Below are 65000 nucleotides of genomic sequence, written 5' to 3' on the forward strand. Positions count from 1 at the left end.
TATCTATCTATCTATCTATCTATCTATCTATCTATCTATCTATCTATCTATCTATCTGTCTGTCTGTCTGTTTTTCTGATATGATAAAAAGAATCCTTGCCTAGGAGTCTGAAGACCCATTTTCTAGTTCTGGCTTTGTATTAGTTAGGTGACATTGAGTATATCACTAGATATTAGTTTTATTTGTTAATTGAAAGCTGTGGATCACATAGGTGTCTAAGTTTCCTTTCAATTCCTAAAATATTTTTAAAAATTTGTATGTACATTTGTGTGTGTGCACACAAAAAGGAATATTAATTTAACATAGAACTATTGTATGTGTGTTCTCTGCAAAGCAGTAATGAATTCTGAACATTGAGGAGATTAGAACCTAGTGATTGCTAGTGATTAAATGCAATCCATAAGGCTTGTGGCAAGGTAAAAGAAGTATGTGGCTCAAGTCTTATCTGAGAGAAGCAGTGAGGCACAGTAGAGAGTGTCTGGGGACCAGACTCATCACTAGGTTGACTGCAGGGTGGTGAATATTAAGGGGCTGCAGTGACTAGAAAAGACTATTAAAGTAGAGAGGGAAGGCAATCTGCCTTTAATAGATGAAGTACCAATACCAATGGGACCACAGATCCTCAAAAGTGAGTCTTTGACACCTGCTATGGACAAAATAATTAATCACAGTTTCAAACTATGGTGATAAGCCTCTGAACTTGGGTTGGTCCTTCGACAACAATACTAATAATAGCATTTATACAATGCTTTAATTTTTGCAAAGCATTTTCCTTATACAAGATGTCCCAACAGTCTTAATGAAGTTTTAAGCTTTAACAGTTTAAATAGTTTAAAACTATACTAAGATTGTTGTGACATCCCGTATTATCTCATTTGATCCTTACCACACTGTGAAGTAGGTGCCATTATAATTCCCACTTTACAAATAAGGAAATTGGGGCTGAAGGAGTTTAAGTGACTTGTATCTATAGACAAGATTATAACTCAGGTTTTCTTCAACCCAAATCCAGCACTCTATTCATTATGGTATCTAGCTCACTCTATTCATTTAGCTGCAACAGGTATACATTTAGGGAATCTACCCTTCATAAAAGATAGCTTTTACCCCTTCAAGAATTTGTAATTGCACGAGCAAATAGGCTAAGCAGAGTGGAGGGAACACTAGAGTGAGAGTCAGGAGCCCTGAGTCCTAATTAACTGTACAAATACACGTACAGTACAACTCCTTGAGGCCTGAGTTTCACAGAGTTCTGGATCTATGAATGTTAGAAATCATCTAGTTCAACTCATTTATTCTATAATTGAGGAAATGGAGGGACAGGGTGGTTGAGTATATCCTCATGTGTTTCATCTCTCTACAAAGTCTTGAGGAACGGGACCTTCATATATTTATCCTACAAACATTTATTGAGCACATGTTATGTACAAGACACTGTACTAAGGGAAATACAGAGATATGGTCCTGACCTCAAAAGGTTTATAATAAAAGTGAAGGAGGTCACACACACAAACACACCTGTAAAGAATTTAACGTGCTATGTACAGAAGAGAAGGTCAAACAATGGGCCTGCCATGTACATAGACAAGGAAGGTTTCCTGCAAGGAGTAGCAAGGTATGAGTAAAACCACTGAGGCAGAAAAGGAAAAGATGTGTTGGGGGACCACTGAATCATTTATTTGGGGTGTAGGCTATCTGAAACGTGAGATAAGCCCCGAATGTGAGGCTGAGCTGGACTTTATTGATTGACCAATGAAAACTCAAAGGCAGAGAAGGCTTTTGAGCAGGAGTGCAGTGATCTGAGCAATACATTAGGAAGATTAATTGTGGGTAGAGAGCGGGGGATGTATCAAGTGGGGGTAGGAAGGGAAGTTTATCTTCTTTTGTCCAGTCAATTCCCTGGATTTTTCACTATCAGTTGCCTCTTCTTCCTTCTCAATCCTGAACATCCATTAATAAAATCAATGTTCAAGTGCCTGAAGATAAGCTGGGAAGGAAGGGAACTGACAGCTTTGACTATCTCCATATGCAAAAGAAACACAGACCACTAAAAACAGTCGGTTCCCTCAATCCCTTAGAACAAGCAGTTTGTTTCATAGATTGCTTTTTCTTGGTTGTTTTTTTCCTCTCAAAGGCACAACATATAAAGATGATTATCTGCCCATCACAGCCCTGGCATAGTGTATCTGCTTTAAGCAAACAAAACAGCTTCATTATTATAGAAGTATTTTGCATTTCTATGGTCCTTCATATGTACCTGAACATTCCAGAGTGCATCTGCTAATGTAAACTCAGATACAAATAATGGCCAAGACTGGGGGAGAAGAGCAGAGAGAAGGGCACAAGAAACACAGAAAGCTTCAGTCTCTGGCTTCAACACCAAACTCTCTCCTTCTGGGAGCTCAATGTTAATAGTACTGAAAACAAACAGAACCGCCCAAAACAAAGCAAAGGCAGGTAACTGGACACTCAACAGTCTTACCCATAGGACCTTAATACTGAACATGTTATAGCAAGGCCCTTGATACTGAACATAATGAGATCATTAGGGATTGGGACAAGCACCTTCCTAGGACTGGGGGCTGCCAGGTACAGATCAAAATGATAAACCATCCAATGAGGTGGTGGTTCATGTGCCATCTAAACACCATCCTCACTAGCTGGGTTAGAAGGGGAGGCAGTAATGAGAGCTTATGGGGGGAAGGCAAATGACAAGGTTATGAGTTTTCTGCAGGGGTATCCATTATAAGGATTTTTTAAAAAAAGAAAATAAACTTCCCAAGTGATCAAAATCTTGATTATCCCCCCCCTACCCCAAGTCTTTATTCCTCTAAGCAAGTCACCCTGTCTCTATTCCTGCAGCAATCTCTCCTCCACAATCAGCAGCAAAGACCTTCTTCAAAGGCATTTGCTGTCTGATGGTAGAAATAGCAAACTAGAAACTGTCTAGAAATTGATCCTCTGTATCATCAAACAAAAAGAAGGAAAATACACATCCCTAACCAAAGTCTAGGAGTGATGCAGGGTAGTCCTTCGGGGCAGCATGACTTACAGCCACATCTTATTTACATTTTGCTTTCTCCTTTGCTTCCTATTCCCACACCCTGTTTTTTTTGCCGCCCCCCCCTCATCTGGTCTGTGAATTCAGGCTATTTATACCTTGAGTTCACAGGTACATCAGACCTTGTGATACACTTGCACACGTTAGAGCTGCTCTCCACCCCATTCCTAATGCCTGAGTTAGAAAACATATCTAGGGGAGGATTTCCCAAAGAGCAAGCCTTTTGTTAGCGTGCCATATGTAGAGTGACCTTCTCTTGGCCACTATTAGCTCTGGCTCAGATCTCTTGGGGTTTGTTTTGGGAAAGACGGTGGCCCCAGCGAAACAAGAATTAGACAATATGGGCAAGATGAGGAGTGCTTCCTTGAAGGCAGATTCAAAGAGAAGACTAAATAAAACGGGCAAGAGAATCTAGCTAGCGGATGAGTGGCATGTTTAGCAGGTCAAGGCAGACCTTGTCTCTATACAAATAAAGGCTGTATTTCAGGATCACTTATTTGTCTCCCCCACCACCCCACCCCACTACACCATCTTAACTGTCTACAAGTTCAGCCTTCCTTTCCTCGAGCTTCTGGCTCCATCTTCTCAGTTCTGGCAAACATTTCCCTTATTTCTAACCTCTAAGAATCCCTGGTTGAAAGTTTCCTTCAAGGATCTGGCCAATTTCCATCTTCTACAGGAAGCTTTTCCTAATCTAACTAGGAATTTTTCCTATTTCCTCCAATCATCAGGTATTTATTTTGTATACCTATAGACACGAAGATGTGGCCTCCCTTAATTAGACTGCACACTCCTCAAGGGTAGAGGATTTTTGTTTTTGTATTTGCAGGGTATAGCACCATACCTTGCTCAGGAGGTACTTAGTAATAAGACAGATGTGGCTATTTCCCCAATTTAAGGGGCCAGGATTGCTGGCAGAAACTCATTAAAAGGGCCCCTTAACTTACTTAGACCAACTGTCTGTTACAGATGGGGAAACTGAGGACCAGATGGAGAAGTGACTTGTCTGAGGTCACAAAGCTAGCAGGAGACAGAGCTGGGACTAGAATTTGTGTCTTCTGTGGATAGCTCGTTCCACAACTATTGTCCTGTCATCTTTTTTCAGAAGCGCTGTATCTAATCATGAGCCATGAAAACAGAGAAGGGCATATCTCCAGGCTGTCATTTTTTTTGGGAAAGATGAAGGCTGTGGCCTTGTAAAGCCTTACAGTACAAGGGCAGAGTCCCCAGTTCTGTCACATGTTGTTTTTCCCCCTCGATACCAAGCTCATCCCCAAAGAGGTTTTGAAGTCTCCATGGCCACAGTACTTTGGTAATGATAAAAAGGTAGGCCTCCTACCTACTTCAGAGCCATTTGTGAGACTTCTAAAAAACACATTTAAATGAAAAGAAAGTTACACTATTGAAATGCGAACACTTTTACCCAAGGGAATTCGGTAAAGAACATTTAAATAATATTTCTTAGAAGGGCCTCTTCTACTACTCTCTCACCTCAGCTCTTCCCCAAGAATTTAAATGTATTGAAAAGGATGAAATGCTGTAAGTAATTTGGGTAGAGATCATGTTTTTCCAAAGTTTATCTCAGATTGATGAGGTTCCTTGAAACCCATTGACAACACATAAATATCGGTGCAAGCATTTGGTAATAATATTTTTTATTTCAGACATAGGACCATAGCTCTAGGGCTGGGAGGAACTTTAGAGGTCGTCACATTCTCGTTTTACAGAGGGGGAAACTCAAGCCCAAGGAGTTTTAGGGATTTGACCAAGATAACAGAGGCAGGATTTGAACCCAATGCACGTGACTTCAGTGCCAGGGCACTTTCCACTGTATTGTGATACTCGAGGAAAAAAAGGAAGGGTTTTGGATAGAAAGATAATACAAAAGATGCATCAAGATAAAAAAGATGCTAGATATCCTTGGACCTTTTAAGTAATCAAGTAAAATCTCTCTTAATTTTGAGAAATTAAACAGGTAATAGCATTTCTGAGAAACACAAGGTCTGCCAGTGTGGGATGGACTTGAGACCAATATTATTTGAATCAAGGTTTAATAAGCAAAGGAGCCGAGTTTATTATCCCTTAGACCTTCCTTGATTCCCTTTGGCCCCGGTCTCCAATCTTGCAGGTAGCCTAGCTAGTTCACATTTCAGCTGTGCTTAGAAATCAATCCCTCAGAAGGCCTCAAACATGGAAATGCGTTACATAGAGATCTCACCTCCTCTATCTCTTATGACTGAAGCTTAACATACAGTGAAGTTTTCAGGAAGTAGAATAATTACATCCTCCCAAGATTGCACTTATCTAAATGACACCTTCCCAAATCCTAAAAGAGATTCCCTGTCTTAAGGACACAGCATAGTTGTCAATTTCCCACGTTCCAGCATGGGACATAAAAATTTTCCTCTCATACACAGAATGCTTCCAACAAAAGTATAATGGCCTCTTTCTCCTCTCTTCCACAATGACACTTAAAATTGTGGAGTGCTATACAAGTATTTGTATTTTCTTTTCTTTTGTGAGATCAGGGCTACCAGCTGCTCAAATCTGAGATCAAGTGCTGTCTATCACAAGAGATAGTTAGCCAGGGAATGGAACTCAAAAGATCTGAGCCATCATTCTGACCCTGTTCCTCACTTACTGTAAAATTATAACCACTGTGTCCAAGTTTCTAAAAACGTGGGCAATAAAATACAGACATTTACATGGAGTTTTAAGGTTCAGAAAATACCTTCCTTTCCTCACCACAATACAATAAGATAGGCAGTGCAAGGATCATCCCGTTTTTGTAGGTGAGGAAACTGAGGGCTTAGAAAGGTTGTGACTTGCTGATTTCAGAGCCGATATATACTTATAGGACCTGGGAGTCCAGATCTTATAGCTCCAAGACCTCTGTTTTTACCAGCTAGGATGAACACTTCAATTCCACAGCTACCACATCATGTAAACAAAAAGAACTATACATTTAATTAACACCCAACTATTATGAATACCGTATACTCCTCTCATTCGCTGCAAACCACACACACACACACACACACATACAGTAATATGTTTAGGGACATAGTTCATGTATTTTAAGGCTATGCCTCAAAAGCACATAAATATGAACTGTTAAAAATTCATGAATGCGATGTTCTATATACACAGAAAATATATATTCTCATGAGATACAAAGCAAAAAATGTTCTTTTTTACATGACATGTCATCCAAAATAGTGTTCATTTGGTAGTTCAACATGTCATTTTCTTATCTAGATTTCTATTAACTGACATTGATAGTGTCCTTGTAGTTAAAGAACCTGCCCTGCAGTTCCTTAAGTTAAAAGGACTTAATTCTATTTGGAATAGTATGCCCGCGTCTGCATCTTACAGGAAGCTTTTACTATGTCAGCTGATAGTACACACGATGTTGGAAAAAAGGAAGTTTTCTACCACCTAGTGGTTGAAGAGATAGTGACTACTGATCTTAAGATTTTCCAATTCTTTTTCAACATAGCAGTTCTCAAGATGTGTGGATATCTGCAGCCTCCTGAAGTATTCACATTTACAATGTAGAAACAATTGCACACCTGAGATGAATAATTTACTGTTAATAAATAATAAGTAAATAATAATCAGGCACTATCCAATTTGTAACTCATTGGAAATACTGCTAGTCTGTCCTCATTAATTCTGTTTGTGGTGGTGGTGTTTTTTTAAAAAAGCGTGGCCAAATAAGAACCATCTGAATTAGTCTGCTATCCACCAATCACTTGATAGCTGATCAGGGCCTTGTCCATAGTCCGGAAAAGCTCTGAGGTAAAAATTACACAGTAAAATTTGTTTATATTTTACGTTTATATTTCTTTGATTTCCATTTTAGGGATGATGTGTATAGTCTTCTGAAATATATACCAAAATTACATAACTACAGCAATTTTTAAAAAATACAAAAGAATAGAATGGGGAGTAATCAAGTAGAATCTTGGTACAGGACAAGAAATAAAAACTTCCTCTTCACCTACTTCCCCTAACTCAAAGGAAAATGAAATGGACTATTTTTGACACTTGAGGCAGTAAGCTAAAAGAAAACAATATTAAAAAGTTGCACAATCTAGGAAAACCAGCTTGTGAAAAGATGCCAAGAGATTATACAAATACTCTTTTAAGCCTGTCCCACTACCCCGCCCAAGCAATGCAGCAAGGTATCTTTTTTTGCATGACATGTCATCCAAAATAGTGTTCATTTGGTAGTTCAACATGTCATTTTCTTATCTAGATTTCTGTTAACTGACATTGATAGTGTCCTTGTAGTTCAAAGTCATAATCTCGTTTTCCTATGAGATGCCCAATCACCTTTTTATACACCTTCAAATATCAACCTATCTCCATAACATGCCTTTAAAAAGAAGACATAGGCCTGTAAACTCAACTACTTTATTGTCCCATTCATAATCTGTCACAGGGGACAACCCTGAAATGTGTACAGAAAATATAGCTTGGAATACTCATTAATTTTCATCTGCATAAAGCCATGCACATTGGCAGGGACATAGTACTACCCTCCTTACCTGCCCCAAGAAACAGATAAATTTTACAAAGACATTAGAGAATAAGCAACTTGGAACTTTTAATGAAAACGAAAAATATGACCTGTTAGTACTGGACTTATTTCAGGCCACTGATGTTCTCCCTACTAACATCATTATTCATCAGTGTTACAAGTACCAGAAGAGTTAAGTGTGAACAAGGGCAGATTTTTGAAAAATTCTCTTTAAGGCTTTAGGTTTTACTTTGAGTCGGGCTTCCCAAGGATGTCCTTTAAAAAGGGTGGTTACTGTGGAGTTCAAAATAGCCTGTTTAACATGCACATCACCCGCTTATACCAGTTTCCTTAATCCCCTGCAAGAACAGCTCAGTTACAGATGTATCGCAGTATGTGCAGTTGGACTAATTTCCAACCTCAGCAGCTGTGCTGCCCTTAATGGATTTCAGCTTGAACTCTCTTCAAGGCCTGGGGCTTAGGAAAAGACAAGGAACTGAAGATATTACAAAAGGTCAATAGTACAGGTATTAAAGGAAACCAGAATGACCTCATAGGTAAGAAATACTGCCTTTTAAGTTTTTCTCACAAGTTACTTGGTCTATATATATAATATCCCTTTAAAACAATGGCTTGGAGGACAATTTTTAGAAAATTTTTAAGTAAAAATTAACATTAAATCATTGTAGTTTACAAACATACAACGCAGAAAAGGCAGTTTTTTTTAAAAGCTACCAAGACTGAATGTACCCCATGCTTATGGATTTGCATGTTAAATATAGCTAATGCATATAAATATGCTTATGGAATTGTTTTATTTTTTTTTCTAGACAAAACATTAGATTAAGAGAAAGCAACTAATAGAAATGAAGTTAAAAGTCTACAAAAACTTTACCAAATGGAGAAGCTATTTAAAATGCAGGTAATTACAACCAAGCAAGACTAGAGCCACTTTCCCAGACGCTCACCTTCTAAGGAAATCCACTGCACACTTCGTTTGCCAGGACAAAACTTTAAATAAATGTCTTTCAATAAAGCATTTCTATAGCAAAAAGACAAGCTCTCCTCTAACCTAACTGGGAAACTTCTAACAAAAGAAGCAAACATACCTTTGTGCACAATGAACACTTTTAAATGTCTCTAGGCCTAACTGTATAAGTCAATTCTATGCACTAGAAGACAGGCAATACATAATGAACAGAGCCTGATTCTAAGCCAAGAAAACCTGTGTTCAAGTCCAGTCTCTAAATATATATTCAGTTTTGAGATAGCAAGGAAATGTCACTTAGCATTTCAGTGTCCCAGGCAACTAAATTGCAAAATTGCTGATCTGCATTTAGTTTTCTTCCTGGGAATTCCCTTCACCCATGAAATCTCAGGTTTGGACTTGAAAAAAAAATGCAAGTACAATGTGATGTAATTTTCTTCATTACACTCACTTCCCCAATGACATCAATTCAGATAAGATAACTGGTTATTAATTTTGATTATTTCCCATACCTGCTAAAAAATACTTATTCCCTTTTGTCCCCCCAAAGTCAAGTAAATGACTTCAGGGATGTAAACATGAATTACTTACTAACTTTTTACTCCCATATTAGGCCATAGGAAAAGAATTCTGGTAGAGTGAATTATATAATCTACTTTCTTAAAAAATAAGACAGACACAATACAATAATTCATATGAACAAAATTCTTAGTGTGATTTCAATCTAGCTTCAGAGTTCTGATGTGGCTGCTGCTGAAACGTACTGAGTATAATTAAGATGAATGCCTGCTACAAATAGATGTACTACTTTCCTGTGAACATGCAATGAATTAAAGAAAGACAACATGTATAACAACACAGGTTTAATGTCTTATGCAGTTATAGAATTCTAAACAGCAAAGGGCTTTTGATCAGATCTGGACAGTTCATGGAATGGAATGGAATTTGTAAGCATACTTTTACAGTGTTTATACACACATACAAGACAAATATTAGCAACACATGCTACAGCTTTATCCGAAAAGGAAATGGGAAAAGAAATTTAAATTAAAATTCAGTAAAAAGAAAAAAAAAATGCACCAGACAATATGGAGGTGAGACAATAAAAGGCTCTATCAAATTGTAAGCTTTAATAAGGTCTGACTTATCAAAGTCAAATTCTTCCCTAGTCCATCATTGATAATGGATGAAAAAAGAAGGGGGGAAAAGGAAGTCCTGTCTATTCAAAGCAATTTCAGGAACCCCATCTGAAACTTGCAGAATCTTAAGACAATGTGAACAAAGTACTGAGAAGGGAAAAGAGATCCAATATGGACCAAAGTATGTTAAGACCCTGGTCAGGTAAGAACTAAAATATACACATGAAAAATCTGGCTGCTTGATAAATGCCTCCAAATGTGTAATTTCAACCTGAAATAAGTTACGCACATACAGAGAACCAGAGTTCTAGATAATGCATTCTACCAGAATTGCACCAATAGCTCAAGTGTGCTATCTTCTTATGTCAAGATGAAAGAGCTATCAGCTCTCAACTCTGGTGTCGTAGAACAAAAGACAAAAGCTCTCACCTAAATGCATCCTTTTTGGTTTCGATAATTATTAAGTACACTTGGAAAATATATTTGGATTTTTAGTTGCTCAAGCACAAAACTATCAAATATTCTTTTCAATTAAGTGACTCAGTCATTCAGCATGCAAAAGAGATACTTATCTATATCTATTATAAAGTCATGCTATAATTTGTGCCAACTCCGTTATGAAAGTCAAGAAAATATAAAATATAAAAGGAATACAAAAAAAAAATTTTTCCAACTCCTTTTGATTGTTGTGGTCACTATCATCTGTAGGGTCTCAACTTTCCTTATGCAATTATCTACAAATAGCCCCTTTGTAGAACAGTCAACATTACACCATTTAAAAATATCATTTTGTGACACCTTGACAGCTCTCATTTGTTGTGTGTGACACACTGTATGTGGTTGGAGGGAAGGAGAGATGATCTGTGAAGAAAAGGAAAAGAGGCTGTTTAGAGGCTGCAGGGGAAACAAAGAAGGTAAATAGTAGAAAGGAAACATCCAAAAGTTTCTCAGTTGTTCCCACATCACTTTTGGAATCACTCAAAACCACAATCTGGTGAGGCAGCTGCTGACCCTTTTTCTTACCCTAGGGATATCCTGGAAAGAGGTGAAATGGAACCAGACTTGGTGGGTGTGGGGGAAGGGACAGTCTGAATGGTAGCAAAGTTATCTCCCTACCCCAGGAAAGGAGAGGATCAATGATTTGGCTAATATATAGGTTCTTGTGGTCCTAGGGAAGAGCAGAAACAGAATACATACATGCCAAGATATCCTGGTTCACTAAACATGACTCACTAGAGCTCTCTAACCAAGACACAACAGAAACAATATGGTCAAAATTGGTGTTGATCGTCTGTCTTTGCTTAATACAGCAATATTATGGCAAATGAACTTTTTAGTGGGATCATAAACTAACACTAGAGTCCAAAAGACTCACACTCTGGCAAAAAAAAGGTAACTCAAATACCAGTAGAGTCTGTTTGACTTAAGAATAAATGCCTGAAGAATCAGTGCCAAGACAGGTTATGAACTAGCCTTCAACTTTACCACAAACAAGGGCTGGACTATACACACAGTTAGCTCATTACTTCTGGTACTGAGAAATAAAAATAGCATGTATATGAAATCCATAGGTAATTCAAGACACTAATCATTGCTAATAGATGTCTTCTACCAAGTCTTATATCCAAAGACCTAGAACTGAATTTGGTGAGTTGAAGTTTTTCTAAAAATTCAATAGTTTGATCCTGGCTCAAACTAGGTCACTAGGCTTTCTCTCTTTTAAAAGAAATTGAACAAATTTGGTCTAACAACAACAAAAATAATAGGACTTTATTCAAAGTTCAGCAAATTAACAGGATATGTAGAACTGGGCCAAGGTATAGTGTAATTTTTAGTAACATTTATCTCTGCTCTATCAGAGCATCTAACTAAGTAGGTAACCTGTGGCACCTGCTAGAGGCACTCTACCAATCCCTACCACATGCTAAAGGGATTATTGATCCCTATCTAATAATATATATTAGATTAAATTTTGATTCCTCACCTTTTTTTTCCATTCCCAAATGGAACAGGTACTACTAATGGGCAGTGAAATAGTAAAAAGGTTGGTTAAAAGTTCACCAATAAAGTAGGCTCTCAATAAGAAATGCTAACTTCCATTTTGAGGTACACTAAAACTTTATGTTTAAAGTCAAAGATTATTTCCTTTTCTTCTAATAAATGTAGCTTTTACTTATCTTACCTTCCCTTCTCTGCCAGTCACACCTCCCAAAAACACTTTTGGCACTAGTGGTATCAAAGAAGGATGCAAATGTGTATCTTTTACCCCTAGTAACTGCCTTATTATGAAAGGAAATCCAGCCCTTCAAATCCATCCCAATAAATAAATAAATATATATATGTACGCCCCCAAAATAATGTGAATGACCATTCACTACAAAGAACAGGAAAAAGCAGTTCCTTCTTCATCCAGAAACAAAACAAAAAAAATACCCCAAACCCAAAACCCAACCAACAAAACAAAACAAAACCCTAAGCTGGGTTCTAAAGTGTTAACGGGAGGACTGCTTACTCTGAACTGCAAAACCTAGACATGAAATCCAGCACCATATCCTGGTGGTGCAGAGCACTAAAAAAGAAAACTTAAGGCTAGTTATCAAAGATAACTTGAGCTATAGAAAGCGGAATCTTTCTGCAAAAGTGTTCCCAGAGGCCATGCCACAACGACTATGACAAAGGTAAGAAAATTCTGCACAACATTTCTACGACTTCAACTCCAAGATATACCTAAATGACTCCACAATGCTCCTCGGAATCACTTTATAGCAAGGCTCCAGGGAATACAACCAAAATTTTTGTTTAAAGAGAAATATGGGTAGCCCTCATTTGTTTTTTTTTTTTTTTTTTTACCACTTTATTCATTTAGATGCTTACCAGACCTATACCTTTTGTCTCCTTGTCTTTACCAACTTACAGAACTGATTTCTGAACAGATGGAGGGAGATAACATGCAGCCAGGATTTTGCCTTAGAGATTTGTTTTACTGATGGTAACTTTGGTTACCACCTGTAAATTGACTTTTTTTCCTTTCAACATATGGCTTAATGCAGTGACCATGACACAAAAAGCAAATATGAAAACAAACTCCCCTCCTTCACTCCTGCCTACTTGTTCAAAACTCAACAACGAAACCAAAACCTTAGTTTAAACATTTTCTTGCTTCTCTTTATCAATATTTAAGCCCAGCCCTGAGTTAGATTTGTATCTTTCAAACCATTAGTTTCTATCACAAAATAAACTGGTTTGTGTCTTGTTTTGGAATGCAGAGTTTGAGGTAATGCGGGATGGTTTAGCCTCTATCTCCCATTTTAAAAAAAAAAAGGAAAAGGGAATCTGACAAGAGTAGTGACATTTAGAACCACAATCTCATAGTTTGTTAAATACATCTCAAAAAATTAGGACACAGAAGGTACACAGAACACAACCTACATAAGTAGCTATTTTATATCCAGTTTCTTCGCATATTTCTGTGCCTCAAAATTTCTCTTATAAAGATAAAATCCTTACAGAATGGAAAGGGTGAAGTTACAGTAAGAAGAACAGCTTAGTTACAGATTGAATTAAAGGTTTTTTTGTGCTCTCCTCAATAACTAAGTTGATAGGCACTCTCCTTAAAGTCAGCACGCTGATTCAAAAAAATAAAACTACTGAAATCTAAAATAAGGAACAGCTGATTTAACTACACGTGCCATCTTATTCCCTAGATGTTTTCAAGTACTTTTTCTACTTCATATGCTGAGGGGAAGGAGGTGGCTTTTGATCTGAAAACAGACCTCCCTTGTCCAACTCCCACAAAACAAAACCAAGAACAAAAGAAAAGTCCACCACAGAAGAAGTCCCACAAATGAGCAACATTCAGGAGGAATTTAATTAATGAAAAATAAAATAAATTTTTAAAAAATGGTCCAGGAGTGGGGACTGAAGAAAGAGGGTGTCTCTTAAAAGGTCACACGTCAGTCACTAAAGCACACCGACAAGCCCATGCATAAGAAACTTTCTGGACCTTTGTCAGTGCAGAACTAACCTCAGCATTAAGAATCATGTTTTCACACTTTCTTTATATATACTTACTATTATATACAAGTATAAAAAGAAATACAAACTTTAGTTTGTTACAAAGTGGCTTCTCTTTCTCCTATGATAGCTTGGCACATGAATGCATGCAAAGCGAGGAGGTTCTATGGGTTCACCAAAAAGCTGATTTTGGCAAATAAATGGGGAAAAAAACACAACCAAGAAAGCTAAAATAGATAAAGATTAAAAGCCACAGAAGTGAAAACAATATATTTTCTCAATAGTATAGAATTAGTCTACAGCTACAACTTAATGTCTCTGCCATCCTGTTTCCCCAAATCACGTCAAAGTTCATAGCAGCTTAACACAGAGTCCTCAAAGAAGTATCAAGCCAGCGTTCTCTGCTTGAAGGGGTTAGAGTTCACAGGTCAAAGTTCATTCAGTCCGAAGAATCATGGGAGGATGCTCACTGTCTTCATCCAATCGTAGTGCATTGGTTTCATCTTCCAGACAAGCACCACCCACTGCACCCAGTTCCTCTGTGTATGCTGCAAAGAAATGGTGATAAGAGTATTTGGAGGGTATAAAAAATAACTTCAGGATTAAGCTGAAAAAAGTTGTTGAATATTAGAAAGTCTTAGAAATATCTGCAGCTCTGAGTATCTCATGCTGTCAAAATACTGAAACAAAATTCTAAATTTCAAACATGCATTGATAAAGAGCTCAAAAAATGAAATGGGCTTAAATGCTATCAGCACAATCAAAAATTACAAAGTATTCGATATAGCTGACTACCCATAGTTGTTAAGTAGGTATATTAGTGGAAAAGATGGCCAACTTAACACTATTGTTCTTCCAATGTTTGGCCTATCAAAAGAAAAAAGCAGAGCCAGAGAAACTATTTTCCTGTCATACTGATTCTTAAAATCTACAAAAGAACCAGCAGCAGCAGACACTAGGCAGGTTATCTTTATAGTTCTCTGAAATATTCCTATTTAATATTCAGAAGATTTCTTTTTTTTTTTTAAAGCAATCAGGGTTCAGTAACTTGCTCAAGGTTATACGGCCAGTTATTTCTGGGTGTAGTGCTGAGTGTCTGAGCCCGTATTCGATCTCCAGGTCATTCTGACACTGGAGCCGGTGCTCTTACTCGCTGTGCTACCTGGCCGCCCCCAGAAGATTTCTGCTATTCCCCCTTACCATGTCTCGTAGGCGAGGAGGGCACATAAGTACCTCTTGGCACAGCAGCACTGTAGGTCTGAGCCACTAACGGACGGTCATGGGATGCAGATTCTAAGATCTCATTGGCCGGCTCCATGCTGCCATCCAACCTGGAGATATTCAGAAAGAATGTCTAACTGCCATGCTGTAACTGTAATATCACTATATCATGTACTCCAACACCAACATAGAAAAGGTTCAGACACTGAAGATTATAAGAAAACCAAAAAACACTTGGAAAGCTATTGCTCTAGTTGAAGGAGTGATGAGGCCCTGAGCTAGGATGATGATAGAAAGAAGGTGTAAGTAAAGAGAATGAATGAGAGAGGCTATGAAGGTAGTAATGCCAAGACTTGGCAATATCTGGGTATGTGAGGAGTTGAGGAAAATGAGGCTATAGGCCCGAGAGACCGAGATGATGGTGCCCTTAACAGCTATAGGGGAAGTTTGGAAGTGGGTAGAAATTGGGGGGGAAAAGAGTTTTGATTTTGCCAAGATGAGATGCCAGTAGAACATCTGGCTTGGGAGATATTTGGAGATGGAGGATAGCAACACAACAGAAACCAATGCAGACACAAACATCTGGGGATCATTTTCATAGTAATAACTGAATCCAAGCGAGCTGAGATCAGCAAGAGAGATAACTACATAAAATGGTAAGACTGGCCAAGAACAGAGACACTTCAATTCCTGCTGGTTGCATCAACAAAATCTGGAAAGGGTAACTCTGAAGAACCAGCTTGTCCCAGTGCAGCAGTCACTTAATCCAGCAACGGAGACAATGCATGCCAGAAGCTGAGGGGCAACTACAATGTCAGCCCCACTCAGCTGAATCTATCTCCCTTTGTGATCTCATCAGATCCCAGGAGTTCAATTACCATCCCTATGCAGATGATCTGATCTATTTAGCTAGCCCTGACTTGTCTTCTGAGTCCCAAGCTCACATCAATTGCCATCTTGGTTACTGCATCCCAATTCCTCTCCTCTTTCTAACTTCCCTATTACAGTACAATTGGGAATGGCCATTCTCCTAGTCCAAAACCTGTCAAGTTGATTCCTCCCTTGAATTCACAGCACATTTCCAATGCTGCTATTCTACTTCATAACATTTCTCTCCTCTATCCACCCAGTCACCACCCTGGTTCATACCATCATGCCCTCATACCCGAACGACTGCAATAACCTTCTGGTTGGTCTCTCTCACTATAACCTATCCTCCACACAGCTTCTAAAATGATCTCCCTAAAACCCGTCTGACCATATCACTCCTTGCTGTACTTTGCTCAAGACACTCCATCTCTGGACGTTTTGCCCTTTTGCTGACTACCATTCCTAGAATGTCCTCCTTCCCTTTCTTCATGGAGGGTCTTTCCCAGCCACCCCACCGCTTAAGACTTCCCTTTGAGATGACCCTGTATATATCCTTATATTCCCTGTACTTACAGGGTTTAACAAATGTTTGTTTACTGAACCAATTAACTTCAAAGCAAGGTCACAAACTTTGCAGGTGGTGGAACCTGAACCAATCCTTTCTTTGTGACCCTACTCCTGACCCCCAACTCCCCCACCCCCCAATCCCACTCCTTTCCCTTACTTTGTATGCCTAGCACTTAGTATAATGCTGAATGCTTCCTGACTGATAGCCATCACTTGAAGTTTTGAGTTCATTCTCTCCAGGGACTGGAGTATGCCCTAGTGTGGCAGGATGTTTTTGTAACTGACCTTTGCTCAACTTTCTCAGTAAATATTCCTTTGCAAAAAAAAAAAAAATTTAATTATGCATAATGGAATTTTTCTAATTTATATGCTGCCTTACTTAAAGTGAGAACAAAGCAATAGTACTGCATCCATCATTCCAATGCTTTGTTTTAAAATTTTAAAAAAAAGGTGTTTTAAAATTGCATGAATGGGAAGAGTGCTTCCAAATGTATGTGCTATGTAAGTAAAGTCTCCTCTAGGACTTTCCCAAGAAGCCTCTAGCATCCCTCCTTAATCTTAGTGTGTTTCTTCTGAAATGATCTCTAATATACTGTCTACATTTTGTAAGTGATTGCTTGCATGTTTTCTGCGCCTTTACACTATGAGCTTGACAGACTGTTTTTGCCTTTCTTTGTAACCCTTTCTGTTTAGCAACATATCCTTAAATACTTTACTGTAATGAACTATAACTGTGCCAGACAATGACAGAAAACTGAAGTAAGCAGAACTAAGACAATATAATAACCTTATGAAAACAATTTTGAAAGACTTCAAAAAAACTTTGCTCGATTTCCAATGTACTGAGGTGTAGCACACTATCCCATTCTTCCAGACAGGTGATGGACTTACCAATGGAAAATGAGAAAACTTTTTAGGACACAGTCACTGTAGGACTTTATTCTATTGGCCTGTGCATATTTGTTAGGAGAATTCTCTTTTTTCGGAATACAGTTGGGGAGATGGGAGAAAAAAAAAACCCACATGGATGGTCCTCACAGTTTCAACGGATCTTCTGAGGAAATTTTGGGTATCCTTTTGGAATCACGTATGATATAGTCACTCTCGGCAATACTTTGGTGTGATTCATAAAGAGACACCTTGGGATTTTTTTCTATATTTCCTATGTGTTTCAGAGCTCCCTAGAGAAAATGCTGGGTGACCTATTTGAGGGACCACAAAGATTTGCTGTGTCCCCTTGTGGAAAGACACCTGTGGAGATTGTCTGGGCATTCAACTGGATTAACTAAGGTGTTTCAGAGTTCCCTGGAGAAAATGCTGGGTGTTATTTTTCAGGAACCAGTAGATTTTACTGGGTAGGCATCTAGTTAGATTCCCAAGTGATATGAGGAATCTCTGGAGAAATGTTTAAGGTCCTATGCTGCTACAAGAACCCACAAAAATTTTATAGGTTTAAATCCTGTAAATGTAGGATCAGAGAAGAGGAAATACGCCTTAGCAGAAGAGGCAGTTTCCCAATCCTAGAACCAGGACCTGTTTGCTATAGCTCCTTGTACTCAGTTGCTACACAAACCAATCTGACACTGGAGGCTTAAGGGGTGACCCACAGTAAACCCTGCAAGGTCTGGGAAGCTCCACTGGGACCAGTTTCTCTGCTGTAATAAGAACCTGATTTTTCTTTTCTGACTTTGGGCATGAGAAAGCTACTTTGAGCACCAAAGCAAGCTCTTGGTAAATACTAAGTAAGCAGTAACTTCTGATAAATACAACCAAAAGTTCTTTGCTAAGTCTGCAGGTCTGTGGGAAACTGATTTCCTATACATGTGGAACTTTATTAAGTTCTATACTATGAACTTATATGTTATAAGAAAAAGTGAAGGTGCACAGCATTTATTAATTGCCCATCAATGGGGGAATAACTAAACAGATTACAGTGTATTAATGTAAAGGGGAACTAGGGATTGGGTTGCAAAAAAGGTTCCATAGTTTCCTAAACCTAGGTAAATGAGTATCTTTTTACTTTGTTTTTATCAGGCAGCAACACCCCCCAAAAAAAACCCTTTTCACTTTCTCATCAACCCTACCCCCACAATTGAGAATAAAATCAAAACCTGTTACAAACATGCATGATCAAGCAAAAAATTTTCCTAATAGTTATATTTTTTAAAAAATTGTTTCATTCTGTACCTCTTTCACTATCAGGAGGCAGGTACCATGTCTCTGATAATGCTGAAAACATTTATCAATATAATGACCAACTAGTGAATAGAGTTCCTAATTCTTTTCAAGTTGTTTTTACCGTACTGTTACTGTACAAACTGTTCTCCTGGCTCTGTTCCCTTCACTCACTCCATACCAGTTATTGTCTTCCCAGCTTTTTTTGGAAACCATCCCCTCTGTTACTTCTTATAGTACAGTAGTTAGAAAACTTTTATCACATCTATATGCTGTAACTTGTTCATTCTCCCATTTACGGAAACTTCCTCAAATTCCCATTCTTTGCCATCTCAAAAAGGGCCACATTTTTGTACATTCTTGTTTTGCTTAGGACTAATCCGTGTCTCTATTTTCCCCTTCCCTTTTCCTCCCATTTCACTGTTGAATAAAATATACTTCTGTACCCAACTGTATGTATATGTCTGTATGCTTTCCTTTGAGGATGAATCAATGCTCTCCCTACCCCCTTATTTGTATAGATGCCTACTTTCCCACTCTTATGAAATAATTTTTCTTAATCTTCCTTAACACTTCCCTTCAAGTGTATTCAGATTTTCCCTTTTTTTCCATTCTTCTCCTAAGATCCTTAAGACATAACAAAACTACTTTCAGGCCGTGGGAAGAATTAGATTTTCTTTAATGATGACAGAGTTCAGAGTGTCATCTCCCCACATTTGAATGTAGGCCATTTATCCTTGTTTTTATTGTTCATTCATGTTTGCTTTTTTATGTTTCCCTTCCTTCCTCCGTGTACATGCAGTTGTCACCTCCATCAGGAATTCTATTGCCATCAAGGTTGATTTTCCCTCTGTAGCAACAAAATCAATTTTGTTTAAGTCTATACCCTTTGCCTTCCAGAATATATTCCAAGTTCTCTGCTCCTTTACAATGGTGGCTGCTAAACCACATGTGATCCTAACTGTGGATCCTTGGTATCTGAATTTTTCCCTTCTTCCATTATTTGACTCAGAAATTTTTGATTTTGGCTACAAATGTTCCTGGAAGTTTTCATTTTGGAATTTCTTTCAGGAAGTGACTAGTATTTTCTTTGTTTCTACTTCTCCCACAGGTTCTAAGATATCTAGGTAGACTTGTTGTCTAGGCTCCTTTTTTGGTCTCTGCAAAAAAACTCTTGATGGTCCAATGATTAAGTTTTTTTCCCTTCGATCCATTTTCCAAATTAGTTGTTTTTGTGATACATTTTCTTTTTGTAGGTTTTTGAATTTGTTTTTATTTCTTGTTATCTCATGGAGTCACTGGCTTCTATTTAGTCCATTCTCATTTTCAGGGAGTTTGTTGCTTGGGCAAGGTTTTGCACCTGTAGGGGCAAGCTGTTAATCTCTTTTCCAATTCTTTTTTCTCTGATGCTTTCACTGAATTTGCTTTATTTCCTCCAGGCATTCTAGTTGTTTGTGCCCAAATTGTGCTTTCTCAAAGACTTGTAGAAGTTCTTAGTGTCATTCTCTTTTTCTGTATTTTTTATCGTATCCTTACTACCATAATGGTTTTTTTATGGCTGGGTTCTTTGGTTTACTGTTCTTCCAGGTTACATCTATTTGTAGGAGTTTGGTTGAGGAGCCAGACTTGAGGGAGCTACCTGCTTGGTCCAGCCCAGCGATAGCAAGCCTCAGTCACTGTGTTCTGCAAGCAAAGGAGTACTTCCTTAAGTTAGTTATGTACCACTCAGAAGTTAATCTGGTAGGGCTCATTCACTTCAATGACCCTGTGGAGGGAAGTGTGGTAATTCTTTCCTACTCTGTTTCTTTGAAAAGATACTAAAAACAAAAACAAAAAACAGAACAAATGGAACTAAATGAAATTTTCACAAATCAAGACATATTTAAGAACTTCCACTAATTGCTTTCATATTGGTTTGCTTAAAGTGAGAATCAAGAAAGCAAGTATCACTTAATTCCACTTAATTCAAGTGCTTGGCTTTTCCATGCAAAATTCAAAGCATGATGCTCTAGTGGCGACATACAATTGTAATGCCTTCTCTGTCCAAGACATCAATCAATTTGCATTTTATTAAGACCTTATGTATCAAGAACTAAGCTAGATCCTTGGAATAAAAATAAAACAGTTCCTATCCTCAAAAACCTCATCAAGCTTCATTCTGAAAAGTGATGTTCAACAAAGGCAAAAACCTAGCAAATCTGAAAAACTGTGTTAGACTTTCAGAAAATGCAATGAATACTGTAAATATAGTAAATATTAGCATCATCTCTGTTATACTGAACCATGGACTTCTCTCCTTCCCTCTAACCACTTCTTGAAAAAGAACTTATAATGTGGGAGGAGAGGCATACTTTGAAATCAATTAAACTTACTTGTGCTGTTTCATCAGCGTGCACTCCCCTCCTTCCTGAGGATCCAGGTTATACATATATAAGTATCCATCAGAAGCTCCCACTAATAATCGGGGAATCTTCTGAATTCTAGAGAGGAGGAAATGGTTTAAAGGTGAGCATTCCAGCATCATGTTTCTTTCAAAACTAGAATTAGCCTTATCAATCCATCACAATGAGCTTACTGAATGACCCTGGAGAGCTAAAAATGTTCTCCCACATTAACAGAGGGATCTCAGGTCACAGATTTAGCACTGGAAAAGACCTCAGAAGTTCCCTTATTTGCAAAGACTCAGAGAGGGCAAGGCAGTTGCCTATGGTCATATACTAGCCCCTCTGACTCCAAATCCAGTCACTGTTCTACTGTACCTCAAAAGAATACTAGTCAACTAAAGTCGGTAATTACAATGGTAATTACAGTTTATATGAGGAAACATACAATTTCAAATGAGATCAAAACAAAACTGTAAAACTCCTATTAAAAAAACCTTAAAATTCTCATCTTTACACATGGGTATTTTAACTCTGACCTTGTCAAATATTTAAAAAAATGAAAACAAATTGTTAGAATGGAATCTGGAAAACAAAAATAAATACTGAATAATTATGATGACCAAGCTTGGTAGTTCAGGAGTTGAAAAAATGTAGCTCCCTACATTTACTGCAGAGCTAGAATTTGGCATACTGCTAAATACAGACAATCTGGTTAGTTTTAAAAAAATCTTTGTTACAAGGGATGGGTAACTTCCCATCCTAGGTAGGGGAAAGGTGAAGAAAAGGAGTGAATAAAAAGGGCATCAATAAAAATGAGTTAATTTTAAAAGATCATTTGGAGTGCAAAAAAGAGGAATCTAGTTAAACACCTTTAGACTCCAGTGAGAAACAAAGGAGCATACGTAATCAAAATGCAAAAGGTCATCTTTTTATTCATCTACAGTTACTTATAGACAAGGCATTGTGAAAAGTGATGTTCAACAAAGGCAAAAACCTAGCAAATCTGAAAAATTGTGTTAAGACTTTCAGAAAATGCAATGAATACTGTAAATACAGTAAATGCTAGCATCAACTCTGGGCACTCAGCACACAACTGAAATTTTAAAAACCAATAAATACTAATGAATAACGAAAAAATTTCAATGTGTGTTCAAGATACTGAGAATTCTGGTTCAACATTTTTCAGATCAAAGCGATTATGTTCCACTAATTCTTTTAATACTTTTCCTCAATGCAATTAGAGGATCCTATTATCATTCAAAGGGTTCTTAATCAGGTGGTGTAAGATAACAATACTAAGAGTTATTATTTCTATATCGCTTTCTATATTTGCAGACTGTAAACTCTGTGACAGCAGGTAATTACAAACTAATTTTTAAGTCATTTCACATGAGGAAATATGCACAGAGAGATATTAAGTTATTTGCCCACGCTCACAACTATTAAGCAAATAAACCCTACAGCTGCACCATGATCAAGAACTCCCTTGCCATTCAATATAAACACTGCAAATCAGATTATGCAAATACCTTTCACCATACTCACGTGGCAAGTGAACAGATATTTTTGTGACCACAGAATGGTAGTCGAACAGTAGCAAATGCTCTACCCTGGTTAAACATTTCTGTTACTTGAGAAGGCAAATAGCTGGTAGAGGCCATAAGCACTTTCCCAAAGTAACCAGTCCAGGTGGTGGGCTCCTCCTGAGGTCTAGAAGAAACAATAATTTCAATTTTCTTGATTTGCCTCATGAAAACCCTCCAGGAATAGAAAAAAATGTATATTCTTTATGAATTCAATTTCTACTTCCTCATCAATGTTAGCCTGTGAAGTCGGAAATACCTTCCACATTCCTAAGTCAAGAAAAAATTAAAGTGGAATGCTCTCTAAAGGAAAAAAGGTCTACAAAACTCTCTAGTACCATGTGTACATACAATTATTTAATACCGTTCCATTTCTTTATTGCTTTAAAGACAAAATATGCATTTCAATGCCAAATACAGGCACAATAACTTTGCACAATATTAGGTATGTGTATATGTATGTCATATAAACATAAACTATTTTTCTTTTTAAAAATTTATTTCCTGATTGTAAATCAACTTTATAAAGGCATTTTGAGCTGAAAGGGACCTCAGAGGCTAGTACCTATTCTATAAAAGCGAGGGCCAGCCATTCAAGTGACTTGTCTACAGTCACACAGGCCTTAAGCGTCAGAAGGGGTATTTGATTCCAAAGTCTGCTGTTTTATCCCGTAAGTTAAAAGAGAAGAGGTGGCAAATTAAAGCTTAATATTACAGGAAAATTTTTTGGAGGGACACAAAAAAGAAATGAGTTGTTTAAAGAGGTAATGTTCAAATAAAGGCTAGATGGAAAGGATTTGGTGGTGGTGGTGGTGGGGTGATAGAAGGGGGAAGAAAGGAAGAAAAGAACGGACAAGCATCTACTATCTACCAGATATCTTACTTGATCCTCACAACAACCCTGGCTAAGTAGATTGCTATTATGATCTTATCTTACAGTTGAGGAAAGTAATGCAAGTGACTTGTCCAGGGACAAGGTTGGTAAGGGACTGAGGCCACATGGACCACAGACAGGTCTTCCCGACTCCAGGCCCAGATGTCTAGCCACCGTCCTGTCTAGCTGTCTAAATGGTTTCTGCCTGTATCACCTCTAAAATTCTCTACTCCTTTAAGAAGTCCATTTCCAAGCTTATGTAGTTTGTAAAATATTCTGATTTCAAATATTCTGATGAACTGACTTCAGCAAAACCTATAAAGACTTATATGAACTGATGCTGAGTGAAGTGAGTAGAACCAGAAGAACATTGTACACAGTTACCAGACACAATGTGCAATGAATGACTGACTTTGATAGACTCAGCCCTTCTCGGCAATGCAAGGACCTAAAACAATTCCAAAGGACTCACAATGGAAAATTCTATCCACATCCAGAGAAAGAACTATGGAGTTTGAAGGCAGAGTAAAGCAGACTTTCCTTTTTTATGTTCTGTTTTTCTTTCTCATGGTTTCTCCCATTCATTATATTTCTTCTATACAACGTGACTAATATGAAAACATATTCAATAGGAATGCATATGTAGAGTCTATATCGGACTGCAGGCCATCTTGGGGAGGGAGGGGGATAATTTAAAACTTACGGAAGTAAGTGTTGAAAACTAAAAACAAATAAATTTAAAAACTAAAAAATCTAATATTCTGACTCACTTCTCTTTCACAGTCTCAAGTTTGAAGATGTGCACTGTTTCAGTGTTACTGGATGCAGAGAGGAACATTCCATCCATGCTGAAGGCCAAAGAACAGATGCTTACACACCTGGAGAGGAGGATTCATCAAGTTAAGATACAATTTAAAGTCTCTTCTACCCTCTAATAAAACACCAGAAAGGGCACTAGTGAATATTAAAGAAATATCTGCTTAGATACGACTATGGTGATAAAACATTTACTATAACAGGATATGTGGGTTTCTCATTCTGTTTGTTTTTTTTTTCTCAAGAAGTAGGGGGCAAAAAGAAAAAGAAATCTGCAAAATACACCATCACAATGAATTAACATAAGTTCCTTATGTCAAATATAGCAATCTGTGAGGAAAGAGAAGGAATAAACATTTATAAGCACATACTACATATGTATTTACAGAAACTGAGGCAAAGGTTGAATGACTTGCTGGGGGGGGGGGTCACGTGGCTATTAAAGTATCTGAGTCATACATAAGTTGTTGCAAATCAGCAACCTTTAATATCATTAACATGGTAGAACTTTCTAAATATGATATCTAAGCATCAACAAGAGAGTGTTCTCCCTGGATTTAATTGTAGCCAAAAAGATATTTTCACTCATAATTAGCAAGGCCAAGAAGTTTATGTTTCATTTGTTATACTATAAGGCCTCATCATCATACTGATTTGAGGACATATTCATATTTTGGGTCAATTATTTCAGAACTGTTGATGAATGGAAGATTTAGAGTTCTAGTTCAAGGATTATTAACTAGTTATATGAACTGTAACAGAAACTAACCAGTTTAAATTCTGGATTAAAACCCTTACACAGCTTATAACATTTTTATTAGCAGAGGGCACTAACCATTGGCTCAGTGAAGCAGTGAAATCCCAAATCTAGTTCATTAAGGAATTGTGATCAAATTATCGTCCCCTGGAGATTTCTCCACTTGTAAAGAAGTCCAGCTGTTATTTATACTGCTTACAATACTATTTGCTACTTAGCACGTTATGGGAAAGGGATCAGACCTGTAGGGAGCTGCTGGTGAGATATTCTTCCACCAGTTCAGGCTGGCACCTTTTCTGCCACCTAGTCTTTAAAGAGTTGCCTAGGGCACTGCGAGGCTAGGTAACTAGGCCAGGGTCACATAACCAGTCTATGTCAAAGGTGGGTCATAACCAGTTTCTTCCCTGGCCAGCTGAGTGCTGTGGATACAATCTTAAAAATTTTCCAATAGCAAGTGGAATTCTTTTGTTAAAATCGAAAAAGTTAACTAAGTAATAAAATTTATATTTATGCCAGGAAGGGAAATGTGGCAGTCATTTAAGTCAAAATGTTTCCAGGTTCACGTGGTGCCACACAAATCATTCCAGATTTAAAATTAATTTAATTCACTGCTGGAAATCCTTTTTCATATATAACTTAAATTATTGTTTCAGTTTAAACCTATCTCCACTTTTTAGGTATAGAAGATTACCTACAACTGAAATCCAAATATATCCTAAAGCATTTCCAAGAAATACTGATATACCATTACCTCTTTACTCCTCTCCGGAACTCAAAGATTTTTTGTCCTTCTGGGATGGAAAACACTCTAATCACAGTTCCCTATGATAGGAAAAGGGAAAAATAATCTAGATAAGCTATTAACTATAAGCAATGTAAGAAACAAATAAGAAAAACAGAAACACGGGAAAACAGGAAAACATATCACAAATAACACCATGTAAAGGGAAAGAACCTCCAAACTCCTCAAAATTTAAAGAATTCTGTTTAACTATTAGTGACCAAAGTTGAAAATATACCTTCTCTTTTCTGCAGTGGTAGGGGATTATGGGATGTGGATCATCACTGAACCACTTGCTATTAGTTGTGCCAACTTCTTCCTATTTTTTTAATTTGTTATAAAAGAGCTCTCTAGGTAGTGAGGAGAGGGAAGGCTGTATTAGGTAATGAAGATGATGAACAAAAGATAGGAATTTAATTAAAGAAAAGGGGGTTCAATAAGAACTGTGGGTTATTCCCAGTCAGGATCTATCATTGGGGCCAGCAAGAAAGGAGGATAAGGTTATAGTTAACCATATTTCCCCTGAGGGCTCACTGTAAGAAGAGACAGCTTAAAAATAAATGAGAAGTATTTTGAAGCAAAGTAAGTTTCATTTAATGTGTAAGAGTTGTTTGCTCTCTATTTAACAGCTCAAAGCCTATGTAATGGTTGGGAATGCCCCTCTGTTTCTACCTGTCTCTGATATGACTCAAATTCTAAATTTAGTTCTATAAATATGCAACAGATGTTAAAATTACATTCAAGGACCTAATTAAAGCAAAACAATTGACTTATCTTTTCTTTGTAATGTTTACATGGATTGGCTGTGTGAATGGTATTGCCAAAAATATTAAATGAAATCCTCTGACCTACAATAAATTATGACCTACCTTCTCAGAAGCAGTGGCAAGTTTGGTACCACTTGCATCAAAAGCCAAGGCTGCTAGGGGACTATCATGAGCTGGTATCATATTGGCAGCCCTCTGAAAAATGTAAAAAGAAATAAAATGTGAGTTATTAAGCAAGAAATTATAATTCATCAGTTATATGCTAGAAATACAGATTAATTGCTGCTAAATTCTAATAAAGTTAATGAAAACATTACATCAATTTCATCTTAAAGGACAAAAGTGCTTTACTTTAGATTTCTACAATGTTAAAGCAATGGTAATAGATTCCTATGAATCAAATAAACAATATAGCAATGAAATATGAAAAAGGAGAAGATAAAAAGTTGCCTCAGATCTGAGATCACATTAACAGCAAAAAAAGCCTATACTACAACAATTCTAGAAAATTTAGATTTCCAAAATCAATTTTATTTTGAAAAAGGGATCCTCACCAAATTAATGGTGTCAAAGACTTGTACTTCCCCAATAGTTGCACTCCCAGGATAAGCCAGATAACAATTATCATTGTTTATTGACAGTGCACACAAACCTGTGAAAATACAGAGGACCAGTGGTTAGGGAAGAAAAAAGGCTTAAGAATTTTTTTCTCTTTCATTTAAAAGACAAACCTAAAATACATTCGACATAGTATTTAAAAACTTCTTTTTACCGTTTAGTCAATTCTGATTTTTAAGAAGTTATTTTCTTCAGTACTTTTGTGCCTTTTTTACCAAGCTGCTAATTCTATTTTCACAATGTTCTTGCATTGCTCTTCTTTCCAATTTTCCCATTACTATTCTTATTTGATTTAAAAAAAAAAAATCAATTTTTGCTTAAAAAAAAAATCTAACTCTCCTAGAACTTCTTGTTGAATTTGTATCCAATCTGCATTTTGATGCTTTCCTTGTAAATGTTTTCAAGTCATTGTCCTCTGAGTTTGTCTCAAGTTTTCCTGTCACTAGAGAAATTTTTTATGGTCAATTTGTTTTTGTTGTTTGCTCATTTTCCAGTCTATTTTTTAGACCATGTACTTATAAGAGTTGGGTTCTGGAGATGGGACAAGGGTAGGGGAATGGAAGCCTGAGCTTCTGTCACTTATGACCTTTTGCTGCTTTCACTGCTCACTAAGTTTTCAGTGCTTTCAAGATGGTGCGATCCAGTAAAAAGTCTCACTGCCCTCCTGGTTTATTCAGGTAGGGTAGGGCTCCCTGCTCCCTCATGACCTCTCTCTGCCCTGGAACAGGGAGCCAGAACTGGTTATTGGGTAACAGAGATTCAGATGGTGCCTCTTCCTGCTCCCAGTGCTAAAGCACAGCAGCCTCCTACAATCTCTGTCCAGGTGTTCAATCGCTTTACCATTCTTTGAGTGCTCCTGCATGCTGCGGGCTACAGCCTTAGCCTGGTGATACTACCACTACTGGTGCTGCCTGCTTTGGCCCAGTTCCTATCCCATTGTCTGCAGACCTCTTTTTCTGTCTTCTTAAGCTACCTTAAGTTGGGAAAAATCACTCACTGTAGACTTTTTTTTTGAAGGGCAATTGTGACTTGCCCAAAGTCACAGGCTAGTAAGTGTGTCAAGTATCTGAGGCTGGATTTGAACTCAGGTCCTCCTGACTCCAGGGCAGGTGCTCTATTCACTGCACCACCCCACACTGTAGACTTTTAATTGGCTTTCCTGCCCAGAATTCAGTTTGATAGGCTGTTTTAGAAAGGATGTGCTGAGAGAGTAAAATGCTTTCAGGTCAATCTTTTAGTCCACCAAAAGGACAACTATCTATGCCTCATTTCTACACACATCATTCAAGGAGATAACAATAAAACATTTATATACTGCTTTCCAGTTTACAAAATACTTGGGTTTCCTCAGAACAGCCCTGTGGGGAAGGTACAATAGACATGGCCATCAGCATTTTCCGCATGAGGAAACTGAGCCTGAGAGAGGTGGTATCTGTAGTCAGATCTTCCCGATTTCATGTCTGTTCTATATTCACTAAACCATTATGCCTCTTAAAATTACTGAAGAAATCCAGGGTAGTCAGAAAATCTCCCACCTGCAGTTACCTAAAATTATTGAAAAGCAACTACAAAGGCACAAAATGGAAACTAAATTATTTTAAAGTGTTTTGAATTTCCAATAAAAAGACCAATACACAAGTATTAGTTTTCTTTTTACCAGTGAATTTACCTGCAGGGTTAGGTGGAGTTTCCCTGATTGTATGCAGTACCTTCATATCTCGAATATTGTGTATGTATAGACATTCTTCTAGGCATACTATCAACCTCTAAAGAATGAAATAAAAAAAGAAACAAGATTACCATTTGACTCTATCCTGAAATGTTAGGATCATTTAAATATGCATTTTTATTGGAAGTATTATATAATAATTACTTTATCTGTATCTCACAGTGGTTCCTCTTGTAACAAAAGTATTTATCCTGCAGTCAGCTGTGCAATTAACCTTCCCCTACACTCAATCCCATTCCATGAACAGAAAGCTTTTAGGGATCCTTAGGGATAGTCCTTTCCCTTACAATGCACTTATTCACAAAGCAAATAGGAGCTGTGTAGGGAAGTCTCAAAACCACATCAAAAAGGATTAAGGTTCTCCTATGTACAGAAGACATTAAGGGATATAAACAAGGTTGAGCTAAAGTTCCAGCTCTCTAGAAACATAGGAACTGACTGGGGAGATAAGACTTAAGTATATAAAATGCTAACCAACTAAATAATGGCTCAAAAAAAAGGGTGGAATAGATGTCACAAGGATATGCAATTGTGGGATGAGCTGAGAGACAACAGGAAGTTGGAGAACTGCAAGGTATGTTTAGAAGACAGTGAATAAATTGGTTTTGTTGAAGTAGAGGACTCATGAAGGCAACTGTGAAGGCCCTAGAATAAAGGAGTTTGAACTACATTCTATAGGAAATAGGAAACCATTGAAAGATGTACATAAACAAAAGACTTGGATACATCTATTTAACTCTTATTTTTCAAAGGCGGTTAACTTACCTGCCTATTCAATTTGACTGCCAATATGGTATTGGAATAGCTATAATTGCATATTTCAGTCCCCTTCTTAAAGTGGCAGACTTTTAGCTTTCGTGGAGCTTTGAGGCTAACAATAGCCACCAGGCTACTTGAAAATAATCTTTCCACAATACATACATCTTCGGTATCAGCTGAAATATAAGCACAAAAGGGAAAAAGTGGGAAGAATTCATATTAGTGTACACTGTGACATGTCAACTGAAAAAGATAACTCAATCCTCAAGTAAGACAATGTTATTCAGATATAACTCCCTTTCTAATCAAACATTCCACCTGGGACAGAAAGAGTCCTAGAGAGAGAAGGGAGAGAGGAGATAGAGTCCCTACTGCAATAAGCTTTTCTACCTTGTTCATTTTGGGGCTCAAGAATGAGTTTGTTCCGAATGAGGATGTTTATACAAACCCAGATGCACAAAGTAGATAAGATTAACCTCTGATCAAAACTTTCACAGTCAACAGGCAAAACTAAAAGAAAAGTCCTTTATCGTATATTTTCCTAAATTTTGACATCCAGTGTGCCCTGGCCTGTAGAAAGATAATTTGTCCTGAAAAAACTAACAAAAATACATTTACAGAGTGTAAATTGAATCAAGCAGATGGGCATGATAGGAAAGGGCACTACACTGAAAGTAGGGAGATTAAGACTGGGTTCTGGCTCTACTAAGTAGCTGTATGGCCTCGATCAAATCTTTCTAGATCTCAATCTCAATCAGTAAATTTGGACACTGTAAAACTAAGGGTTTGAGTCAGATCCTTCTAGCAGTCTGATCAATCCTAAGGACCTTTCCATCTCAGAATAAACCTTTTAAAATCCACAGACCCCAAGTTAACATCCCCAGCACCAGTCACTCCTAGCCCTGAATTTTTGAAGCTGCATGACTTCCAAGCTCCCTTCTAGTGTTAAAATTCTATTACTCTGAATGTGCCCCTAATTATAAGTGGCATGTGTATGTGGGCATGCTTGTTATGTCCTATGGGAGCAGGAAAATTTAAATCTACAAGTCAGGTGACATTTAGCCAATTTTTTTTTCTATAAAATTCTTATTTGATATAACTTCACAATTTAGAAAGAAGTAGTAATATAGGTCCTGTTTGAAACAAAAATGTAATTGAGCAAGCAAAATGGCAAAGCTATCATAGTTCTAGTCTAGAAGTTTAAGACAGTGAGCAGTATGGCAAAAGCCATCACCTCAAAGTCAAAGTCACCCTGGGCTGTTATGAACTTCAGACTGGATGAGGGAGGAATGGTAGGCGTAAGAAAACAGTCAGATTTCAGTATGTAAAAATTTGAGTCTTAAGAGAAAAAAGCAGTGCCAGGACAGCACAGAACAAGAGATATATGAACTGAATGTAGGTGTGAATATACTCATGTGCCAGGCAAGCGAATTGCCTATGTTGGTTCATAGATTATGTGGGGAAGGAGGAGAAGAGCCAGGAGAGTGGTATATGGAACAGAGAATGAACCTGGAAATTTGTGACCAAGTTAGGTCAAGTTAGGTCAAGAAGAAAGCCAAGGATAAGGTGATGTAGATTTGAAGCCTAGGAAATTCATTCTGATAGAAAAGCAAAAACCAAGGATGTACTTAGAGACTACGAGACTCAGCTCATAGACCTGAGCAAGATATCACATACCCAGAAAATAAGAAAAACTTAAACATTTTTTTGTGGACAGAAGAAGCCAAGAATAGTTTTGACCTCAACAACTCAGAGGAAATAACTTGGACTTAAACTACAAAGTAGAAGGATAAAACAGCAAGAACGGCCAATGATGTCCCATGATTCTATAATTAAATATTAAGTAAGTACTATGCACTGACTCACTAGTTGTGTGACCCTGGGTAAGTCACTTAATCTGTTTGCCTTATTCCACAGGAGAAGGAAATGGCAAAGCACTCCGGTATCATTGCCAAAAAAAACACCACACAGGGTAATGAACATTACTGAACAAATGAACAACACGTACTCAGGTAACTGGGTATCTACTACATATTCAATAACAAGCTATGGGAAGCATATAAGCCCAAGTCTCTGCTCTGACATGACTCTATACATTAAGAAGTAGTGTTGTAACATAGTACATGATTAATATGGTAAAGTGTGTGGTGCAGACCACACACACACAGGGTGATCAATGTGAATGACAGCAAAATCACCAACTCAAGCTGTGTAACTTGTGGATGATCAGCATCTCTGATGCTTACAAGGATATTCAAGGCCAATTAGGATAGACTCTTAATTTTCACTCTGCCATAAGTGATTATTTCAAATATGAGTCTATTGGGGATGGCTAGGTAGCGCAGTGAACAGAGCACTGGCCCTGAAGTCGGGAGGACCTGAGTCCAGTTCCGGCCTCAGACACTTAACATGTACTAGCTGTGTGACCTTGGTCAAGTCATTTAACCCCAATTGCCCTAAAAAAAAAAAGGCAACCAAATATGAGTCTATACATGAAACTTACAGGTTCTTCAAATCTCAATCTTCCTACAGATGTACTTAGAATATAATTGAACCAATTTACAGTTATCTACCAAGAAATTTTCAGGAAGGCATCTATTTTAGAAGGTACACCCACGTGTTAGATTTGTTGGTAATTCTGTTGCATCTGTTCAATGAGCTCGTTTAACATTTCACTTCACTGTCACTGTGCTGTAATAGCACACACACCAATTATACAGCTGTAGCGATCACTTCCTAATTCTGAAAACAAACAAGCCAGGGTGCCTAAAATGCCCTATGTCTGAACAAAATCTGAACTGAACTAAACACTATCCGAATTCTAGAGAGTGAGATTGAAGGCAAAAGAAAGAGAATCATAAAGTGATTAACCCCAAATGGCCCATTACCAAAATACCAGGGTCAATAACTCCTCTTGCTATTCACACAGAGGTTCAAATATGAACAAAGCATATGAAGTCTTTCTTTTACAGTTCAGCTGGGTTATATCTGCCAGAGAAGAAAGACTTTCCTTGTCTAAAAAGTTGGGCCCTAGCTCATTTTAGGTATAACAATGTTTCCCTACTCTGGCCGGTCCCTTGTATGATACTGTTTACAGCTGAAAGCATTATCTCCCACACTGAAGAAGCAAGGAAAGAGAAAGAACATCATATAATGATTCACATCTATCAGATGCCTTGAGCCAATTTTTGGACTGTATCTCTTATTACACTGTAAAAGACTTAGGAAACAGTCAAGTTACTTGAGTTTTCTACATAGAATCCATTATTACATATTAAATCTGTTTTCAGTGTGATGCAAAGCTTGTCAGACAGGAAGGACACCCTCAAAAACATTTTTTTTTTCCTCAAGGCTTTGGATGCATCCGTCAGTCTAAGAATGTTTATTAGCCGAGTAAGAAACTGAAGGAGAGAGTTCCATTCTTAACTGTAACGCATCTCCAGAATCAAAGCAATCTTTAATACCTTATACTTCTTAAGCAAAGAAACAGGTTATAAACATTTGGTTTCAGATGTGGATGATTTACACAGGTAATATTTTCTTAGATCATAAACAATTAAGAACTCAAAGTAAAACATATGCAAGGAACACCCTCATTTTGACATCCAACTTATCTATATGTTTAAAAGGGCATCTTCTAGACTACCTAGGATGGATTCTGATTTTTTACTCTGCTATTGAGTGAAAGTTACTTTAAATACAACACTATTTGCCTTAGTAACTAATTCACAATATCCCTATATATACATTTAAAATAAGGTTCAACCAACTTAATTTCTACAAAGAAAACAATGTTTAAGTGAATTAAAAGAAAACAGCAACAAATCTAGCTTTTAAATTAACTTTGTACATTTACCTGTATTTTTTTAATAGTATTTATTCTCAGATATATCCTTGCAACAGTTGAAGGAAAGACAAAGCCCAGGTACTGCTCATTTAAAAAAATGCAAAGAAAAATTTTCAATTCCTGCTAGTTCAAGAGACATAAAGGAAAAGAATCTGTTGTTTTTCCAAAGAGGGGTTTCAACTCATTTTCTCTACATGTCAATGATAAGTGATGGGAGATGTGATTTTTCTGAATCTGAACTAATTCCTAAGACAGAAAAAAAGAAAAGCTTTGTTCTTGGCTTCTTTAAAGAAAAGAGGCTGAGAAGCAATAATGAAATCATTTCCAGAAGCTAATTATCTTCCAAAGGACAGGAAAAAAAGGATAGTGTTCTAAATAAAAAAGGATTTAATACCTACAAATAAAATAAAAGCAAAACATTCAACAAGTAAAGTTATAGAACAGTTGTTCTTTGATAATTTTTCCTTTGGAACTAAATCTTTAGCCCAACCTCACCAGGTCAATCTGTAAAACATGAAATCTATTCTTTGGCTTAACATGGTGTCAAGTTACCAGTTAAATTTCAGGTTTATCAGAAAAATCTGAGTGTATGTACAAGAGAGAAGTGCCCCAGTGGCAACAATGTAATTCAAGAGAACTAAGTCATTAAACTGGTCAATATGAGGGACAATGAAGAACAAAATTACCCATTTGCTAATCCAGTGTTTTAAGAAATAAAGCTGAGGTTTCTCAGATTTCTCTGAGAAGTTTCACTTTTAGCAATGCAACACCATGGTTCAGACACATCTATCTAAATCTGCATTTCACCTTTTTTATCCACCAGGAAAATTACTGTGCATAATTTAAAAAGTAAATCTATCATATGTAATGAGCTCCTGAAATCTCCCATTCATTCTAGCACACAAAACAGAATTCTTTTTCCCCCCTATTTCAATAGTTTTATTGAAAGGTCACTTTCTTAGTACCAGAATATAAAGGTATTTTGTTAGGTTATTTCAGACAACTTAAGTTTTGCACTGATGAATTAGAAAGGAAATTTTTCGATCAATCAGGTGTTTAGAACTGATAAGTGCATCTGCATGACATACTTTTTACACAATGAAGCCTAAGACATATGAGACATACTGTGATTCTCTGGTTTATCTTTAAAGAGAATCCCCCCCCCCCACACACACACACAACATGATGTCAAAGTGAAATTTGAACTAGTTATAGCTATTGTGGAAATTAAGTTAAATGCTCCAACTACTACATAATTAGTCAATCAAATTGCTGTTTACTTGAATCTGGATAGGCAACTCACTTTAGTCTAAGCTGAACTGTAACAGGAGCATTATGACAACAGCATATCCTATATGCATTGCTTTTAAATACAAAGCTCTATACTAAGGGTGCAGTTTCCTACCAATAGTGATCCTTATTTAAAAGCTCTAGAATGTTAGCATTAGAATATATTACTTTAGAAGGGCACAGCTGAGGTTTCAGTTTGGCAGACAATCAAAACTGCCTGTACAATAGAAATTAATTTTTTCCCTAAAGTACTAGATATTGAGATAAAAATCATTTTGTATAAAACTTTGTATATACCATACTAACTTGTTTCCTAGGATAATACTGAAGATTACTTGAATTTAACATGTTGGTCTACAATGTTAATAAAATTTTATAATCAAATTTAAATGAAAAATATGCCAAACAAAAATAAAATTTTAGAAGTATTGGATTATCTAGTTGTTTAAGGCTTTGACAAGGTTGTTTAGGTTGCCTGAAAGACCAGTAACCCTGATATACTAAAGTGCATCATACCATTTTTCTGAAGTTGTTCTGTTTTGACATGAACTTGCATAAGTCAATCACATCTTGCCATCAAGTATACAATCAGTATACCAATCTAGATACTACTAGACTGGGTCAATAATACTAACTGCAATTCACAGTATGGTCTCCCATCCTTATTCTACATTAGGGTTTCAGTTTTTACAAACGTGCTTCAAAAGGATAATAATTCAGTCCTGAACACATTTCCAGCTAACGGCAGCACACATAACCAATTTCCAACTACAGCTTGTTTTCCCCTCCCCTCAAGTCTGAAAACATCAATGCTAACCTAGTTGCTGTGTTTCAGGCTTCACAACTTAAATCCATTCTATCACTGGAGCCCACAGTTTTGATGTGAAATAAGTCTTCAAAATAGTTGAATGTCTTCACCATAAGAATCCTATTAAGACCCAGTTCCAGGGATTGTGGAAGAGAAGCAATTCTGTAATAACTATGCTTCAACTGACTGTAGTATGCCCAGACACAATCCACTTCAAGTTCTGAACATTTGGTTAGAACACTTGTTTGATGAGTATTCAGTTAGGCACTTTGTACAAGTTCCTGCCAGAAGGTCAGATCTCTGCAATTTATCTCGGAATGTTTCTGAAGACATTCTACTCCTATCAATTCTATAAATTTCTGTGCTTGAATCTTCAGTGCAATTAGAGACAATGCCAATAAAAGAAGGCTTTGCTTTAGAAAATGTCATCTTATAATGGCATGCCTTAAGCTGAGTTTCCAGTCTTCCAAAACTCAGGCTCTTTCTCCTTTCAAATGGTTAAGTTTTCACAAATGAGTGAATAACCAAACTGTAGAAAACGAAAGGCAGTAGTAGATTTGACTTTCCAACACACCTGCTCTAATACAATCTTTTCCATTCTATCATGTCAGAAACTGCAAATCTGTACTTATTCAGATCAAATCAGTAGCTAATGGAATATTTCTCTCTTCTTGTGCTGATTTTACAGGCAAATAAAAGCAACTTAATCCCACACATCCAAGATCTTTGGGCTGAACCTTCATTTTGGATAGAAATCTGTCCAGGAAATTCACAGCTAGAGAAAAAGTCTCGGCATCAAAACTAAAGAACTGAGTTAGGTTAAGAAGGTCTTTCACTTCAAAGTCCCTCAGTCTTGCAATCATTCGAAGGCCATTATCATGAACATATTCAATTAGTCTCAAGCCACAGACCTTTGGCTGACATCTGGGCTTCTGTTCCAAAAGAACATTCAGCTGGGGCAGCAGTTTCTAGGCTTCAGTTGTTACCAGTGCCTCTATCATCTTGAGTTCCTTGTGGCAGGGGCTGCTTCCTTGGTAGCAACCCTTCCCCCCCTCCACTCCCCAGGGCCTGTCCTCTCCTAATCTTAAAAAATTAGTCCAAACTTCCCATATGGGAGAGAAGAAAGGGGCCCAGGGTGCGATGACAGAGGTTTCTGAGGCATCTGCTCCAGTGAGCTAAGAATGATGCCAGTCCCAGGCCACAGAGTGCTAAGGTAAAAAACAGAATTCTTAAGAGAAACATAATCTTATTTTTTTTTTTTTGGGGGGGGGGGAGGATAGTACTGGTTAATAGCTAGGAAGAAATAGGAATTATCAACAGGGAGAGAAAAATCTTCAATTTCTCCAAGCTCACACTGTGAGCTGAGAATATGGACTCAAAAAATACCTTCTGTTCATATTTCCATTTATTATGAAACTTGTAACTTAAGTTTATCATTAAAGGTGTCATTTCTAAGATACTACCTAACTGCACAAAATAGACTGACACCAAAATAGCAAGCCATGACACAAGAAAACTAGTGATTCACAGTAACATTTTAGCAGACAGTCTATACTCACTAGGAGCTCCTAGGAGCCTTTAAAACAAAATAAACGAGCTGACATGAAATTCAAAAAGAGGGAAAATAATTAACACAATACTTACTACATTCATAAATCTGTTCCAGCTTATCCACAGAGGAAAGGGAGAAGAATTTGTAACCAGATTTACTACCAACAGCTAAGGACCTGAAAAAGAATTAAATTATTAAGAAAGGTAAACCATGATATGAACTAATTCCACATAGTGTTTTGGTTTTTTAGTAAAGTAAGAAACTCTTCTATACCTTGTTATCTTTTTTTTTGGGGGGGGGTGAGAAGGGGGAAAGGCAAGTCAAGGCAATTGGGGTTAAGTGACTTGCCCAAGGTCACACAGCTAGGACGTGTCAACTGTCTGAGGCCAGATTTGAACTTAGGTCCTCCTGACTCCAGGGGCAGTGCTCTATTCACTGGGCCACCTAGCTGCCCCTATACCTTATTATCTTAAAAGAACTGTGTGGGCCCTGAGAGGTTAGGTGATATTCCCAGGGTCAAGGGTCAGAAGTGGAATATGACTGCCAGTGCTCTATTCACTATATCATATGGTTCTTACAGAGATAACATGCAAAATAACAAAAAACTTTGATAAAGAATAAAATGTCCATGAAAAGATGTGACATACTCTTACAGTCAGGCAACTGTAGATATTCATAAAAATGATTAAGATATGCCTGACCTCATTTGTTAAAGAATTGCAGTTAACAAAATGGAAAATTTAAGAAAATTTGTGTAGGCTAAAAATGCTTTAATTATGATTGTATTATGGTCAGTGGAAGATTTATAGCTGTAACTATAGTTCAACAAGACATTGCAAACTGGTAAACTGTTATACAAAAGTGTCAGAATGCTGAACTGAGTGTCAGAAAGTTGGCTTGAAATAAGTAAAGCCAAGGACCAATGTGGCAGCTTTGGAGTTAAGCACAGCACAGCACATCATCACCCAACAAAACAGTTTCTGCCAAGATTAGAAGTACCTACACAGACCTAAGGAAATTACATAGAGAAGTATCCGTGAAACCTAAATGATTACCTGCCGATTAGATGCCTATTGTACTCCAAAACATTACTAAACCAAAGAAAATGAAGACCAAGAAGGTATATGACAAATGAAAATAGGATAAAGCAGCAATAGATGGGATAAGAATCAGTTATTATAAGTCATTTTTAACATCGCTTAAGACATATAAACAGAGATAGAAGATGAAGCAAAGGACCAGGAATGAAAAAGCCAGATTAAAGTTCAGTACCTAGCCATCAGTTTCCTCATTTTACAAAGTTGCTAAAAGTATCAAGAAAGATTACATGCTAAAGCATTTTGTGACTGCAAAATGTTATATAAATGTGAATTATGAGACTATAATCTAGTACAAAGAACACATTTTAGCATACTATTTATATTTACATATCAATGAAATAAAAAGTTGCAACTAAAAATATCATACTACAAAGCAATAATATAGTCTATTTGATACTGGCTAAAATCTTGAAAAGTAGAACGGGTCAGACACCCAACATATGGAAATAAACATAGAAACATACTGCTTGATAAATACAAAGATCAATTACTGGGCAGGTCTTAATATGCAAAACGCCCCCCCCCCCCAAAAAAAACACCCACAAAACCCTGGTAGGAAACTGGAAAGCAAGCTTGCTTATTAGGTTTCTCACCAAGTGTATACCAAGGTTAAGTTCCAAACAGATACTTGACTTAAGTCATATCATATCATAAACAAAAAGAATTAAGAAGGAAATACCTATTTCAGCTAAGGGTGGGGATGAGGTCATGACCAATTAAGACGACAAAATGGACAATTTTGATTATGCAAAATTGAAGTTTTTGCACATACAAAACTGATGCAATGAAAATTAGAAAACATTTAAACTGGAAAGATTTCTGCAGAAAGTCTCTGATAAATGCCTGATATTTCTGATACTTTAGGAAATTATTCAAATAAGAACAGAAGTCACTCCCCAATCAATAATGATCAAAGGATATAAACAGGTAGTTCTCAAAGATATATGCACCAGCAGAAATTTTTCTTACAAGTTTATTAGAAAATGCAGATTAAGCCAACTATAGAGTTCTACTTCACATCAGATTGTCACAGTGGGCAAAAAAAAAAAAAGGTAGGGGGGAGAGGGAAACAACGTCAGAAGAGCTGAAGAAAAATAAGCAGAAGAATACACCTGGAGCTGAGAGCAATTTGGAACTATACCCAGAAAGTTACTAAACAGTAAATGCCTTTTGACCCAGTGATACTGCTGTTGGGCTTCTACTCCAAAGAGATCAAAGAAAGAAAACAAAAATATTTATAGCAGCTCTTTTTTTGTACTTGTAAAAAAGTAGAAACTAAAGGAGTATCTAGCAAGTGGGGAATAGATAGAATATCTACACCCTAAAAGACTTCTAGGAACTGATATAGAGTGAAGGGAACAAAATACAATCTATACAACATCATAAAAAAAACTTTGGAAGACTTATACACTCTGATCAATGCAATGGATCAACAAGGATTTCAGAGGGCCAGTGATGAAATATGCCACCCACCTCCTTGAGACAGAGGTGATGAACTCAGGTGCAGAATGAGACATACATTTTCAGACATGGCCAAATTTATATTTCATACAGGAGTTTTGTTTTCCTTTCTTTCAATGGGGTGGGAGGGTGGGGATGAAGAAGACTATTGACAGGGTTGAAAAAAATGAAACAAGAGGATCACTGAGCAGAATAGAAGGGAGGTCAGTAGGAACTGCAGACAAGCAGGACTGTTTTGAAAAACATGATAAATTTATTACATAATTAAAACAAAACCAAAATTATGTGATATAGATTTGAAGTTTCAAGTGCAATCCTTTCTGTTTTACATGTACATGTAAATACTTATTGGTGGCTTTTAAAAATTCAGAACAAAAAAGTTAAAATAAAATAAAAACTGATTGCAAATGAGGGGGAAAAAATCCCACAGGCACCAAAAACTCAATATGGCCAAAATGGAATTTATTATCTTTCATCCCAAACCTATCCTTGCTCTAAACTTTTTCTTTTTTCTGTCAAAGTCACCCCATATTTAATCTAATCAGTTACCAAAATCTCGATCTATAGAGCCTTATACTCATGTCCTCATCACCTCTATATTATTGCCAACAGCCTAATTGATCTGTCCCATACTCTTCAGTGGCTATTTAAGCCTTTAAAGACCTTCTCAAACCCGGCCCCCAATCTATCTTTTCAGTCTCCCTATACAATTACTCCCCAGCCAGCACTTTGATCCAACCAAAATTATCTATTCCTCACTAGATCTGTGCTTTGAATGCATTCCCTTTTCACCTATGCATTACAGAATCTCCTTCTTCTAAGAAGGAAGTACATGAAGTATTTTCTCATCCCAATTGGCCACACTTTCCAAACTGACTTTGCATTTATTTATACTTATCTTCTTAAGTATAAGCTGTATATATGCATATATCTTCATCTGCATATGCTGATGGAAGTTCTTGTCTTCACCCATTAGAATGTAAACTCCTTAGGAGTAGACACAGCTACTTAAAGCACTTTGATAAAAAGGGTGTTACCAACAGTAAACTGGAGGACCACCGGGTCTTATCAGCCTCTCAACAACACTCTCCAACTCCACCCCACCTTAATCCCTAAACCACCTGCACCCAGGTCTAACCTACCCACAGTCCCAAAACTATAATCTCTTTGTGGTAGTCCCACTCCCAATTAGAAAGTGAGTCCTTTGAAAATAGGGATTGCCTGGCTCTTAATAAATGCTTTTCCATTCAGATGACTGAAAATAACAATGATGAAAAGAGCAAGACAAGGTTAATTATCAAAAATTCTAGCAAACCTAGAACAAGTGAAAAAAGTAAAACATAATGACTTCATTTTCTTAAATGAAAAAAAAAAATTAGTGAATGTGGTGGGTTGCAATGGCCTCTAGAACAGACTAACATTCCTCTTTCTAAAAGTGCTCTTTTTCTGAAAGATTTGCTTCTTTAATAAAAATTAATTTAAAAAACTTGGAAAGATCTTTCTATATTTAAATATTTGGGATTATCCTGATAAGAGTAAAAAAAGTACAAAAGAGCCATAGAATACTTCTCTATAATAACTTTTTAAAGGTCCCTTGGAAGGAGCAGGGGTTCTTAAGCTTTTTTCGTGTCACCCTTTGGCAGGTTAGTGAAGCCTTCTCAGAATGTTTTTAAATCAATGAGATGCTGAATGATAAATTTCAGTTAGAAGTCTGTGAAAATATAGATGTAATTTTCCCCCCACCCATATTCATACATCTGGACTTTACATGAACCCCAGGCTTAACTTTTTCTATACAGTTTAGAGGACTATCCTATTAAGAAAAATAGCCTATGACTGAAAAGGGTACAGGACCAGGTCAATAGGAGAGGATTTCTCTTGCAAAGACATTTTCCCTTTTTATTTTCAAAATGGCCCTGTGAGATAGGTATTGCATGAATTATTTCCATTTTGCAGATGAGAATTTGGCAGTCCAAAAGCAACAAAATGCTTTGCAATTACTGAGTCCCAACATAAGGTAGATAGTCAAAATTAAGTACTTATAAAAATTTTGAAAATTCTTTAAGTTGCCTAAGATTTGTAAATGTAACATTGTTTCTCATCTCACTCAAAATATTGAGTTCAAATGTTAATTTTACTAGGTCTGAAAATTACAATTTGCCATTGTTTTGTAAAACAGAAGTAACAAATAGGTAACAAACTAACAAACTCTGCCCAAATACTTTTTGTTGTGCTGAAAATTTGTTATACAGAATACTGGCTGAAAATTCTGGGTCATGAAAAGGTCTCAAAATTCTTTCCTTAAAAGAATTTTTTTTTGTTGCAACAAGTCCTGACCTATAGTGATATCCTTTTCAAAGGTTAGTCTATAAATCCACTCTTCTTAGACTATTCAATACAGTTGAAATATCATAGTATTGATAGTAAGAACATGGCATTATAAATCAGGGGAGCTTGGTTTTAGCACAGTGTAGGTAGGTACTTAAATGTTTGTTGATTAACTCATAGTTTTGATTTTGTGGAATAACCTGGGCCAAATATTTTATGTTCCTGAGCCTCAGTTCCCTCATTTTTTAAATGAGGTTTGGATTAAGTGATCTCCAAAGACCTTAGCCCAGATTCTTAGCTCTTTTTCTCCTATTCAGTGCAGAGTCCTCCTTCTGGTCCCAATTAATTGAAATGACCATTCAATTTCTAGTTTGCTACTATACTGAAGACATTCAGTAAAACAAACTCAATCCAAGGACCAACAATCGCTCTGGACAGAACCAAATGACATACTCCTCCACTACCACCACCCTTACATCATTTCCTCTTACTCACTTCTCAAGATGGCCCTCCTCCCTCCTAGTCCCATAAGTCATCCTCCTTTCTTCAGCAACCTCATCTCTTAACTATCTTGTCAGCACATAACCTAAAGAATTTAGTAACACATGTCCTTTTTTTCAACTCTAAGGGCTTGTGTTGCATCGATCCCTATGATATCTTCTCTAGACAAAAACCCTCAAGATTCTCGCTGGATCCCAAAATTACAGCCCCACTTACTTTATTATACACTTACAGTTTTTCTCCCAGTCCAATACTTAATATACCAAGGCTATTATTAATTTCCTTCCGACATATCTGTGGATTTCAGTGATGCACACTGCAAGAACACTAAGAAAGAATCATTCACTACTGACTTCTACGAAATGAGGGCAACCTGAAGTAGAAAAAGGGGTCAAGAATCCCAAGCCTCTTGACTTTTAATCGGAAAGACTTGGGTTCAAAACCCAGCTCAGACACACGCGGTATTTGACTCTGGGCAGCCCAGAGGGTTCTCTGACTCGGGATTCGTGTTCTCCAAGGTCCTTTCCAGCCCAAACTCTGAGACTGCTCCCAGGATGGCAACCCCCGGGAGAAACTTTTTCAGTGCGACTTCTGGTTCAAAGCGAGGCTGAAAGAAAAGCATCTTCCCCTCCGCCCTTGATTACAAAAAAAAGAACTTTAAAACACGGGACATGAACTTCCCCCGCCCTTTCCCCTGATCCCTGACCCGGAAAAGGCCAAGAAATCACTAGAAAAAAGGAAGCCTCCAGTCGGATTCCCACCACCAGGAAGCACTGTCCCGGCAGCTCCCGTGATTGGCCCGGACGCACCCCACCTCTCTCCCGGCCTTCACCCCGATCCTTGCAGGGAGGCTGCGGGGTGGGGGGATGGGTGGGGGCGGGGGGAGGGTCACTGCGAACGCGTGAGGAGAAAAGCCCTGCGCCCTCGGGGGCCGGAGTGCTGAGGGAGCCCCCCCCCCCCCCCGGGGCCTCTGCCCCGCCCCGGCCCGCCCCGCCCCTCGGGGGTCCGTCCTTACGTGTTGTCCTGGTTAAAGTTGGCGAAGAGCAGCTGGCTGGAGCCGGCCTCCCCGCTCTGACTGGCCAGGTTCATGGCTGAGAGCGGGGGCCTGGGCTCGGGCGCTCTGCCTCCCGGGCCGGGACAGACGAGGGAGTCAGGGTCGGCTCCGGGCCCCGCTCTCCGCCGCCGCCGTCTCCTCCGTCGTGGGTCCTCCAGCTGCTGCTCCTACTGCTGCCGTCGCCGCCACCGCCGCTCGCTGCTCCAACTTGTGCCGTCGCCTCATCCCTTCCCGTCTCTTGTTTACGCTCCGGGTCCTGAACCTGACAGGGCGCTTGCGCCGCTCCGCCCCCACGGCCGCACACGACCGGGGTCGCGCACAGGCGCAATAGCCACAACACGCGTGTGGCGAGGACTCACGGTGGCCGCGAAGGACGCCGGTTCCGCATGAGTGCGCACGCGCGACGCGTGAAGCCTGGGATGGAGGCCCATCTCGAGGACCGACGCCGCGGAGCTCGGGAAACTGCGCGTGCGTGAGTGCGAGGTCTCCCTGGAGCATGCGCATTGAGATTTTGGGAAGTTGGACAACTATTCTTTTTATCTCTGTGTGTGCAGTTTGCTTTTTAGCTAGAACAGAAATTCTTAACTTTTTGTGTGTGTCCTATGGTGACATGATGAAGTCTCTGGACCCCTGGCCAGAATAATATTGTCGCCTACTTTCAAAATGGAAGGAAATGCTGGATTTCATCTAGATGTTAATGACAATAAAGATGTAAATTTCACCCCAGATTACGAAGGCTGGGCTCTTTAGGCTTGCTCCCCGGGCCCTCTCTTTGCGAAGGCATGTGCATTCTGAGAGTTTGCAAGGGGTCCAGCCTGACTTCGCAAATGGTGGTGGTTCATTCATTCCACAAATAACTATTGGGTACCTGCTGTGAGCACAGATAGCGGAGGCTAAAGGTCACGTCGTCAAGGACAAAAACCATGCCTTAAGGGCTTACGTTGTTCCCCCCACGCGGTAAGTAGAAGATAGGATGTTTTAAAAGAAATAGAACCACTGGGGACTATTCAATTCAATTCGACAAATATTTACGAAGAATCGAGGAAAAAACGGTACCAAGCAAAATACAGACACTGCCCTCTCTAGTAGGGAAGCGAGAGAAGCAAATGAATAAATAAGTTTGGAAATTATTAAGTCGGTAGGATAGAAAAGTAGAAAGAACAGTCATTGGATTCAGAGCATCTGTGTTCAAATTACCGATGTTTAGCTGGCTTCCTGCGTGACTGGGAAAGTCACAGGGCGTAGATTTGGAGCTGGAAGGCCCTTGGAGCTCAGTTTCTAGCTCAACTCCATCATGTTTTAGAATAGGAAACTGAGGCCCAACGAGGTTAAGTTTCGAGGCCCAAAGTCCTGGAAGTTGCAGAATCAACAATCAAACTAAGATCTTCTGAAGCTAAAGCCAACACTTTTCCTGCAATATTTAGATACCTTTTTACATAACTCTCAGCAGCTTCCCCTATAGAATAAATCTATTGACCTACGTGCTCTCTCAAGGACTTTTCCAGCATTAAATCCTAGAATCCTATAAAAGATCAGAGTGCTTCAATTCTTGTAGCTCATCTCAAAATCTCTACAGCAATGGATAAAAAGGTCCTGGCTCTTGTTCAAACACCCAACTTGCAATATTGGCTACAGGCAGAGGCATACTGGTGAATGTATTTAACAACTGTTTCTCTGGGAGGAAGATACAACATGCCTTTAAGTTTAATCTGCATTATCAACATCTTTTTTCCTAAATCTAGACAATCAACAGAACATTAAATCAACCCCTGATTTGTAGCATTTGCTAATGTCCAAGATGTAACTGCTCACACTGAAAATTTAACAGTCTGCCTGGGTTAGCTAGTACTAGCTGGCCCCATCACAGCACTTGCTACAGTGAAGCAGATGTAGACTTGACTTATGGAAAAACTTCCTAATAGTTGGAGTTATCCAAAAGTCAGCAATCAGCATTTATTAAGTGCTTACTGCATGCTAGACACTTGTGCTTTGCTCTGGAGATACAGGAAGAGCAAAAGACAGTATCTGCTCCCAAGAATTTCACGGTCTAATGAGGAAGACAACATTTAAGTAACTATGTCCAAACAGCACAAACTGGAAATCACTAAAGGATGGATGATCACTGATGAGGGAAGTTGTGTAGGAGACCCTTTCACAGGTGCAAATTGGTCTAGATCAGAGGTTCCCAAACTTATTGGCCTACCTCCCCTTTTCAAAAAAAAAAAAATACTCAGTACCCCTCTGGAAATCTTTAACCCTTTAATGGTTTGGGGGAGTTTTTTTTTTAATTTGCATCATTTCAAAAAATATAATTTTTTAAATTAAAAAATTTATTGTAAATTTGTGGTTTCATTCCTGCTTTGAAATTTTGTTTATTTGTTTATTTTTGCTTTTTGGAGGGCAATTGGGGTTAAGTGACTTGCCCAAAGTCACATGGCTAGTAAGTGTGTCAAGTGTCTGAGACCAGATTTGAACTCAGGTCCTCCTGACTCCAAGGCTGGTGCTGTATTCACTGTGCTACCTAGCCACCCCAAAAAATTTTTTATTTTTTGCTTTTTGGGGGGACAATTGGGGGTAAGTGACTTGTCCAAGGTCACACAGCTAGTAAGTGTGTCAAGTGTCTGAGGCCGGATTTGAACTCAGGTCCTCTTGCTCCAGGGCTGGTGTTCTATTCACTGTGCCACCTAGCTGCCCCTCTGCATTGAAATTTTGATGATACAACATTGCATTATGTAACCATCGAGTAACCATATATAAACAAGTCATCATACACACATATACCTGCTGATGCATGCTAGACTTCCTGACAATATGTAATACTCTCACCTGCCAACACTTGCTTATTAAGACCTGTCAGTGGACTTGACCATTGATTGGTTATAACTTGCATTTTGTATGTTTATTTGAAAAATAATGTAATCACTATGATTTTAACTCTGTTACCCAACAGATGAAACATCTATGATGGTTTTTTAAAATTTTCTTATCTTCTCTTTTTTCCTTATGCTTCCACTGTCCCCTTATTTTTATTCAATTCCTCCCTAGTTGCCCCTGAGGCTACTACTACCCCCTGGATCATTCCAGTGGCTCCCAGGGGGCAGTATCACCCATTTTGGGAACCTCTAGTAAAGATGGTATATGACAGGGATGTCAAACTTGTAACCTACAAAACTTCTGAGTGCAGCCCAAACCAGATTAAAATGTAATTGGGAGAGGCAGCCAGGTAGCACAGCGAGTAAGAGCACCGGCTCCAGTGTCAGGATGACCTGGATCGAATCCCGGGCTCAGATACTCAGCACCACACCCAGAAATAACTGGCCATGTAATGTTGAGCAAGTTACTTAACCCCGATTGCTTTAAAAAAAAAAAAGGAAAAAAAATGTAATTGGGAAATGTTTAATAAAATAAATAAAAATACAATACAGTGTGTTAATTTGTAGCATTCTAAGTCAATCTATGGCCCAGAGGGATCCATTTCTATTTGAGACTACTGATCTGTGATAACCCTTTCAACTCTAGAATCCTGTGATTCTGTGATGGAATGGAAGATGAACAGACTGGAGAAGTGCAAAGTAATGAGTAGATAATTGCAGTAACACATGGTTGCAGTGATAAAGTCCTGGACAGTGGAAAAGAATAGATAGAGGAAGAAGAAACACATTTTGGAAGCTGGATATGGAGTGAAGAAGAGAGAAATAAAAAATGATCTCAGGTATGGAGCCTGAATGACTGGGAAAATGAAGATGCCATTAGGGCGCAGGAGTGGGAAGGAGCTTCTTCAAGAGTGAGGAGAAGCTGCTTTAAGGGAGGGAAAGAAAAATAATGGGTTGGTTTTAGACCTACTGACTTAGAAGCAACAGTAGAACATTGATGTGAAAATATCTAGCAAATAGACTAGAGTTTTCAAGATTGACTTTAAGAATTCTATTCTGGATTTGCTTTGATAGGTCAAAAACTTAGCTTTAATTTAATTTGGTTTTGAGCATACACTATGTGTAAAGTGATGTGTCTGGTGGTACAACAGATGTCTAAAAATGAGGTAGACATAGTTCCTAACCTCCAATCAGTTCCCCTTCCCACATACCCTCTTTCTATTAGTGGTACCACCATCCTTCCAGTTTCTCAACCTAGAAACCCAGGAATCATCTTTGATTCTTTACTCTTTATCCTAAACTTAGTTTGTCATCAAGTGCTGTCATTTCTGCCTTCAAAATGTCTCTCAAATTCACCCCTTCTCTTTCATTCTAATCATTCTATTCCAAGCTTTCATGATAGGGTCATAAATTGAGAATGGGAAGAGATCTTAGAGATCGTCTGTTTCAACTACCAAACCTAATAAATGAGGAAATAAGGCCCATAGAGGTTAAGTGACTTTGCTACAACTACATAGGGTATAAGTAATGGAGCCACAGTCCTCTGTAAATCCTATGTTGTTCAGTTCCTACTCTTTAAAGGTATTGAAGCAACTTGTCACTTCCTTCTCCAGCTCATTTTACACATGAGGAAACTGAGGCCAACAGGGTGAAGTGATTTGTCCAGGGTCACACAGCTAGTAAGTATCTGAGGCCATATCTGAACTCAGGAAGATGAAGCTTCCTGATTCCAAGCCCAGTGCACTATCTACTTTGCTGCCTAGCCACCTCATTCCTCCTCCTATTTCCATTCTCTTTGCTTCTTTTCTCTATCCAATCTCCCTTTCCCTGATTCATCCTGCCTAATACTGCTAAACTTTCCTAAGATATCATCTTATTTTATTTGTCCTCTGTTTAAAAACCTATCAATGGCTTCCTGTTGTCCATTGTATCAAGTCCAATCTCTTCTGCCTAGCTTTCGAGACCCTCCATAGTCTGGCTTCATCCATCTTTCCAATCTCATTACCCAGTACTCTGCTCTAGCTATAATGTCTCCTTATTGTCTCTCTCACAAGACTTATTTATTTTCATTTCTAAAGCCTTCATTAAGTTGACATTCCTTTTTTAATTTTCTTTTTCTTTCTACCCTTTCAGAAGCAACTTGTGGCACAGTGGATAGAGTGCTTGGATTGGGGTCAGGAAAGCCTGAGTTCAAATCTAAGATCAGAAGTTTACTAGCTGTGTCATTTTGGACAGGTCATTTCTATTGGTCTCAGTTTCCCCACCTGTAAAATGAGTATAATAATAACACCTACCTCACATGGTTGTTGTGAGACTCAAATGAGATAATATTTGTAAAGCTCTTAGGACAGTGCCTAGCGCATAGTAGGTGCTATGTAAATGCTTATTTCCTTCTCTCCAGTTCTTCCCTAAAACAAGGGTACCAGGTCAACAAAATCAAAACTAAATGTTACCTAATTACAATGACCAAGCCTGGCCCCAAAGAAGAGCTATAAGAATGGACCTTTCTCCCTTCTTTGCTGTAGTAGGGGAGTATGGATTTACTTCATATGTTATCAGACTTGATTGATGTATTATCTGGTTCTGTTAAACTGCTTTTTCTTTCTTTTTTCTTCTCTAACATAAGTATATGAGGTTTCATGTTACACTACATATAGCAATCCCATGGACAAGGGTGTGATGCAAGGTAAGAATAATACCCCTCAGATACTCTCAGGGACAAATATACAAATCCCTACTTCTCGACCTGCTCCTTGATCCTTATTTGTTCACCTGGTTAAAGACAATCAAAGGGTATGTTCTGATATTACCTTATGTATTACTAAAGCTGCAAGTCTCCCTCATGCATTCATTAATTAGCTTTGAGCCTTCACCTGGGTAAAACTGGGGAAACTTCTTTTTACATAAGCGTTTGCTCCTCTGTAGTTTCAAACCCCAAACTCAGGCTGTCTTTCATGTATCCTTAAGTGCTGTGCAGTGGTAAGAGCCCTGGCCTTGGAAACAAAGGACATGGGTTTAAACCCTGGCTATGCTGCTTACTACCTACCTGCATGACCTTGGGCAGGTCCCTTAGCCTCTTGGAGCCTCAGCTTTACTTATCTGTAAAACAAGGGAGTCAGACTGCTAGGTGCTTTCAGAAGTTCCTTCCAGCTCTAGATTTCTTTTCTTCTTCTTTTTTTTTTTTTGCTTTTTCCTTTTAGAGGGGCAATTGGGATTAAGTGACTTGCCCAAGGTCACACAACTAGTAAATGTTAAGTGTCTAAGGCTGCATTTGAACTCAGGTCCTCCTGACTCCAGGGCTGGTGCTCTATTTATTGTGCCACCTCGCCCCCCCCCCCCCCAGCTCTAGATTTCTAATCCTTTGACAAATATCAGTGTTACTTGCTTATATAATTCATACATAGTAACAAATAATACAGAAACATAGATAAATATTCACACTATGTGATGGATCAGAAGGTCCTATCCAGAGTGCTACATTTGCTCCCCAGTGGTTACAATTCTAAATCCCTCCAAAACATGGAGCCATAGTCCTACAATTTAGTTCTCTCAGGAGAGCTGTTAAAGGGGCTCAGTTCATCTCAAGCATTCTCTTCAGAATGTAATCTTTTTTTTTTTTTTTTGAGGCAGTTGGGGTTGCCCAGGATCACACAGATCAACTGTCTGAGACCAAATTTAAACCGAGGTCCTCCAGACTCCAGGGCCACCACTCTATCCACTGTGCCACCTAGCTGCCCTAGATTGTCTTCATAGAATATTTTATCTATAGAATAAGAACTTTCTCAAAACCTCTCTTCAAAGGCTATGATGGTAAATGTTTAACACCCACCTCCCCAGGGGAAGAAAAGTGCATTAAGACACACTTTTAAGTGTAAAAGACCCCTCTCACAGGAACTTTGGGTGTTGTTATTGTACATTTAAAAGAGAAAGATAGAGAATCTTAGTGATTGAGATTGGCAGTTAAGTGTCATCTTTGGAGGATGAGGCATAAGGCCTTTCGAGAAGACCAAATGAGCTTCTTTCCTGAAGAGGTTTGGAAAGTTTACTGTCATAATGAAGGAGACCAAGACATTTGACTCTCATTTCAGAAAGAGTCTATGAGGAACTTGTAGAGTTAACTGTCATTTTTGAGGGAGTCTGAAGCAGGAGTATGGTGGAGCCAGCTCTTATCAGCTCCTGAGAGCTGATTCTTAAGTGGACAAATGCTACAAATTAGGACTTGATTTATTGTTTTGTTGGTTGTCTAGGCTTAAGAAAGGGATGTTAATGATGTTAAATATTAAAGTGTTAATGATGCAAATTTAACTAAGACTAGGACTTGCCTTCTGCAGGGCATCCTGGATTTTAATTTAGCCTTTGCTGTCTCTGCCATTAGACTGAGCTCCTTGAGAACCAAGAAGGTCTTTTACCTTTCTTTTGGCCCAGAACTTAGCATAGTGCCTGGCACATAGTAGGTGCTTAATAAAAGTGACCACCAATAGCTTGTTTAGCTTATCAGTCCCCTAGTTTCCACATCTGTAATGTTTAGTAGAATATACCAATTAAAGTGACACTAAACTGTTTGAAATCAATTCTGTGGATGCAAAAAAGCACCCCAAGATATCCAATTTTTTTTATAGTGTAGTCAAACATTTATTAATGTCTGAGCACTTCTTGAAATCAGAGATGAAAGGGCCTATTGAGCTTCTGGGGAAATGGTAACCTTACTAGTCAGATGGCTGAAAAGAACACAATAGCTCTAATAAATAGAAAACACTTTTAATAACAAACTTTGTGAGGTTTCTGTGCTGTTTAACCTCCTCTTTTATGCAGCAATGCCATCCTGGTATTTGGTTTATTTTTTTTTTCAGTTTTGTTTGTTACTTTTATTTTATTTTATTTTATTTTATTTACTGGCAAGGACTAACTGAATACCAGATCAGAATAACTGGAACCCTTATTTTTTTTATTCATTTCAATCTCCCATTCTTGATTTCCTGCATTCCAAGAATACAAGATAAAAGAGCTTACTAGACTGGTTTTCAAAACTCAATATTCCTTAGTGCTGGCTTTAAAAACAAGTCTGGTGAGCTTTCTCATTCATGTAAAATGTGATAATGTTTTCAGTCAATCAATCTGTAGTGATCACATTCCAGCAGAGCAGAGATGACCAAAGCATGTTGTTCATTTAGCATTTGCTTTTAGGAAGGAGGAAGAGCCCTGACAGGACACTTAAAGAAGTAGTCTTCTTACTACAAGCCATTAAACAGACCTTCAAAGAGGTATCATTCCCAGGTTCAAGGAAAAGTGCACAAGTGTAGATTATCAACCAGGTCATCAGTTTAGTAGTTTCCTTCTGTGTTAATCTAACCATAACCAAAAGGATGATCCTGGAACTGTTTGCTAAATTAGGAGGCAGAGAGGTATAATGTGATTAGTCAGTCAGTTGACTAGCATTTATTAAGTGCTTACCATATGGGATTCCAGGTTATAGGTTTGCAGTCAGTGCAGTGTAACATCACTACTTCCAGGAGGAAAGTAACTTTCAGGAGTGACCTTTGTGACCACAACCCAGCAGTAGCCAAATCAAGGACTTATCTAGGAGTGACGCTACCTTTAGATGTGAATTTGGTTAGATAGATACTATGTAGGGGCTGAGCTTTTGTTGTTCAGTTATGTCCAACTTTTTGTGACTCCATTTGGGGTTTTCTTGGGAAAGATACTGGAGCAGAAGTAAGAAGGAAGTACATTCCTGATATGGGGGCTACCTATGGAAAGTCAAAGACGTGGGATTATGATGCCAATTATAAAGAAACTAACTGGCCAGTTTGGTTGTATTGGAGAGTAGATGAAGGAAAGCAGTATGAAGCAAGCCAGGAAATGTAAGTGGGAGTAAGACTGCGCAGGGCTTTTAATGCCGAGCTGGGTATTGTCTGTTTTATCTTAGAGGTAATAGGGAGCTACTGAAGATTTTTAAGTAGAGGATTGCTGTGCACAATATTTTCCTGGTTCTGCTCATTTCACTCAGTTCATACAAGTCTTTCCAGGGTTTTCTGAAATCTGCCTGCTCATCATTTCTAATTGTAATGGAATGTATTCCATTACATTCATATACCACTTCTTGTTCAGCCATTCCACAATTGATGAGCATCCCTTCAATTTCTGATTTTTTTGCTACCACAAAAAGAGCTGCCATAAATAGTTGTGTACATGTAGGTCCTTTCCCCTTTTTAGGATCTAGTAGTGGTTTTGCTGGATCAAAGGGTATGTACACTTTGGTTATCCTTTGGGCATAATTCCAAATTGTTCTCCAAAATGGTTGGATCAGTTCACAATTCTGCCAACAGTGCATTAGTATCCCAGTTGTCCCACATTCTCTCCAACCTTTATAATTTTTTTTGTCATATTAGCCAATCTGATAGGTGTGAGGTAGTACCTCAGAGTTGTTTTAATTTGCATTTCTCTAATCAAGAGTAATTTAGGGCACTTCTCCTTATAACTAGAGATAGCTTTGATTCCTTCATCTGAAAACTGCTTGTTCATATTCTTTGACCATTTATCAATTGGGTAGTGACTTGTATTCTTATAAATTTGACTAAGTTCTCTATATATTTGAGAAATGAGGCCTTTATCAGAGACACTTGCTATGAAGATTGTTTCCCAGATTTCTGCTTTTCTTCTAATTTGGGTTGCATTGGTTTTGTCTGTGCAAAACCTTTTTAGTTTAATATAATCAAAATTATCTGTTTTATATTTTGTAATGCTCTCTATCTCTTGTTTGGTCATAAATTCTTCCCTTCTCCATAGATCTGACAGGTAGACCATTCTTTCCCTTGAACAATTGTGAGGATCATATGAGATATTTGTAAAGCACTTAGCACAGAGTCTGGCACACAGTAGGCACTATATAAATGCTTATTCCTTTTCTTCTCTGTCCTGTGCACCACTTCACACCCAAATATGTTATATTCTTTACCAACAGATCATTTTCCCCACCCAATTGTACTCATTTGAGACTTCTTTGACTTTTCCATCATTCCCTCTTGGTCCTCATCGTTGGGAAATCTCATCATTCTACAAGAGCCAATTATCTTTAGTACTCACATCTATCTCATCAATACCCTCTGCCCCTCTGATTATAAGGCAGATATACATGATCTTGTGGTCATGATCTTCCCACCTCTATTGCTGCAGGACAAATATCTTATTTTCCACCCAGTTGTACTCATTTTGGACTTTTTTCACTTCTCTGCTGAACTCCTTCTCCATCTATACCATTCCCCACTGGACATTTTCTCCCTCCCTTTTTAGCTTTCCTTTGTGTGTTCTCTTCTGCCATTTGATTGTAAACTCTTGGGGAGCAATAACTGTCTTTTTTTCTATATATGCATCCTCTGCACTTAAGCACAATGCCTGGTACATATTAGGCACGCATTAAATGTTAATTATTAGCCTTTATTGACAGACCAAGCAAGAAACAAATAGCAAAACCTTTAATTAAGATAGAATAGAAATGTAAATAACAATGGAAGCTTAAATATCAGAACCATTCTCCACATCCATACCCCATATGTGAAAGGTTATAATATTACCCATGTTTCTACCCTGATGGGAGAGAACATTTTCTGTTTAATATTCTGAGGTGATTATGTTGTTTGTTTACTCATGGGTACTAAAGAAGTTAAATGATTTGTTGAAGGTCACATGGGAGTCAGTAGCAGAGCTGGAATTTGAACCCAGGTCTTCTTACTCCAAATTCAGGACTTCTTCCATTAAATAATACTATTCCTACACATGCTACTCCTCACATGCTAATTTTTCATTGGCAGTATACTATAGAATGCTTAAACCCATTATCCTTAGGGTTACCTGCCTTTCTGTTCTTTGAGATCAAGGTGTTCCATGACTTATAGCCATATAGACCTACCAGGTAAATATCAATACTAAAAAGGTGGGTTTTTAGTCACATGAAAAATGATCTAACTCACTATTGATTAGAGAAAGGCATCTCTGAGATACCATTTCACACCCTGGTCAAGATGACTGCAAAGGACAATATTGTTAGAGGAGTTATGGAAAAATTAGGACACTAATGCACTCTTGGTAGAGTTGTGAACTAGTCTAATCATTCTGGAGAACAATTTATAAATATGCCCAAAGGACCATAAAATTGTACATACCCTTTGACCCAGCAGTACCACTACTAGGTCTGTATGCCAAAGAGATCAAAGAAAAGGGAAAGGGATCTATTTGTACAGAAATATTTATTATAGATCTTTTTGTAGTGGCAAAGAATTGGAAATTGAGGACGATGTCCGTGGCTGAAGAAGTTATGATATATGTGATTGTAATGGAATTCTATTGTGTTATGAGAAAATGATTTCAGAAAAACCTGGGAAGACTTAATATGAACTTAAACAAAGTGAAGAGAGCAGAACCAGGAGAACATCTACTCAGTAGCATCAATATTATAAGGATGCTCAACTGCGAAAGACTTAGCTACTCTTATCAAAACAATGGTTTAATACAATTCCAAAGGACCCATGATGAAAAATGCTATCCACTTCTAGAGAGAGAATTGATGAACTGAGTGTAGATTGAAACATAGTTTTAAAACTTTCTTTGTTTTTCTTGGGTTTTATTTTGTGTGTGTGTGTATTTTCTTTCACAATATGGCTAGTATGGAACTATGTTTTTTATGCTTCATGTATATAATAGATATCATATTGTTTGCCTTTTTAAGGGGTGGGAGAGGGGCAATATAGAGGGAGAGAATTTGAAACTCAGAATTTTTTTTTAAATGAATGTTAAAAATTTTACATGAAATTGGCAAATATTTGATAAAATAAATTTTAAAAATTTAAAAATTTTTCAAAAGATGAGCTTTTGTAGCAGCAGTTAGGATCAGTGACAATGCTACAATTCACCAAATATGTTCCAGCTTATACTCCTTTTCTTAATTTACTTCTGAGCCCAGCTCATTTTGCATCTATAGCACCTATCAAAGATATATGTTGTCAAGATATTAGGAGACATCCTGTTTTCCAGAGCTAAAGCCCAGCAAGCCAGCTGTGCCCTGAGCTTGGTGTAACAGCAATCCTTTGCACTCACCCTCTGGATGATCTCATTCTCTGACAAAGTCACATAATTATTGTATTGCTTTGACCAGCACCAGATGTTCTCTGAGCTTAGACAAGCACCTGTTGTATCCATGTTCTGATCACGAAGCCCTGCTATGAATCAGATTTGTCACATTATTGCTGTTACCCCTCATTGTCAGAGCCACAGCTCATTTTACAATCACTGGTATCCCCTGCTCTCCCCTCCTTCTCAGTCTGGTGAGTCCTCTGCCCTTGTCCCTGCTCCAATCTTCCAAGCTCTTGCCTTGGTTGAGCTCACCATTTTTGTGAGGAAAACTCCAGGGCCCCTCTGATGACCTGGTTTGTCTTGGATCACTGTGATAAGGATATTCTTTCTTAAACTGAACACCTCTGTTAATTGGCCTGTCTGTGTGCCTCTGCTGTATTTTTTGTTTGTTTGTTTTTTACTGAACATCACTGTAAAATTATAACTACATGCCTCTGTTGTTTTTTTTTTAAATGCACATCTCTGTAAAGTTGAAACTCCACATCCTGATAACTGTGTACCTCTGTATGGACTGTAACTCCATGCTGTTAAAACTATCTGTATCGGGGCAGCTAGGTGCCACAGTGAATAGAGCACCAGCCCTGGAGTCAGGAGGACCTGAGTTTAAATTTGGCCTCAGACACTTAACACAAAACTAGCCATGTGACCTTGGGCAAGTCACTTAACCCCAATTGCCCTACCTTCCCCCTTCCAAAAAGCAAAAAATAAAAAAAAACCAACCCAAAACAAAAAACTATCTGTGTCTGTTTGTATTTATCTTGTTGGTTTTTCTGTGTTTGTATCTTTGTAAAATATAAAATATCTATGTCATGTGTTGTGACCTAGATTCTGTTACCTTAAAAGATTTAAAATGAAGTCAAAGAGTTTAGAACACCGGGAAAGATTAATGAACTTTCATACTTGCAACAATTGTCTCAGTAAGCAGGACTAACTCCCACTTTGGGCTTTCTGCAGGAGATTAGGTAATAAGAAAAAAAATCAGATAATCAAAGTTTGTAGAACTGCTGAAAACATCTTGGTAGATTAAAGAGTTTTGAGAGTAATCATTTTAAGATTGCAGAGGAGAATTCCTGGGCTTTGCAGTAATTCCAGGAACTAAATATTTTCTGATTTATCATAGTAAGTTTTGGGGTTACCATCCTGTAGAATTTAAGGAAAAATAAGAATTAGATTTTATAAAAGTTTTAAAAGCAAATGGCGAGATTAATAGCTTCTAGGGCTGATTGTTCTAGGGCAATGAAGGAAGGCTGCTAGTTTGGAAGTAATCCCAGAGTGAAGAAAGAAAAAAAAAATAGGTAAATAGTTTGCACCTCATAGCAACTTTTTGTTCAGCCTTCCTTGATATTTCTGACCATGAAAAGAGAAAAGATTGTTTAAACCAAGGAGACTCCTGTGATTTCCTCAGGTCAGAGATCCTTTCCCTGTTAACTCCTCTCATCTAAGATCAGATTCTCAAATAAAGGTGTTGAAGAAAAAATTCTGGAAAAATGTAGGGAAACGAATTATATTCTGGTTGTAGAAATGTATTAGTTGTATAACCTTAGGCAAGTTATCTTATCTCTGTTTGCCCCAGACTTCTGATCTGTAGAGAGAAAAATAATAATAGTACCCATTTCCCAGGGTTGTTGTGAAGATCAAAATAATATCATTGTAAAGTGCTTAACACAGCGACTGGCATATACTAAACACTATGTTATTATTGTTTCTTTATTTGAATGTAAATATTCCATACCTGATAACTCTAAAGTGTTTAAAATGTCAAAGTCAATAAGATCAGTGGTTTTTATATGTGATAACTTGGAAATGCAATTGATGTCATCTGCAGTTTATTGTTTGTATTATTATTGTATTTCTAAATTCTCTTATATTGTGAAATTTGAGAGATCATTGTAACAGAAATGCTGTTAGACAAAGCAACTTTTTAATCTGAGTGCTGTTGCACATGAATTGGGCTTTTAAAAGGATGTGATAAAAATAGATATTTGAAAATTATTAAATATTTAATGAGGTACACTTTATTATAAAGCAGATAATATATAAGAGCAACTTTTCATTTGAAATTCTTGGCTATTATGAAAGTTATAGGGTAGTTTAAAGATGTAGTTTCAACATATTAATGATGAGTCAACTATCAGGTATTTGCTATATATCTGAAACCCCAGATTATGGTTAATTTTAATTTATAAGTAAAGGATTAATGAAATGTTAACTGTTAGGGAAACATTGGGGAAAAATATTCAAGCCCTAAATTGTGGTTAGTGGAATTTTGCTATTTAAGGTAAAAAATTCCTGGGACTATAATTTACTATTGTTTGAGCTTTGATTACAAGGATAGTTGTCTGAATTGTCATGAAGCCAATATAGAAAATGGCTTGTGCTGCAGTCTGGGAATTGCTAAACATGGATGTCTGTGCCAAGGGAAAGTTTTGGGATTGACTTTGGCACAGCCTCAGTAGGATCCTTTTGACTCCATTTCGCCATTGTGCTATTTCCTTTCTGAAAGGGAAATTTCCCCACTTGGTTAATCCTGAGCCTTGCTTTTGATACACTGTGGTTAGTCATGATTGACTGTAAGATATGACTCAGGCCTGGAATCAAAAAGAGAGCTAAGGGAGTTCTCCCCTCCGGCTCCCTCTTCTGTTATGTTGTTAAAACTATGTGCCTCCTTTTCCTTTTTATAGAAAATTTCTATAATCAAGACATTTTGTAAGTACAATACCAAATCTATTAAATAATAGATTGATATGGGAACATCTCTGAGTTACTATAATAGAATGTAAGTATGAAAATCTTACAATTTTAACCTATATTGGTGCTCAAATTATAATGTAGGGATGATATCTTCCTAAGGAGGAAATGATTAAACAAAGTAATAAGACAAAGATGTAATGTGAAAGTTTTCCAGTTGAATGCCGTAGTAAATTTTGAGAAAAGCAACAAGATCAGATTTTTCTCTAAGAACTAGATACCAACATAAATGATTGGCTTACAAAATTTATCTATCATGGAAATTCAGACTTTGAGCATGTTTTGGTAATAAGTCCTCAGAACTGGATTTTACACATAAATTGTATGGATAATGGTAAAGAAAGTGAAATTATTTTCCCATTATCAAAGTATGAGTCTGTCATTTTAAAAGGCAGAAGAGTTCATTTTGCAGTTGAACCCTTGTAAATTTTCATAAAGCTTCTTATGTCAGGTATAGGATTTCGGTAGGGATAGAAACAACAAATGGTATATGAACTGAAATATGAATTGAAAACTGAAGTTTCAAAATTTTAAATGGCATTGCAAGCAAAATTACATAAGAACCTCTAGATTTGGAACCAGGGAAGCAGAGCCCCCTTTACAGCTGTCCTGAGAATAAAATCTGTTGTCCAAGAAAAGATATCTAGGGATAAGATAAGTATATGAGACTTCTAAGGCCCAAACTAGCTGATTAAATGGATATTGAGAATGGGTTACTAGGATACCAGGAGACTTGATGTTAATTATGATTTGTGATAACCATTGTATTGCTTTGGTCTTTTGTTTCAAGATTTTTCTGTTTAGGTTTTCTTGGTTTTCTTGGTGACATGTAAATCTCCCTTCTCAAAACTAGTCCCTTGTGAGTCCTCTAAGTAGTTTTCTCTGTAATGGGACATTAATGTGACCTGACTTAATGTAATTATGATTATGAGGAAACTTTATTGTGTTGTTTGAACCTAGCCCTGAGATCCTTAACCAAGGATGCATGTTATGGTGACCAGAAACTCAGATACAAAGACTGATACAAGGAGTTTTCTCTCAATTGTCAATCCATATGTCTTCTAAGGGTCCCTACTGGGTGTTTCTGACTATTCCCACAGTTGTCAAACTTGTGAATATGGACCTCTGGATCATCTAAAGAAAGCCCCTGCTTCTGAGTGGATGACAGAACCCTCCAAGGACCTCAAGGTTCATCTAGTACAGACCCAGAAGCAGCTGACACCCAGATGAGACAGTTGTCCCCAAATTCTGGATGAGGGCTGAGTATACTGTCCTCTTCCCTTTGGTAATGTGCCCAAACATCAAGGTCCTGATTCAAGTGTGGGTTGGCATTTTCTTCCCCTATATTCTTGCCCCCCCTCTCTTTTCTGCTTGAAAACAAACAGTGGCTAGGAATGATGCCTGGGACACACTTCCTCAAAAGGTTACCACAAGGAGCTGACCTCTTGGGATAAAAATGCTCGTCCTGGCCCAGTTGGCCTTTCTTACCATTGCGGCTTATACCTGCCTTTCCTTTATTGGCCAAAAGGGTAGAGGTTCTTTCAGACCCCTCCCTTTGACCAAAAGAGGGAAATGTAAAGATATTAGGAGACACTATTTTCCAGAGCTAAGGCCCAGCAAACAAGCTGAGCCCTGAGCTTGTCATAACAACAATCCTTTGCACTCACCCTCTGGATGATCTCACCCTCTGGCAAAATCACATAATTATTGTATTGCTTTGGCTAGTACCAGGTGTTCTCTGAGCTCAGATAAGCACTTGCTATATCCATATTCTGGTCATGAAACCCTGCTATGAATCAAACTTGTCATATTATTGCTATTACTCCTCATTGTCAGGGCTACAGCTCACTGTGCAGCCACTGGTGTAAGTATTATGATTTGACCATGCTAAAGCAGGTCCACCCACAAGGGGCAAGGCTCCAGCCCATGTGTCCTTGCTTGCAAGCCATTTCCCTCACTTTGAAATTAAACTTCTCTTTGATTCCTGACTCTCCTGACTCTAGCCTGCTCTGTTCTGCTCTGGCCATTCACATGTTAGCAGCTGGTTCAGTCTGATTGACAGTGAACAGATGGACCAACTCAACAGGTTGCCTATACAAGTACACATCATAATCTGGGCAACACATATTCATCATACACTTTGTTTTTTCTGTGTAAATGGCTAGGCTTTTCTCTTTAGAGTGCCTGTGAATCTCAGTGAGAAAGTCCTGTAAGTGTTCATAAACTTAATGTGATTATTACAATATTACCTGAAAACAGGAACAGCTAAAGAACCTCTCAACAGGGAACCCTTCTTTCATTTGGACTTTGCATGAGTCCTTGTGTATGACACTGGCAAATGCCTTTGGCAAACAGATAATTCCCTATTTCATTCCTCACTTGATGTTGATACTCGATAGACTGCTGAATAACATTTTCCCTGCTTGGGTTGTAATTGAATGTAAGCCCCAGTAGAATATAAGCTCCTTGAAGGAAGGGAATATTTAATTTTAATTTTTGTTATGTCTAGTACCTAGCAAAGTTTCTGGCATCTAGAAGGTACTTAGTAAATACTTGTTGAATGAGTGAATCATGTAATTTTATGTAATCATAACATATATGTGGGAGGCAGCTTATTTGAAAAGAGCCTTTAAGGCTGCATTTTGCTCTACTAAGTAATTTTTTCCAAGAATAACTGTCTTTTGCCTCTTTTTGTATTCCTAGAACTTAGTACAGTGCCCGGAACATAGTAACTGTTTAAAAATGTTTGCTGATTGCTTGACTACTAAATGAAAAATAACCACAGCTGCTTTATATTCTTTTTATTATATTATTTTATTATGTTCTTTATATTCGATCTTATGTTCTTTATACCTCTCAGTTAATTTTATGATTGAGAGTGTGTAGTTGGCTATAGGAAATCATTTGCAATGCCTGTGTATTCCCTTCTTACAATTTCATTATGCTCACTGTTGATGTGCACTTAGATAATTTTGATAAAGATTTTCTGAAAATGTAGACATGAGAAATGAGAAAGTCGGGGTGGTAGTTCCTGATTTCTTCTCTGATACTTTATATAGGGAGAAAGAAATAGTTCCATCTGTGATCTTTTCCATTCTTTTGAACTATTCTGCTCCTTGAAATGTCCTGAAAAATGCCCTGAAAATTATATTGTCTCTAACATGGATTTCCTCTATGTATTTACACAGGTTCTATCCTAGCTCTCACCAACTTCATCTTAAATTTCCTTGCACTACTTCACATAGCACTCTGGGTAATTTAGAGGGTGAAGTCCAAATGTAGTAATTCTACTATCATCATTAATAAGAATCACTGTCTATTTAAATTCTAGAAGATCTATTTCACTTCACATTTATGTATTGTCTTTCTTCCTATTCCATTTTTAGGGGCCTTCTAGAGTCTCTAGCTCATTTGTCTATTACTAAGTTCTTCATAGTTTTGTTTTCCTTTCTATTCAGTTTAACATGTAATCCCATCCTTCTCCTCCTCCATAATAGTGTGAAAATTAACTTGTACTCTGACCAGGTGTCCTTGACTGCCAAATCTGACTTTCTCCCTACCTAGAAGCCCCCAAAAAACAGTACTTGCCTTGATCACCATCAGGAAACAGAGACCTCTATTTGGCCATTTGGTGCCCTATGCTAGTTTGCACACTCACTTTCAGCCCAGCAGCCAGCCAAAAGGTTTCTCTTTACCACTCAATAAATAGACAGGAAACAGTTACACAGAGAATTGTTAAGATGCAATCTAAGCGTTGCCTGGATTCAACCAAACCAGTTGCTGAACCCAATTATCAAGACTTATTTTGATACTAAATGACTTTAATGCAAAGGTGGGCAGGCAAAGATAACAAAAACTATAGTTTGCTGGAAATACTTATGTGAACTGATGCTGAGTGAAGTGAACAGAACCAAGAGAGCATTGTACACAGCAATAACAACATTGTACAATTATTAACTGTGAGAGACTTAGCTCTTCTCAGTAATACAATGATCGCAGACTTGTGATAGAACATGCTTACAACATCCAGAGAAAGAGCTATGGATTGAAGCATACTATTTTCACTTTTTTTGTTTTTTCTTTCTTGTGGTTGCTCCCTTTTGTTTTGATTCTTTTTTCAGAACATGACTAATTTGGAAATATGTTTAACGTGATTGTACACATATAACCCATATCAGATTGCTTGCTGTCTTGGGGAACCGGGAAAGGGAGGGAGAAAAATTTGGAACTCAAAATTTTACCAAAATGAATGTTGAAAAACTATCTTTATGTGTGATTGGAAAAAATAAAATACTATTAAGGGAGGAAAATAAGAAAATATAGCTGGTAACTAAGAAATGAAATACCAGTTGTTACCTAGGATAGAACTTCTCAAAAGTGCAGGGAATAGATAGAAGGAGAGTAAATTTAGAACAGACACATTTTTACCACTGGGCTAAGGGGATACAGAATCAGGAAATGCTCAAATATCACATGGGATAGAACATCTCACATTGTGGGGGTGTGGAGAGAAAGAGTAAAGTACAGAATAGATACATTTCACCATTGGGGTTAGTGGGATATAACATCAAAAAGCTTTTACATATGTGAGGGAATAAGGAGAGGAAATATTCCTATGTGAGATGCTGAGACAGCTGAGGCATAGGCTAAGAAGACGGACCAGAGTCAGGAAGGGCAGGCCTGGAGTGAGAGAGGAGCAGTTGCCTGGTGGTGGTCATGTTTGAAGAGGAGTTAGAAGCTGCTGAAAACAACTTTCCTTGCAGTTTTGACATCAGCATCTTGGATGAGGTGACTAGACAAGCACAAAGCCTTCTTTAATTGTATCTAGAAAATTGGGCTAAGGGAAGAATGTGATTCTTTCAGAGTGCTGGGTTTGCATTTGAAGCAGTCCCTTTCTACAAGAACAGGGCATACTAGACCTAACTTTTTTTTCTCTGTAGGCTTTCTAGCCTGGTAGATCAGAGGGTTTCTATCAACATATTTTAATTAGATTTTTATCAAAGTATTTAATGAAGTTTCTCAAGCTAGTCCTGTGCAGAAAATGGAGGAATACAGGCTGGACAATAATACAAATTAGGTGTATTTAGAATGGGTGTTGGAAGGCCAAATGCAAAGAGTTCAATTCAATAACACCTTGCAAGGATGATCTCTGGCTGAATGCCCCAAGGATCTCTCCTCCACCCTTTGGTGCTTAACATTATTATCAGTGATTTGAATGAGGCATAGATGGCATACTTATCAAATTTGCAGATAACACAAAGTCAGAAGGATGGCTAGTATAATAAGGTTGAAATACAAAGCATTCTCAACAGACATCGAACTGAATCTAATAGGAAGGATTTTGATGGGGATTAGAAAGTAAAATCTTACATTTGGAGTAAAAAAGCAGCTTTATAAGTTCAAGATGGCAGAAGGGATGGCTAGTTCACAAACTGACATGTTAATGCATTTTTAAAAGATCTGGGGATTTTAATAGACCATAGATTCAATAGGAGTCAACAGCCGAAAAAAATGAGAGAATGGCATATTAGATGGTATTAAGAGAGGCATAGTGTTTAGAATGAAAAAAGTAAGAGTCCTGCTGTATATACTTTGCTCTGGTTGGACCATATCAGGAGGGTTGTGTTCAGTTCTCAGGGCCACGTTTTAGGAAGAACATTTATAAACCAGAGAGGGTAGATAAGCAGATGGTAAAGAGCCTTGAGATCATTCTATTTGAGGGTCAATGGAAGGAATTAAGAATATTTCATCTAGGAAGAAGAGACTTAAGGGTACACTTAACTGGTGTTTTCAAGTGTTTAAAGGACTTTCCTCTTGAGAAAGGATTAGATTTGTTCTACTTGGCCTGAGAGGGCAGCATTAGGAACAATAAAGTATTCATTGAAGAGAAGCATATCTGGGCTGTATGTTAAGGAAAAAAAGTTCTGAACAATTAGAGTTATCTTTTTTTTTTTTTATTAGCAATCGGGGTTAAGTAACTTGCTCAAGGTTACAGGGCCAGTTATTATTTCTGGGTGTGGTGCTGAGTATCTGAGCCCGGATTTGATCCAGGTCATCCCCACACTGGAGCTGGTGCTCTTACTTGCTGAGCCACCTGGTCGCCCCTAAGCAACTGGGGTTAAGTAACTTGCTCAAGGTTACATGGCCAGTTATTTTGTGTGGGTGCCAAGTATCTGAGGCTGGAACCGATCCCTGGTCTCCCGATGCGGGGGGCCGGCCGGCGCTCTTACTCACTGCGTGACCTGGCCACCCCTACAATTAGAGTTATTAAAAAGTCAACTGGACAGTCTTGGGAAGAAGAACCTTTCTAGTCACTAGATGTCTTCAAGAGCAGGCAAGATGACACACTGTAGAACATCTACTCTATTGGGTTATTACTAGGTAGCCTCTGATGTCCTTTCTAGCTCCAAGATTCTATGAATCTCTGATTGGAGGACCTGGCCTCATATTCCAGCTCTGATAGTTCTAACCTGTATGACTTTGGCCAAGTTACTTCATCTACGTGAATCTCACTTTCTTCATCTGTAAAATGAGGATTATATGATCTCCAGGTCCTTTCTAGGTCTTTATTTATTTATGAACATTTATTATTATGTATAATATTATAGTATAGTAACATTTATTAAGCACTTAATATGTGCCAGGCACCATGCCAAGCACTTTGCAAATATTATCATCTTTGA

The 65000-nt window shown here is 37.9% G+C and overlaps 1 protein-coding gene and 1 pseudogene across 1 annotated transcript; both read right to left on the bottom strand.

Moving 5' to 3' along the window:
• Nucleotides 1–9423: 9423 nt before the first annotated feature.
• Nucleotides 9424–43663, bottom strand: WIPI2 (WD repeat domain, phosphoinositide interacting 2). The gene is made up of 12 exons (XM_069084758.1): nt 43532–43663; nt 37219–37301; nt 29636–29805; nt 28811–28907; nt 27078–27175; nt 26626–26718; nt 25727–25797; nt 24173–24280; nt 22491–22655; nt 20934–21041; nt 14929–15059; nt 9424–14276 (listed from the first exon to the last, which is right to left on the bottom strand). The coding sequence occupies exons 1-12, from the start codon at nt 43603–43605 to the stop codon at nt 14164–14166; spliced, it is 1311 nt and encodes a 436-aa protein (XP_068940859.1). The 5' UTR covers nt 43606–43663; the 3' UTR covers nt 9424–14163.
• Nucleotides 32876–36575, bottom strand: LOC138158652 (cyclin-G1 pseudogene; annotated as a pseudogene).
• Nucleotides 43664–65000: the final 21337 nt, after the last annotated feature.

The sequence above is a fragment of the Petaurus breviceps genome, unplaced genomic scaffold (assembly GCF_028583685.1).
Source record: "Petaurus breviceps papuanus isolate PSGF00001 unplaced genomic scaffold, PetGlider_PUasm1.0 175, whole genome shotgun sequence".
Lineage (NCBI taxonomy): Eukaryota > Metazoa > Chordata > Mammalia > Diprotodontia > Petauridae > Petaurus > Petaurus breviceps.

Excerpts from the sequence above, each read along its gene's own strand:
- WIPI2 (XM_069084758.1), bottom strand. The coding sequence starts at position 43,605 with ATGAACCTGGCCAGTCAGAGCGGGGAGGCCGGCTCCAGCCAGCTGCTC. Across the intron at positions 24,281-25,726 it reads TTCCGGAGAGGAGTAAAGAG|GTGTGTAAGCATCTGTTCTT; the intron begins GTAATGGTATAT and ends CCTCCTCTCCAG. Across the intron at positions 15,060-20,933 it reads ACGCTGATGAAACAGCACAA|GTTGGATGGCAGCATGGAGC; the intron begins GTAAGTTTAATT and ends GAATATCTCCAG.